General features: G+C 47.9%; 1 long non-coding RNA gene across 3 annotated transcripts; it reads left to right on the top strand.

Moving 5' to 3' along the window:
- The first annotated feature begins 13731 nt into the window (after positions 1-13731).
- LOC131424871 (uncharacterized) lies at positions 13732-56973 on the top strand. 3 transcript variants are annotated; one of them, XR_009228465.1, is made up of 4 exons: positions 13732-13991; positions 48373-48515; positions 49191-50147; positions 53285-56973. It is a non-coding gene; the product is annotated as an uncharacterized LOC131424871 (long non-coding RNA). The 3 variants fall into 3 exon arrangements; XR_009228464.1 differs by lacking the exon at positions 53285-56973 and having other exon boundaries at positions 49191-52493; XR_009228466.1 differs by lacking the exons at positions 13732-13991; positions 53285-56973 and adding an exon at positions 47001-47500 and having other exon boundaries at positions 49191-52493.
- The last annotated feature ends 15116 nt before the right edge of the window (positions 56974-72089 follow it).

Below are 72089 nucleotides of genomic sequence, written 5' to 3'. Positions count from 1 at the left end.
AAGGGTTGCAGCTGTGGTGTGAGATAGCTTTGAAAGAACCAGGCGTGCTCTGAGAACAGTCAGCCAACAGGGTGCCTGGGTTAAAGTGTCGGTGAAGCTGTGCATCACTGCTGCGAGGCACCTGGCCCTCCAGCCCTGAGTGTGAGGGAGCAAACGGAACTGGGCCGAGCTCTTGCCTAGCATGTGTGAGGAATATGAAAACAAATAAATAAAATAAAGGTATGGTGTCCATCTAGAACAACAAAACAACAAAAATAAATAAAAAATAAAAAAGGAAGAAAAAGAAGGATGCAAAGACCTTAGTTTATTTTACTGATAAATTTGACTACATAGATATTCAAATTTTCTACCCAAGGTTAAAGACAGTGACAAAGTCTATAATATCACAAAAATAACTATTTGTAAAAGCATTCAATATGAAAAGACCAACAATAAAACAAAAATTAACCAAAGATACAAACAGTGTAAAGAGAAATGAAAATCTTTAAAATATGAAAACCTCAACTCTAACGGCACACATACAAGGGTCTTCACTGCAATGCTACTTGAACTAGAGAAGAACAAACAATACCAAAAAAAAAAAAAAAAAAAAAAAACTGAAAACCACCTAAATAGGATTAAAATATATGAGAGCCAAACCGCAGGAGCAGGTTTGCAGGGCAGCAGGTCCTGTGCTGGCTGGAACCACCTCCTGACACACCACCAAGGGGACGGGAGGGCATGGAGCCAGGACCCCAGCCTCTGTTCCCCAGGAAGAGGCATCTGCCGACATACTCAGGGGGCAGCTCTGGCCCCTGTGAAGCCCAAAGCCTGAGTCTGAGGGAAGAGCCAACCCTGGGGAGACAGGTGCAGGAGGGAAGGAATGAAGACTTTCAGCAGCTTGCTTGAATGTTTATTCTGAATTATCACCCTTGAACATGTACCTCTTATTTTCCCATGTTTTCAGAATACAAAACTAAGGAAACAATAAGAAATTAAAGTTTTAAGAAGAGCTTGATAACCAAGAAGTTCCTAAGTACGTGTCTGGAAGAAGAAGACCAACAACCCACTGAGACTGGGAGAAATGTCCTATCACATTATAGTCAGGAGAGCACATTTAAAACTAAGCAAAATGGGACTGGGGTTGTGGCTCAGCAGTAGAGCGCTTGCCTGGCATGTGCAAGGCCCTGGGTTCAATCCTTAGCACCATGTAAAAAGTAAACAAATAAAATAAAGGTATTTTTAAAAAATAAAAACTAAATAAGCAAAATGCAGTTTAAATCGCATTTTCATAAATTCCAAAAGATGTTCTTTTCTTACATCAGAATTTAATGGTAAACATAGCACTATTCCAGGGTGGGGGGCAATGGAATTGAACCAGAGGCACTTTATCTCTGAGCCACATCCCCAGCTCTTTTTCACTTTGTCTCTCTCTTTTTTTGTCAATGGGACTTTTATTTTCTTAAATATTTTTAGTTGTAGATGGACACAATACCTTTATTTTGTTTATTTAGTTTTTTATGTAGTCCTGGGGATTGAACCCAGGGTCTCACACATACCAGGCAAGCACTCTACCACTGAGCTACAACCCCAGCACCCCAGCTCTTTTTTAAAATTTATTTTTTTAAGACAGGGTCTCACTAAATTGCTTAGGGCCTTGCTAAGTTGCTGAGGCTGGACTCAAATTTGCTACCCTCCTGCCTCAATCTCCAGAGCCACTGGGATTATGGGCATGTGTCCTTGCACCCAAGAATGGCACTATTTTAATACCAAATCCACAGTCTTTTTGTATCCATCAATAGGGAAGTGATTATCTTAAGGGTGCCATAATCCAAGCAATGGAACATTATGCATCCATTAAAAGTAACAGACATGGGGCTGGGACTGTGGCTCAGAGGCAGAGAGCTTGCCTCACGCCTGTGAGGCATTGGGTTTGATCCTCAGCACCACATAAAAATAAATAAAATAAAGGTATTGTATACATCTACAACTAAATGTGTGTGTGTGTGTATAAACATAAAATAAAAGGCATAAAAAAGTTCCTGCGGGATCACTAAGATATAGTGGGAGGTGAAGAATGATTCATTCTCTTACTCATTCTGAAAATAGGGGAGATGTTTAATCATGTTTAGACCAATTCTGAAAGGACACCAAGGAAACAGCCACAGTGGGAAGTGAAGGGTCTCAGTAAAAGAAGATGTCACCCTGTGCCCTTTAGAAGGTCTTCTTTAAATTTTCCCTCAATTAAAAAAAATTTTAAATTTTAAAGGCCACTAACTGGAGATTGGAAACATTTTTAAAGCAAGGAAAATTAGTGATAATCTACCCAACTTTCTCTTATCAAGAATTACAACTTTCAAATTGCAAGATGTGACCAAGAGAGCCCAGAAACAACGAACAGCTACGCCACAGTTGGTAGTTCAACATTTCTTCAGGTTCCTCTCATACCTGACAGTTCTGACTTTTGCTGTAAACTTCTCCCACAGGAGAGAGATGTCCCAGAAACCATGCTACCTGCCAACACACTAGTTTACTAACACTTTTAACATAATCAGGCAACCTAAAGCTACATCATAAAGAAACTGAGTTAAAAACATAGAACGTTTAAAAATGTTTTCTGACAATAAAGTTTTATTTTAAAAGCTGTTGTGCATGTTTTCATAGGACGTGAAAGCCCGTCTCTGCTCCTGCAGGTACAGGAGTGCACACTTCAAACAGGAGGCAGACACCGGGGTGCAGGCTAGACAGAGCCTCCGATTCACTCCGGGATGAGCAGACCAGAGCTCACACGTCCAGCACAGTGGGTTCCACTCTTCTCTCATGGTACAGACACCTCTGCCTCACAGAACATGGAAGGTTAACTGAGAGGTCCCATGGAAGGCGTCCTGCAACAGGGGTTAAGTACTGAATACTGAGCACAGCAGAGTATCTAGCTGCAACAAATAAGGACTGAAAGAAATCACTGGGGCTGGGGCTCACTGTATCTTCACTCTGCAGTGAAAGAAAGATGCAGGGACAGCTCTTAACTGCATAGACCAGGGAACAGAAATCCACATAATTTCTCCAGAGAACAAAGTGTTTCAAGAGCCTTAATAACATGCAAGCAGTTCAACTTCTTTCTGCCATTTATCCTAAAAAACAATTAAAAATTGCTGGCTATCATGTTGATCACAATAAAACAGAAACAACCTAAAAATCCTCAAATAAAGGATAAGCATGTATAGCTTATACAAAGCTCACACAATAAGCATGCACAAAAGCTTTTAAAATAAAACTTTATTGTTAGAAAACATTTTTAAAACGTTCTATACTTGGTAGAGAGAACCAGGGGCATATAGCCCATGACCAACACAGAGATCAGGAACCATAGCAGAGCATCAAGAACTCAGGTGTTTCCTGAGGAAGGTGCAGCTACTCCCCATGGCCTGCTGTATGACATGCTGCCTTTATCCCCTCCCCAGTAAACTCTCAACATGACTGCATGACTGCTATTGTCCAAACATGGGCACAAACTTGGCCTCCCACTCTGCAGATGATGTCTCAATAATGGTATCCCTGGGGGTCCTGAGCCACCTTCAGAAACAGCAACGGGAATTTGAAATTAAAAAAACAAAACCATTTACACTGGCACCAAAATAATGCTTAGGCATGATTAAATCTAACAAAATATGTACAAGGCACAAGGCAAAACACAAAACCTTTTTGAAAGAAATAAAAGAAGAAATGAACAAGTTGGGTGCGATGGTGCACATCTGTAAATCCTAGTGACTTAAGAGGCTGAGGCAGAAGGATCGAAAGTTTCAGGCCAGCCTTGGAAATTCTGAGACCATCTCAAAATACAATAAAATGAATTGGAATGTGACTCTAGATTACCCCTGGGTTCAATCCCCAGTGCCACTAAAAATGAAAAAGGAAAGAAAAGGAAAAAAAGGAAGACTTGAACAAATGGAGAGCCCCTCATGTTCCCAGACTCAATATTGTCAAGATATCAATTCTTCTCAATTTGATCTATAGATTCAAAATTATCCAAGTCAGAATCACAAAGCAATTCTGTGAATACTGACAAAGTGGTGTGTGGAGGGACAAAGACTAAAGACAGCAAAGGGACTGACACTGTAAAACTACAGTGATCAAGATGGTGGGGTCTCGATGAAGAGGAGACAGGTCAATAGAACAGAAAAGCCAGAAACAGACTAGAAACAAACACACTCACAGAACACACCAAGCTGGTACAAGCCTCTACAGTGAAAATCACAAAACACTGACACAAGGAACTGCAGACACACATAGAAGAGGAAGACCTCTCAGGTTCACGGACTGAAGAACTACTGTTGGCCTGTCCTTAGGACCCCAAAGCAATTTACAGAAATCCCCATCAACACCAAGGACACCCCTCACAGATGGAGAAAAACAATCCTAAGACTCACGTGGATGCACAGAAGACCCAGTCGCCAAAGCTATCTTGAACAAAAAGAACAAAGCTGAGGCTCCACAAGACCTGATTTCAAGACGAGGTCGAGTGCCGCACTGACCAAAACAGCATGGCACTGGCAGAAAAGCAGGCACACGGCACAGTGGGACAGACTGGGGACCCCAGAATAACCCGCCATCTACAGCCAAGTGATTCCCAACACAGATGTCAGAAACACTGGAGGAAGGACAGCGTCTTCAACAGATGTGCTGGGAAAAGGGGACACCCACATGCCGAAGAACGACCTTGTCCACGCTCTCTCACCATGTATGAAAATCAGCGCAGAGTGGATCAGGGGCTGCAGGTGGTGGTGCACGCCTGTAATCCTAGAGAAGAGGCTGAGGCATCTCGAGTTCAAGGCCCATCTCAGCTACTTAGCAAGATGTCGACTCAAAATAAAAAAATAAAACGGGCTGGTGGGGATGTAGCTCAGTGATTAAGCACCCTTGGGTTCAATCCCTGGTACCCCATGCCCCCTCAAAAAAAGTGGATCAATGACCCAAATTTAAGACCTGAAGCTATAAAATTTTCAGAAGGAAATGAGAGAGAACACTTCAGGATATTGGCATAGGCACTGATATTTTTATAGAATCCCCAAAGCTCAGGTAACACAGTAAAAATACATAAATAGGATTCTGTTCAATAAAAAAACTTGTGCACAGCAAAGGAGACAATCCACAGAGTGAAGAGACAACCACAGAATGGGAAAATCACCTGCCGGCTATTCACCTGATGGGTTAGTATCCAGAACACGTAAGCCTCTCAGGAAAAAAATAAAATAAAATAGGCAATAATCTGAATAGACCCTTCTCAAGAAAACAGATACAAAAAGCCAACAAATACATGAAAAAAAATGCTCAAGGGCTGGGGTGGTGGCTCAGTGGTAGAGCGCTCACCTAGTATGCACAAGGCACTGGGTTCCATCCTCAGCACCACATAAATGTAAAATAAAGATATTGTGTCTACCTAAAAAAACTTAAAAATAAATATTTCTTTAAAAAATGCTCAATATCATTAGCCATCAGGGAAATGCAAATCAAACCCACAAAGAAATATGATTTCACCCCAGTCAGATTAGTTATTATGAAAGAGAAAAAAACAACAAATATTGGTGAGATTGTAAATCAGTTACAGGCATTATGGAGAACAGTACAGATGGTCCTCAAAAAATTAAAAACAGATTCATCTTCTGATCCAGCTACCAGGTACTCCCCTGAGTGTATATCCCAAAGAAATGAAATCAGCAGGGACTGGGGATGTGACTCAAGCGGTAACGCGCTGGGTTCGATCCTCAGCACCACATAAAAAAATAAAATAAAGGATGTGTAACTGATGTGATTCTGCAATCTGTGTATGGGGTGAAGGTGGGAGTTCATAACCCACTTGAATCAAAGTGTGGAATATGATATGTCAAGAAATTTGTAATGTTTTGAACAACCCACAATAAAAAATTAAAAATAAATAAATAAAATAAAATAAAGATGTTGTGTCCACCGAAAACTGAAAAATAAATATTAAAAAAAAATGAAATCAGCATATCTAAGAGACGCCTGCATGCTCACACTTAATGCAGCACCCTCCACGGCAGCCAAGGGCTAGACTGGACCTGGGTGCCCACCGGCAGAGGAGGGACAAAGGAAATGGAGCACAGGTACATTCGGGCGGATCATTCAGCTCTAAGTAGGGCTGGAGGACAGCGAGTCGAGGGAAGTAAGCCAGACAGACAGGTGTGGGAGCCTGTCCTCTCCCAGGTGGATGCTGGAAGAAGCCAGCCTGGGTGTCCAGCAGTGAGGACGAGAGGCTGGGAAGGGAGGAGAGGGAACGCAGAGCGGCAGATCACAGGTACCAGGAGTGAGTTCTGGGGCTCCCAGCACAGGAGGGGTGACTTCAGTTCACCAGAACCTACTGTGCACTTCATGAGGAAGAGAGGAGAGGAGCCTGAAGGCTCCGCAGCAAGAGGTGACGGGGACCGGGGACAGAAAGGCTCATGGCCCTGATGTGACCAGTCCATGCTAGAGCCCCGTGTTGAAAAGGAGCACCCTTTTCAATACACACATGCCAATAAAAAATCTAATTTAAAAAATGATTGTAAAATATAAAACTACTTGAAAATAACAGGAGAAAATCTAAGTGATGTTGGGTTTGGCAAAAACTTTTTAAACAACACTAGAAGCATGATCCATGAAAAAAAGATTTCATTAAAAACTTCTAGCCAGGAGCAGTAGCTCACATCTGTAATGCCAACTACTCTGGAGACTGAAGCTAGAGGATCTCAGGTTCAAGGCCAGACTGGGCCACTTAGCAAGACCAAGTCTCAAAAATAAAAAAGAAAAAGGCTGGAGATGTGTAGCTCAGAGGCAGAATGCTCCTGGGTTCAATCTCCAGTACTAAATAAATAAAAGTAAAAAACAGACAACAACAACAAAAACCTTCTGTGAAAGACCCTCTTAAGAGAATGAACAAACAAGCCACAGGCTGGGAAAGAATATCTGCAAAGGACAGAGCTGAAAAAGGACTTGTATATAAAATACATACAAAATGTATATGAAAATTTCAAAACACAGTAATAAGAGATGGGTGCAGTGGTGCACACCTGTAATCACATCAACTTGGGAGGTCAAGCAAGTCAGAGGCCAGCCTCAGCAACTCAGCAAGACCCTGTTCTCAAAATAAAAAGGACTGGGGTATAGTTCAGTTAACCTGGTTAGGTGCCCAGGTTCAATCCCACATACAAACAACAACAAACAAACCCAAAAATGAAAACCACGACAATAAAAAAGCAAACAACCCAACTTAAACTTGGCAAAAGATCTACAGATACCTCGTCAAAAAAGATACATAGATTGGCAAGTGGGCATATGAAAAGACCCTCAATACCAATGGCTAAAACCAGAATACTGACAACACCACAGGCTGACAAGGACGTGGAGCAACAGGAATGCGCAGTCACTGCTGGTGGGTGTGCAAAAGGCTGTAGTCACTGCTGAAGGCAGTTTGATAGCTTTCCACAAAGTGAAACATCTAGTTTTAACACAGAATCCCAAAGTGGTACTTCTTGGTATTTACGCAAATGACTTGGAACTGATGTCCATACAAAGATCTACACACAAATGTTTACAGAGGTTTTATTCGTAACTGCCAATACTTGGAAGCAATCATGGTGTTCTTCAATACAATATGTCCCTTACACAGGTGAGTGAATAAACTGTAATGCATCCACACAATGAAATACCATTTGGGGTTGGGGATTCAAAAAGACACAAGCAGATAAGCATACCGCAAAGTGAGAGAATTTGAACTGCAAAGGCCAAACCCACCGAATGCACAACACCAATAACAAAGTAAAGACTGTCAAGCCTGCCTGGCCATGCAGCCTACAACCTTAGCTATTCAGGAGGCTGAGGCAGGAGGTTGCAAGTTCAAGGTCAGCCTGGGCAACTTAGCAAGGCCCTATCTTGAAATGAATTAAAAAAGGGCAGGGGCTGGTAGAGAAATTGCCTAGCATGCACAAACTCTGCGTACAAAGCCACAGAGACAAGGAAAAAAAAAATCTGTGGTTGCCAGAGATTGAGGGGAGAGAAGGATAAACAGGCAGAACAGAGAAAGAAGATCTTGAGGGCGAGGACTTTATTCTGTGTGTGCTATAAGGATTGACAGATGTTACTGCACATCTGTCAGTCCCAAAGAACGCCCAACACATGCAGTGAATCTTATTTATACTATGGACTTCAGTTAACAATAATGCACTGGCATAGGTTAATCAGCTGTCATAAGATCCACACTAAGGCAACATAATAACTGAGGAAGGGTTAGGCGCAAGACAAGGGGCACATGGGAAGTCTGCCATCTGCTCCGCTGTCTGCAAACCTAAACTGCTCTGGAAAACAATCTACTAGGTTTTGTTTTGTTTTTAAGCCGTGGACAGTTGGACAGGGTGGCCATACCTATAATCCCAGGACGTGGGAGGATGAGGCAAGAGGGTAGCAAGTTCAAGGCCAATCTCAGCAACTTAGTGTGACTCCATTTAATAATAAAAAATTTAAAAAGGCTGGGGATATAGCTCAGTGGTAAAATGCCCCTGGGTTCAATTCTCAGAACAAACAAACCAAAAAAGACAAAAGAAGAAAAACAAGAAAGAGAGCACGTCATGGGCCTGAACACTGAAGTGATCTCAATCTACTGCCACTATTAATCAACTACCTGCGGCAACTCAACAAAACTGAACCCTTTTTGACCACATCCACCCACTGATTTCTTTCCTTCTGCTTACACCTGACTCTGCCGGGGCTCTTGCCTCCTCCAGGTCTCTGAAAGCCACAACCCCTTTCCTTCCTTTCTCCTCTCTATTTGAGTAATCCTTCTTCATTCCCCAAAATGCTCCTTAGACCCTGAACCCCCTCTCCCTGGCTTCCATCTTCTGGGCCCTTTCTAATAGGTCTACTCCCTTGACTTCCAGATGGTCTGCAGGGTCCTTCCTACACTCTGACCTCTAACTCCTGCTACTCATAACCAAGGTCTCCATAGTTCCAAATCCCAGGGGTGGTTAGTACATGCCTCGGCCACCCCTGCAGCAGTCAGCACTGCTGGCCACTCTTCCCTCCTGTCCTAAAATGCATGTTCTCCTAGGACTCAACATTCTAAGCCAAGGTCTGCTGACAGCCACCCAGATTTCTGCCCAAGTGCCTCCCTCCCCCATGTACAATGCACTGCTGCACCCCACAAGAACCCACCACTCCTCGGGCGTCCCCTCCTAGCCCTGACACACACCTAGGCGCTCTGTGCCAGGAGACTCCAGCCCTGCTCCGACTCAGCTCCCAAATGGAACCAAACCCAAGCCGAGCAAGCTTCCTCTCCAGACTCTGGAACTGAGATCAATGCGTGTGATCAGGTAACCACACAGCCAAGATCACGTGAGGGAGAAACAGCGCTGCCTGCAGAGGCAAGAATAAGCTCAAGAAAGATGCTAACTACCATGGTACTGACAACCCAGATTCTGGTTAAGTTTCTGACCTTTACTTTCTGTGAGCTACCATCATCCCCCTTATTGACTTTTTTCCCTTAAATTTTGATTTACTAAGTGGGTTCAGTGGAGTTGAAATCAAATGACCCCAAAATGGTATTCTATGTACTAAGAAAAAAAATGTGCCAATTAAAATATGTCATGTCATCAACATGTACCTGATTTCAGAAGTATTAAGAAGTAAAAGCCGTCTACACCTAGTGCTCCGAGGGCCTGTTCTGCACTGCAGGACAGGGCCAAGCAGCTCGCACTCCCGGGTCAGCCCACGGGAGATCCATAGCTCAGTAACCAGTCTACTGCTATTTAACTTGTCACGTTTTATTTTTTTTAAATATTTTTTAGTTGTAGATGGACACATACCTTTATTTTATTTGTTTGTCTTTATGTGGTGCTGAGGACGGAACCCAAGGCCTCACACGCGCCACAACCCCAGCCTCACTTGTCAAGTTTTAAATTTTACCTTCCCAGCAAGATTATAAGCTTGTCAAGACTTCCTCTACAGAGCCTTTATAGATTAATAAACACTACAAATACTCATTTAATTTAGAAGATATATTTATTCAAAAGGTGATATCTGGTTTCCCACTAAGCTGAAGAAAGGGAAGACTCCAAATAATCACTTAAGACATGAAGAAAAGCTCACTATGATTTTTGTTTATTCAATAAGGGAAAGGACTCTTGTAGACCCAAAGAGAGTGAAGAACACGCACATGTAGGTCCCAGGGAGTGAGTCCCAACCCTTAGTTCAGTGAGGATTTATAGGTTTTGTGAAACGGATGTGACTCCCATTTTTGAGAAACCAGCTTCTACCTCAAGGCCTGTCCAGAGGGAGGGGGTGTGACCCTTGTCCTTGGAGAAACCCACAGAGCGCTTCCAGGCACATACCCACCCTGCTGAGTTGTTTAACAGGAGAGATCTGCTGGTCAGGTGTTCCTGACTCAGTCAGGCCAGGTGAGGACCCATAGCAACCCCCTAGCAATCACCAATCAGCGAGAGATAGGGAAAATATCTGAAATGCCAGGTGACCCTCCAAGTAGTTTCGGTAACTGATAACATGATTAGGCCTCCCAGCAGTTTAGCGCACACACTCTTGCAACTCCTCGTGGCCTAAACCAATCAGTTCAAATGTATGCACCACTTGAACTAACCAATCACCCTTACCCGACTTGTTCCCGCCAGTGAGTGTGCTAATCAATGTTAAGAGTTGTTTGATTTTCCCCGTAGTGTGAAATGATTGCTGTGTGATGTTGTGACGCATAGAGTATCCCCCCAAACCTATAAATCCTCACTGAACTAAGGGTTGGGACTCACTCTCTGGGACCACTGCTTTGGAAATGGTTGTGAGTCAGGCTCGAGCTTGCAATAGAGACTCTTGTGTGGAAAAAAAAAAGACTCTTGTGTGATTGCATTGGATTTGGCTCCTGGAGGTCTATTGGGGTCCCACGAATCTGGCATTACAGTGCTCAATCCACTGGCCACCAGGGAACAAAAGTAAGGCCACAAGGAATCCACAGCCCTCCCAGACTTGCCAAAATGAAAAGGACTCACAAAACCAAGTGTTGGCAAAGACATGGAGCCTCTGACCCTCTCTGATGCTGCTGGCCGCAGCACTGGCAGGCACCCTGCTGAGGGTGGCTCACAGATGACACATGACCTACAAGATAAGTGATGTTCACCAAGACACACAACAACAAATGCCCCTGAAAAACAGAATGGACTGTGGCATGATCACACAGTGGACCAGGGTGGCACATCGGGATGTATCTCAGAGATGACGCTGAGTCAAAGAAGCACAAAGAAAGGACAGGATGTATGCAACCTTACCTAGGAACAACAGGAAAGCTCATTTATGGAAAATAAGGTCAGAGGAGGAGTCACCCCAGGAGGAAGAACACTGAAAGAGACTCCTAAGAATGTTCTTCATCTGATGTGAGCACTGAGCCATCTACATATGGGTGTAAAAAACTTTTAAGCTAAATTTAGCCCTAGTTCCCACCCAGATTCCTGTACTGGCCCAGGGCACCCACTCCCCATTTGCCCTCTCTGGAGAATGACCTTGGGGACCCATGCCTGAAGAGAGGACAACTCTGGGACTCTCTCAGTGGGAATGGGCCAAAGCTAGACCCATGGCCAGGAAGACTCTGCTACCTGCCCCTCACCTGTTCCAATTTCACAGGCAGGAGGACCACTGTAAGATGATTAAGGTATGTGGATCTGACAGGGTCAAGTTTTTAAAAGGAGGGAACTGTTTTGCACAGTTAAAAAGCAAAATGTGCAGGTGCGGTGGTGCATGCCTGACTGCGGAGGCTGAGGCAGGAGGATCCCAACCAAGTTCAAAGTCAGCCTCAGCAAAAGCGAGGTGCTAAGCAACTCAGTGAGACCCTGTCTCTAAATAAAATACAAAATAGGGCTGAGAATGTGGCTCAGTGCCCCCAAGTTCAATTCCTGGTAGGAGGGCGGGGAGCAAAATCTCACCTTGCCTTGAGATTCTGATCAACAGATAAGTAAAGATGTGTTACTTGGTGAAAAAACTCCAAGCCTGTGTCAGGACAAGCCAGGCACTCATGACCACAGAAGCCACAAGGTCCATGCATACAGCGGCAACATGGGAGGTGCTACTAGCTCCAAAAACAAGTATGCAATCTTTCCACCGCCAACTCTGTCCTGGAGTTCTCTCAAGTCCCCGCCTGTAGAACCCTGTTCTGGTATGAAACTGTCAGTAGTTCACAAGCCCCTTCCAACTCAATTATGCCTGAGAAGTACCTATTTCCAGCACCTAGCTCTGCAGCTACTTCCACCAATCACCACCAGACACCTCAAATGTTAAAGGTGCCAGCACACTTCTCGCCCACCTGGGCCCAGGTCCACTTCCACTGCCCTCAGAAACCACCCTGGCTTACAACTTTTGGGGCAGTTCTTACTAGGACTTGAAAACCGGTCCGGGGTTAAAAGCCAACCCCGCTGGAAGGGCGACAAGCTATCCCCGAGGGGGGAAAGACCACTATGTACACTGCGGCCCATTAAACTTGGCCAACTTTACCAGCACCGCAAGCACAGGGCCCACACGACTGGGTCCGAAGCAGGGGCGGAGCAGCGGGGCAGGGCCACCCGACGCCAGCGGCTCGGGACTCCCAGGACTCGCTGGCCATCATGCACGCGGACATTACGGGCTGGGTGGACACCGCCGGCAGGAGGACGCGGCGGGTCAGAGTGGTCATCTGCGCCGCAGGGTGGTGGGGAGTGCCGGGGGCTGGGAGGCGGGCCAGGGTGAATGCGGGGGGGGGGGGGTGGGGGGGACGGGACACAGAGGGTCCACAGGGAGTCAGGGTGGACGCTGGGGCTCAGGTGGACCATCACGTGGCGGTGCGGGGAGACGACGGGGGGGGGGGGTTTAGGGTGGACCACCGGGGCTCAGGTGAACGACAGGGGCTCAGGGTGGACGCGGCGGTGCGGAGGAACAGTGGAATCAGAGGGGACCACGGGGTCTCAGGGGGACCCCAGGGGCTCAGGATGGACCCCCGAGACTCAGGGTGGACCACGGGGGCTCAGGTGGATCAGGGGCTCAGGGGACGACGGGGCTCAGGGTGGACCATGGGGGCTCAGGGGGACGACGGGGGCTCAGGGTGGACCATGGGGGCTCAGGGGGACGACGGGGGCTCAGGGTGGACGACGGGGGCTCAGGGTGGACGACGAGGGCTCAGGGAGATGCGGCGGGGCGGGGGACACAGGCACCGCAGCGGCGCCCCCCTTGCGCCTGGGCAGGCCCAGCCCGGCGCTGCCCTCACCTTCGTGCTCGCGCCGCTGAGCGACACCTTGGGCCTCGTTTTGAAGTCCCCTTCGAAGCTGAACATCTTCGCCGCCTATCCCATCTGCGCGGCCCGGGGGGCGCGGGCGGCCTCGGGCGGGTCCGGCGCTCCGGGCGGTGTCTGCGCTCCGCACCCAGCCGGCGGGCGCGCGGGCGGCGAAGGGGCGGGCGGCCCCCGGGCCTGGTCCACGCCCGCCGCCGGCCGAGCGAGGGGCGCCGCCGCGCCGCTGACCCCGCGCCTGCACCGCCGCTGCCGCCGGGAAGGAAGATGGCGGCCGCCGCGCTGCCGTGCGCGGCCCCGCCAACGCGCGCGGCCCCGCCATCGACGGCGCGGCGCTCCTCCGGCGGCCTCCGCGCGCGGCCCCGCCATCGACGGCGCGGCGCTCCTCCCGGCGGTCCCCGCTTGCGTGCGCGGCCCCGCGAGGCGCGTCGGTCCTGAGCGCGCGCGGGCGGCCCGGGACGGTGGGGAGCGGCGATGGCGGAAGAACCTGGGGCCCAGCGGCGTTGCGCCACCGCCATGGCGGTGCTGCGGCGTGCGGGTGCTACCGAGGCTGACGCGTGGGTCAGTTCCAAAGCCGCCGCCCCGCCGTCAGGTCCCCGAGGGTGGTGGCCAGGCACACTGCGGGCAGACGCGGGGGCGAGTGGGCGGCCGAGCACCGACGGCCCCGAGCAGCGGCGGCCCGTTGCAGCCAGCACCAGAGTCACCTTCTGCGGCGGTGACTTCGGTTACCCTAGCGACCACAGCCAAAGATGTCGAATGAAAAATTCCAGAAGTCGATGATTAAACCCTGCCCCGTCCGAGTAGCCGGCGGGAGCTCGCCGTGCCCTGCGGGGCCGGGAGTCCTGCCCTGTCCAGTGTCCCCCGCGGTGTGTGCTGTCCTCCCTAGTCCCCCGGGGCCACCTCTCACGCTGTCTTCAGGTCCTCCTCGCCTTACAGTAGCCCCGGAGGGACGGCGACGCTGGTGGCCCAGAGGGCCAGGGCGAGGGGGGTGCCCCTTCAGCGGGAAGCTGTGCACGTGGGGCCAGCACTACCCACTGTGTCGGTGTCCTTTTTTTTTTAATTTGTTTTTAGTTGTAGATGGACACAGTATCTTGATTTATTTTTATGTGGTGCCTCGCTTGTGCTGGGCAGGTGCTCTACCACAGCTCTCAGTTGTCCTTTGAGTGTCTTGGGACATGTCCCCCTCAGATGGGAGGGGGGGACCACTAGATGTGTACCTTTACAGTTCCTTGTATATCAATTATACCTCAATAAAACTGCTTTGAAAAAGGACCAAGCCAGAAGTAGTGGCACACTCCGATAATCCCAGCAGCTAGGGAGGCTGAGACAGGAGGGTCACAAGTTCAAAGCCAGCCTCAGCAAAAGTGAGGCGCTGAGCAATTCAGTGAGACCCTGTCTCTAAGTAAAATACAAAATAGGCCTGGGGATGTGGCTCAGTGGTCAAGTACTCCTGAGTTCAATCCCCAGTTACCTGCCCCTACCAAAAAAAGACCCAGAACTATAAGTGCACACCATGCCAATGTTAATGCCCTGGTTTGGAGTTGGGCCCTGTTTACTCGAGGTATACCATGGGAGGAAACTGGAAGAATGGCACAAAAGGCATCTCTGTAGTGTTTTGTGGCTTCCTGGGAATCTGTATCTCAAACTAAGAAATTTTAAATACAACCTAATAATAATAAAAGTCAAATGAACGGCAAATGTATGTGTGTGCGCACGTGTGAGTGTCAGGATATTAAACTCTTTGTCAATTTGAGGGGCTGTGGGATGACCAGATGGCCGGTAAAGTATGATTCTGGGTGTGTCTGTGACAGTGCTTCTGGAAGAGACTGAATCTGACTGAACGAAGAAGACCCACCCTCACTATGTGAGTGGTTCCATCTGACCCATCGTGGGCCTGAACCAAAGAGATGCAGGGAAGGCAGCTCTCTGCTCCACGGCTGGGACACCCTGTCCTTGCACACTGGGGCTCCTGGTTCTTGTTCCAGACTTCAGGGCTTCAACAGCAGCCTCTGGCTTCACTCTGGTTCTGCTGGGTCTCTCGATGGCAGATGGCAGGCAGTGAGACCTCACAGTCCCCAGAATGGTACGAACCGATTCCTGGTGATGAACCGTTTGCACCCGCGCTGTTGGTTCTGTCCTCTGGAAAACTAATTCAAATATATCTACCTGTGCATATATGGAGGAGATTGCACGCGCGTGCGCACACACTTTCTATACTTCTTGCAGCTCAGGTTTCCCGATGCTTACACGTCTTGTCGCTCCAGTGGGAAGTGTTTACTCCTCTTATTTCTGCTTCCTTTCTTCTCTTGCTGTGCTCCAAGTGAATCTAATATAAAATGAGCAGTGTATTTTAAGCTATTGCCTATGGAAGTTTGTGAGACCTTCCCAATTTATCTGAGGATCCTCTCTGAAAACCAGAGACTGTTATAGATATTCTTCACCAAATTGCAGGAGAGAAAAGGAAAGAGCTGCGTGTGCCAGGAGGCTCTTGTCCATTCCCTTCCATCCTTAGTTCTCCCGCCATTCAGACTGTTGGTAAAAATTGGTTATATTTTTATTTTAAGGATATACTTATGTTTTGATTTATACACACACACACACACACACACACACACACCAGGGATTGGACCCAGGCCCTTAGCCACAGCCACAACCTTTTTATTTTTCATTTTGAGACAGGGTCTCACTAGGTTGCTTAAAGCCTCACTAAGTTGCTGAGGCTGGCTTTGAATGCACCATCCTTCTGCCTCAGCCTCTGGAGCTGCTGGGATTACAGGTGTGTGCCACCATGCCAGCCATGTTTTATGTTTTATTTTTTTCTGTAGTGGTACTGAACCCAGGGGCACTATGTCACTGTGCTGCATTCCGAGCCCTTTTTATTTTGAGACAGGGTCTTACTGGGTGGTCCAGGCTGGTCTTGAACCTACAATCCTCCTGCCTGAGCCTCCAGAATAACTGGGATTATTATTTAGGGGAGTAATAAATGTTAATTATAAAAACACCAACATAAGCAAGGAGTGATGTGTCCTGTCTGCCTTGCCTCCTCCTTATCCTACTTGAGATGATGGATGTTTCTATCAGGCACTTGTTATCTCTACCTCTGTCACCTACCTGTCCTCTGCTATGACAACTCACCAGGCCTTGTGTGCTTGAACAACACACCTTTGTTATCTCACAGTCTGGAGGTCAGGAGTCTCCCTGAGCTCAAGCCAGGGTGTCTCAGGGCCACCTCCCTCAGGAGGCTGTAGGGGAGAGCCTGTCCTCTGTGGTTTCCGGCTCCCACAGGGCCCGCAACCTGTGGCTCACTGTCTCTCCCACCACAGCTCTGTCTCCTCAGCCCTGGCCGCCTCCCTCCCTCCTGTAGCACCCTGTCCCTCTGGGCCAACCTGGCAATCTAGGATAATCTCCCTGTCAAAACCCTTAATTAAAGCCAGACATGTGATGCACACCAGTAATCCCAGTGACTCAGAAGGCTGAGGCAGAAGGATCACAAATTCAAAGCCAGCCTCAGCAAGTTAGCAAGGCCCTAAGCAATTTAGTGAGACCCTGTCTCAAAATAAAAAGGGCTGCAGATGTGGCTCAGAGGTTAAGCAAACTCTGGTTTGCTTAACAAAAAACCCTTAATTTGGATGTGGAATTATTTATGGGGCTATTATTTTGCTTAGAGTTTCCTACTTTTAAATGAGAACACATTCCCTCCCTTTCCCCAAACACTTTCGTCTTATGTACCAATGTATAACCATAAGTTTTCTTTTAGGAGAAATGGGCTGCATTGGTCAGTGGCAGCTCAGAGCCCTATCAGAGCATGTGATACATGCTAGTGCCTTGATTTCTCCCAACATCCCCCTGTTGTTTGACATGTATATCAAGGGGCTTTTCTCCTGTTATGATTTCTGCTGCAAGAACACTCTTGCAGGTAGGTGTGAGTTATTTCTGCAGGATGAGACCTCTAAAGTGGCACGGCCTGTCCAGCATGTGGCAAGGTGCTCACCATCCCAGATCAACAGGGAAAGGCAATCAAAGCCACATGAGGTGACCTCACACCTGCAAGGAGGGCTGTCATCAGAAGGACAAGAGGCGAACACTGGTGGGGTGTGGAGGAAGGGGCCTTGCACTGCCACTGGAGAAAACAGATGAGGGCCCCTCAAAAAATCAAAAACAGCTCCCATGTGATCCAGCAACCCACCCCAGGTCATATGCCCAAAGGAACAATCAGCACCTCAGAGGTGTCGGCCCTCCCGTGTTCTGTGCAGCATCAGGCACGGCATGGAAAGGAACTGCCCGTCAGCAGGTGGACGGGAGAGGAAGCTGCCATGTGCATGCACAGGAGGATGCAGGCAGCCTCAGGAAGGGGGAGTCCTTTCACTCAGCACTGGAGGAGCAGGAAGACACCCGGCTGGTGGAGTGTCAGGAAGGCACAGGCCGCTGGGTCTTACCTGCGAGTGAATCTGAGCTGTTGTGCTCACAGCAGCACAGGACGGGTTTCCAGGGGCGGGGACGGGGCGGGGACAGGGCAGGACGGAGCACTGCTGGTCCCTGGGAACAGAGCTTCCGTGATGCACGCATGACACACAGCAAGACGTCTCCTGTTCACACAGCGTGTTGTTTCTTTCAGAATTGCAGATTGAGTGGGTCATAAGTGTTGCCACCACAAAAGTGAAGAGATAAACATGCATCAGCCTAACTGCCAGCTCATGCACCTTTAAATATAGATCATTGCAGTTTTTTAAAAATTATACAGTTCCCACTCAATAAGTGGCGTGGCAGAGCTGGAGGGTGTGCAGGCTTCACCTGTGGCAGTTAGGGTTACTACCCACAGACTGCATACCTGCTTCTCCTTTGGGCACCATCCTGGACCCACTAGTGAGCAGTGTGGGTTTGGAAATGGGTCCCCAGGGAACATTCACCAAGTTAAGGCCACGGATGATGTGCACCCACGGCTGTGAACTCACTCCCTACAGGGAGTCCCTGGCCATCCCAGGTCCTGTCTGGCTACCATGTCCACTAGAGCTTGTCAGAAGGGACACAATGAGATTAGCCATCACACTACAATTCTTCAGTGATAAGATCCAAAAAGACATAACTGAATACAACTATAAGGAAATAATCAGAAAACTGTCGTTGCAGCAGTGGGGATGGAGTTGCCAGAGGGCACAGGAGCCTCCGAGCAGCAGGCAGTCACAGACACATCCTCTAAGGGGCTGGCCTTCCCAGGACAGTCCCTCTGATGTCACTTCCTAAAATGCAGACCTAGTTTAGTATAATTTGTGTATGACAATTGTAATGATAATAAAATTATTTTAGAAAAAGGTGTTTCTTTAGTAAAAGGCCAACAGTAAGATGCTCTGAATTTGAATAGCATCTACGTCCATTACCAGGGAAAGTTAAAACCCACACACAAAAAAATGAGGTCATGTGAACAAGATTAAAGCCCCAGAGAATTAGAAGGTGAAAGGCAAACAGAAAAGGAGAGCAATGGACAGTCCAGCAGCAGTCGTTGGAGACATAAATGCCCACTTGGAGAATGGAGAGACGTGGGGCGTTGGTGGTGCACACCTGTGATCTCAGCAACTCAGGAGGCTGAGGCAGGAGGCCAACAGGTGTGAGGCCAACACCGACAGAACCTGAACCCAACATCAGCAGGGCACCTTCTTCTTACGTGCACGTGGAAATTCCCCAGGACAGACCCCATGCTGGGTCACAAGGCAAGACTGGGCATGGGGGAGACATATACCCACAGTGGGAGGAAACTAGAAATCTGGGAAACTCACACCTGTGTGGACAACGTCACCCCCTCAGCAGCTGTGGGTCCTGGAAGTCAGGAGGGGGCCAGAAACACCCTGAGATGAGTGAGAATTGGGACAGCCACAACAACCTCTGTAGGGACTCAGCCACCAGCAACCTCTGTAGGGACTCAATGGTGTCAGAGGAGAGAGACTTCGGTTGCCAAAATGCAAGCCACCTGCACAGGCCGGCCAGAGCCTTGCTGCTCTAGCTCCTCCCGGCCAGGGGTGGGGTGCACACGCCCTCCACCCGGGGGTGGGGGCTGGGGGGAAGAGGTGCCCAGGCATGGTCTGCTCTCTCCCAGGGAGTAGCAGTCAAGCCCTTCCTGGAGGTGCTGCCCCAAGTCCGCAGCTCGTCGGCCTTTCCTGCTCAGTCTCTGGCACCTGGGCCACTGGGGAGAACTGCCCGTGACATCAGCTTCACAGTGGCTTGGACAGCTTAAAGTCTATGCTGGGTCAGCCTCGGCTTGGCCTTTGTCTGTGGAAGCCCGTCCACCCAAGGACAGATGGGGATGTTCCCCTCACTGCAGGTCCATGTCACCGGACTCCGGCATGGGAGTGGGGTGGGGGCTGCTGTAGGGCCCTGGGCCCTGGGCCTGCACTCCTCCAGGCACTGCCTTCCCCACCTGCATGTCTGACCATGAGAGGTCAAGGCCACGCTGCAGTGGGGGTCCCCAAACCGCCCCCTCTGCCGGGAGCTCCTCTCAGGTGTTGTAAGTGTGGCTCATCTGCTCAGCAGGCCACAGCCCACATCTGCATGAGGCTCTCAGCTGCTGGAAGCCAGGGCCCTGCCCAGGCGGATGGCACTTGTGTGGGGGCCACTCCCCCAGGAGCTGCAGTCACCCACTGAGGTCAAGATTGTACGGCCAAGATGACCATCTTCCTGTGCTGCCCAGGGTGGGAAGCATCTGCTTGTGCTGTGAGCCACTGCCACCCCTTGAGATGGCCTGAGGTGCCCCTGGTGGGGCCTGACCCCTGGGAACTCCACAGCCCAACATCAGCCTCCTGACATTAGCCCAGGCCGGCCTGTGTTACCTTCTCTCTCTCTCTCTCTCTCTCTCTCTCTCTCATTCTCTCTCTCTCTCTCATTCTCTCTCTCCCTTGCCTTCTCTCTAGGGATGGAACCTCCCACTCCTCCTTTTTTTACTTTGAGGCAGGGCCTCACTAAGTTGCCGAGGCTGATCTTGAACTTGCAATCCTGCCTCAGCCTCTCAGTGCTGGGCTGTGAGTATACACCACTGCTCGGGCCTGCACCACCTTCTCTAGGCATGTTCCCTGTGGATCTCTGTTGGGCTCCCATTTCCAGGATGAATTTAAAACTTAGGTGTGGAGAGCAGGAAGTGGGATTGGACACACAGAGAGGAGTTCCAGCTAACAGCGGCCTGAGGGGCCAGGGATGCAGTAGGAAAAGGCGTTGGAGGCCCAGCTGTTACGGAGGAAGCTGCTGCCTGAGACAGGCTAGAGTGGTCAGCAGGCCGGCCAGGGAGGACAGCGAGCAGAGGCCGGGCTCTCATTGTCCCATCTGTGTTCTCTTTTTTCCCAAACAACTCTTCAGAGGACTGTGGGGCCGGGAGTGGTGGCGCATGCTTGTAATCCCAGCGACTCGGGAAGCCAAGGCAGAGGACTCTAAGCTCAAGACCAACCTCAGGAACTTAGCCAGACCCTGTTTCAAAACAAATCATTTTTAAAAGCTGGAGATGTGGCTCAGTGGTTAAATCCTCCTGGGTTCAATTCCCGGTGCCAAAAAAAAAGGTGAGGAGAGTGAGGACCACGGAGTTTTGGCTAAACGCTGAGTTATGTCTGATACACAGTGACCTGTCTGCCATGATTTCACGATTTTGTTGTAGAGATGGCCTTGTTATTCTTCAGTAAAACCTTATTTGTTCTGTCAATTGTACATTAAGCAATATTTACAAATGTCCAACTTTCAAAGGAAAATAAGGCTTGAGGTGTTTTCTGGTAATAAAACATTGTTCAGAGGCAGGGGACTCTCTGCCTCTCCTGACTGCGTGACCTTGTGTAAGTCACCTGACTTCAGCGACTTCTCCACAGAGTAGACTAAATTGCACACCTGCTGAGGGCGTAGGCCTGGCCCAGACATGCTCTGAAGGTCTGCAGTTTGGGGTACAGACCCCGGACAGGCTGGTGGGTGTAGCCATCTCCCTGGCAGGGGGTGTGCACTCAGAGGGAGCATTGCCAAGGGAGGGCCAACGGAATGACCAAGTTCTGACACTCTGCTGTTAACGCGCACCCATGCTGTTTCTGTGCCCCATCATCGTCTCACTTTTAATCATTTTAAAAGGTTAGGCAATTAAGAGTGTGTTTGGCAACCGTACCAAGCAGCCGGGGTGCTCCACACTGCCTTGGCCGGTTCTGAGCCGCAGGATGGTCAAGCTCGGCCCATGCACCAGGCTTCAGGGCTGCTGTGTTTTGGAAAGATATGTGGACACCTCTGCTCAAAGCCCCTGAGAGTGCTTGAGGGCTGGTGCACAGGGAGGGGGGCACCCAGGCTGCCCTGTCGGGGCCATACATCCTGCCGTGCAGACTCCCTTCCCCCTGCAGCAGCCCAGCAACTACACAGGGTCATCCACCTCTTACCATGCGGGGACTGAGGCTCAGAGACAGAAGCAGGCCAGGGGGTTCCCAGCTGTGTAGCAGAAGAGCCAGGACTCAAATTCAGTCTCCAAAGTCTGGAATTTCCCCAAGACACATTGCTGCCCGACCTACATGCAGCCAGGGTTTAACTTCTAGCACCTCGATGAGGCTTTGCCTCAAAGACACCCATAAAACTTTTTCTTGTTTACTCTGGGGGGGAAATGCTGTAAAACACGCTGATGTCGTAAAGACAGCATTGCAGAGAGCACTCCACTTAAGTACTTTCTGATAGTTAAACATCAGAGCCACAGATGCTGCCAGAGAATGAGGACATTTTATTTAAAATTACACTGGCGCAAGACCATCAAAGCATCCTTAACAATTTCATTAAATTGAGATACAGAATAGTTAGGGTAGTAAATCTCTTCCATACACGGAGTTCATCTGAGAGCCAGGGCAGAGGCAGTGAGCCTGATATAACCACAGGCTGCAGAAGTTCAGGCCCGGCTGAGGTCCTGCTAAGGGCTCGTGTGTGACCAGGCCATGGCAGGAGCGGACACTCTGCTGTTAACTGAAGTCCACGGTCGAGGCCCCCGTGCCCTTGCGGGTGGAAACAGGCATGATGCACACGTGTGGATGGAGAGAGCCGGACCTGGCGGTTCTTTCCATACAGGTTTCTGTGACTCAGATGTGGTGAGTCCAATGCGCAGGCTGCAGCTGCTACTAGAAAGAGCTCGCTACTCGTGGCTTCTGGGGCAGGGTGGGCACGCAGAAAGCACCAGGTGGTCTGGGGGCAGAGGGAGGGGGCCCAGAAGCTTCTTCACTGAGGCTTCTGGGAAGGAAGGGGCCAAGCAGGGTGAACAGACCTGCATTGCCCAGTCTTGGGGCTGCCCTAGTGGCCTCCCTGCCCTGGAGTAACGAGGCTGGGTGGCCAGTGTTCACTGGTAGGAACTAGCCAGCCTGGGAGAGACGCCCTCCAGGATCAGCACGGCCCAGTTATCAGAGCCTCAGACACAGCAAATAAAAGACACAGTTAACACAGCATCAGGGGCTTGGAGTCAAACCTCTGGCCCCAGCTGCAAGGGAACCAGGTGCCCCCTGAGACCTGTCCCTCATTCATAGCCCAGAGCTGGTGAAACCTGTTTTAGACAGTTCATCAAAAAGTCCAGTGTAGTGTTGGGCATAATGTCGGGACTCAAGTATCAGCTGTGGGAATCCGGAGTCGTTTAGAAGGTCCAGATACGCGGCTCTCCCCTCTAGACGGGGCCTGCTGCTCTCTCCTGGAGCTTCTGCGGGCTGGGGGTTCCCCTCAGCACATCGTGAAGCCTCTGCTGCTTCCCGCCTGCTCCTTCTCTTGGTCTCCTCGTAGGGGACAAGGACATTGAGGGCCTTTGTCTACAAGTTGCACACAGTAGTCCTGCCATGGCCCCTTGGCTGAAGCTTGTCCCACAGTTTCCAGAATCACCTGGGTGCCAGGAGGTCAAGAGGTGGGAGGCGAGGTGGAGGCTGGGAGACCCTCTGCAGAGAGCCACGGCCTGCCCGCCCTCCCTGCACCCCTGCTGAGCTGGGAGTCTGGGACCTCAGCAGGGTGAGGTGCTTTCCTGCAAAGACTCCCTCCGCTGGCCTGCCTGCCCTGCCTGGCCCTCAGTGTGGACGGCGGATTAACGGGTGAAGCTAAATCCTGCCTAATGGAGCAAATACCCTAGAAACTTCTCAGCTTATGATGAGGGATGCTACCAGGGTTCCTGCTGCCGAGTGCCAGTATCAACCCATCGGAAATTGAGGGAAGGGATTGATCTTTCAAAATCTGTGATGAAATATTTCAGACGCACAAAATGACTAAAAGGATAAAATATCAAGTTCCCACGCACCCATTCCCCAACTTAAAGATCAAACACTCTCTTCTCTGAATGCACCTGACTCCCTTCCCTGGAGAGGTGGCCCAGACCCGCTCTGCTCAGCATTCCCAGATGGGAACCAGTAAGGCTTCCACCTGGACTTAAATGATCCCTTTACCAACTTGGCTTTGATTTCAGGACCCAAATGAGAACAGTCATTTACACTTGTAGAGAACTTCAGGGCTCACAGAATACTTCCACTTACATTTTCTCATTTAACCCCAAGAACAACCTGTGAATAGTCAAAATAAGTGACAGAGCAGTCCTGAAGGAGTCCCGCCCTGACCCTTCTCCAGGTGATCTCCTTCGGTTCTGACTGGTTCTCTCATCTCCCAGCCACGCTTTCCTTAGGGGCCGAATCAACCTCAGTAACCTCACCTGTGGACCACCGCGCTTTTCTTTTTCCCTAGTAAGAACGATTTGTAGTCATGTAGAAGACTCATCATCGCCACCTAAACATGACCCCAGGAACTGTCCAGCCCCTCAGCTTCCAGCACCTTGCCGGCACTGAGAAGTGGAGCCTGCTCCCCGCTTAAGCCTGCCTCTGTGGCCAGGACTGCGTGAGTCACTTCCAAGAACTCCACACCTGCCCTCGAGCCTCCTCCTTCTCCCCTGGGGCACCCGGAAGTGAGGGAGCCCAGCTACCACAGAGATGGTGACAGCATGCAGATGACCAGCATTCTGAAAAGTCCAGCTCCTGGCCTAGTGGGCTCCAGCCAGCCCCACTGCCACCAAACTGCAGACTCCTGGGCAGGAGGAATGCGGCTCTGTGCCACGACGTCCCGGGTTACTCTTAGCGCAGAAGGACGAGCTAACAGGACTGTACCTCTCTGTGTAGCCAGCAGGTGCAGGAGGCAGAGGCCAGGGGAAAGTGTGACTTAGCAGCCCACAGGGGCCAGTAGGGTTCTCTGGGTTCTTGCCTGATCCCCAACTCTGGTTCTCACAGGCTTGCAAACGGCAGAGCAGATGGAGGTTCAGCACACACACCCGAGAGGGAGAAGGCGATGGCTCTCAGCACCCTTCCAGGAGGGTCTTGGCAGAACCGCCCCCACTGAACCAGCTGGTCAGCCAGGGAATACCAGTGCTGACCTGCTGGGACCGAACCAAGTGAGAAACTGGGGGACCCTCGAAAGGGGGATGGGCTGGAGCCCTCCCAAACCCCCAGCTGCATGGTGGGAGGACACAGAGTTGGGACACACAACTGCCACACTAGGCCACACTTAGAGGAAAACCCTCACATACCCTTGGCATTGACTTCAGTCATTTTATTTTTTTATTTAAATAAATTTGTTTTTTGGTACCAGGGATCGAACTCAGAGGCACTCGACCACTGAGCCACATCCCCAGCCCTATTTTGTATTTTATTAGACACAAGGTCACACTGAGTTGCTTAGGGCCTCACTTTTACTGAGGCTGACTTTAAACTTGCGATCCTCCTGTCTCAGCCTCCCAAACTGCTGGGATTACAGGCGTGCACCACTGTGCGTGGCTTAACTCCAGTTATTTTAAGTGCAATTTTACTGAAACATAAAACTCCTTATAAACTTCTGATGCTTAAAAGTCTCATGCAACTATGAAAATAAAATAATTTACAAATTTAAAAAAAAATAAACTATGGAAGCCCTACAATTCAGGTCAATGATGTTGCCATGACGTGCCGTGTGGTGTGGCTGACACGAGGTCTGGGCTCCCCCCGTGAGCGGTTCCGCCCGCCACTGCAGCCGCTCTGAGTGCAGAGCCTTTGGTGTTGCTTTGCCTTTGCCTTCCGTCCAGTCTTTCCCTTAATTTTCTTTCTTTCTCCTTTTGTCACCGGGATTGAGCTCCTTCCTCGGCCTCCTGCTGCTCTGAGCTGCCTTCCTTTTGTCACAGTGGCCAGTTCAAGGGCGAGCCCAGATGGCCTGGCGCACAGGGCCACCGCAAGTTGCCCGTGCAGTTAGCTCTTGACACCTGGATCTTCAACCTGTGACTGCAGGATGATCACGGGACGATGTGGGAATTTGAGGTCCCCAGTGCCCGGGCCCCTCCACTTGACACAGGCATATTGCTGTGCTTTGGACCTGGAATGTCCCTAAGTCTCAGTGCAGCAAGCCTTGGTCTCCATTGCAGCCAGGTTCAGAGGTGGGGCTGGGGAGGTGACTGTGACCCCATCCTGGATTAATCCACGGACAGCTACGCAGGCTCCCGGGGGGATGGGAACCGTAGGCAGGTGGGACATGGTTGGAGGAAATGGGTCCCCGGGGATGTGTGGTCTGGATAAGAGGTGTGCCTCCCAAACCCCTGGTAATGCAGAAATATTCAGAGGTGGATGATAAGATCACGAGAGCTGTCACCTGGTCAGTGCATCCTGGCGAACCGGACGGACTGAGTGGTGACCGTAGGTGGGAAGCGTGTGGTGGAGGAGGTGGGCCTCTGGGGGCTTCCCTGCAGGGCCTGTCTCCCCTCTTCCTCTGCTTCTTAACCTCACCATGAGTGGACAGCTTCCCTCCCCTGGGCCCCTCCGCCATGATGTCCTGCCTCACCGGGGCCCAAAGCCATGGAGCTGGCCACCTATAGACTGAGACCTCTGAGACCATAAGCTCCAAATGAGCTCCTCCTCCTCTAGGTTTTAGGTGTGGGGAGTGACTGATCAGTATTCTGGACACTGTGGTCAGCACTGTGGCCAGCTGGTGGGCCTCACTGCTGATTCACGTGGCACGCTGTCCACCAAAGCCCTCTGGGACCGTGGCATCTTCTGGCTCTGCACTGCTCAACACAGGAGTCACCAGACGCGGGCCACAAGCACCTGTGTCTGTAGCAATCATGGAAATGAATTTTTTATTTTATTCACATTTGATTTTAAAGAGTCATAGGTCTCATGGTTATCATATTGGACAGCACAATTAATCTAGGCTATATGTTCTTTTTTCACATTTTTTTTTGCCTGAAGCCAATAACTGCCTCGTTTCTATGGGCCTTATTTCCTTTGACACTTTTACCCAAGCTCTGCTAGCCTCGATTCTCTGTAAAATGCTTTCCAATGTGTTTAAAGCCTTTGTCTCATTCCGTGTGTGCTGCGGTAACAAAATACCTGAGGCCAGGTGGTGCATAAAGAGCAGACGTTCATTTCTCGCAGTTCTGGATGTGGGAAGTCCAGTCGGTACTGGCATCTGGTGCCAGCTCACACGAGGAAGGCAGGGGGCAGACCACGGGCCCTCCCGCCCGTGAGGGCCGAGGGCGGAGCTGGCCTCCCGAGGGCCACCGCCAGTCCCTTGCTGCCCGTCTCTGCCTTTTCCTGCAGCTCCTTGTCCCTCTGGTTGCTTCCCTTCTCTGGTCTCTGCTGCTGATGGCTCTGCCTAGGGCCGCAGCACCCTCGCGGAGTCTGAAGCTCCTGCTGTCCCTCTGGGGTCCTCTCCCGCCTCACAGGCCTTCTGAGACCCTTTGTCCTCTTCCTGGTTTCTGTCTTTCTGGCTGCAGCCTTCCATCGTGAGCTGACTGGGGCCCTAGAACTCTCTGGGACGCTGTGGGTGGTGGGGCAGTGGCTGGCCGAGGTGGCCTTTCTGTGGAGTTATTTGGTGGCCCTTGTGACCGTTCATCAGAAACCCACAGGCAGTGCCTGCACCTGGTTCCCCCCGAGCTCAGTGCCCCAGGGAGGCTCCCTGCCCGGGGGCTCCTGCCTGGGGTGGGCCCTCTCCATCCAGCCGATCCTGCACCCAGCTCCTGCCTCCTGCTACAGCCGCCCCAACAGGGGTCTTTCTAGTGGGTGAATAATAAAACCCGGACGCCTCAGGGGAGTGGGAAAGGTGGTCGCCGAGCTGTGGGGTTGGGAAGTGGGGGTCTGTAGTCTTCACCTGGCTTTTCAGGTAGTGACCGTGGCCACCTGCCTGGCTGCTGCCCCCTAGGGTGCTCTGCAGCACCCTTGATCCCATCCCCGGGGGCCTGTGCAGGGGTCCCCAGGGTCTCCCACCCACTCTGTGCTCTTACAAATGCGTAAGGAGGGAAGTTCACTGTGTGTGTCTCACCACGATTGAAGGTAGAAACAATGTGGGTTAATCATGTGCAGGGAGTTTTATGAACAATGAAGGAGAGACCCGCAGAGCAGGGAGGGTCGCTGGGTCCCCGTCACCCCAGCCGACTGCTCAGGACCCACACTGCCCCTCTGGCTTGGGTCGTCCACCTCCTCCCAGCCCCAGGGTCAGAGCTGTCTCCCAGGGAACCTCACGGCCACCCCTGCTCCTGGGACTAGGCCCCTCCCTCCTCCTCCCCCTCTCTGAAGTATCTTATTTATGCATTTATTTCCTCCTCCTCCTTCTTCAACCATGGATTGAACCCAGGAGCCCTCTACCACTGAGCCCTCTACCACTGAGCACTCTACCACTGAGCCACTGAGCACTCTACCACTGAGCCCTCTACCACTGAGCTCCCTACCCTCTACCACTGAGCCCTCTACCACTGAGCTCTCTACCACTGAGACCTCTACCACTGAGACCTCTACCAGTGAGCACTCTACCACTGAGCCCTCTACCACTGAGCACTCTACTACTGAGCCCTCTACCACTGAGCACTCTACCATTGAGCACTCTACCACTGAGCCCTCTACCACTGAGCACTCTACTACTGAGCCCTCTACCACTGAGCCCTCTACCACTGAGCACTCTACCACTGAGCCCTCTACCACTGAGCACTCTACCACTGAGCCCTCTACCACTGAGCACTCTACCACTGAGCACTCTACTACTGAGCCCTCTACCACTGAGCACTCTACCACTGAGCCCTCTACTACTGACCCCTCTACTACTGAGCACTCTACCACTGAACTCTCTACCACTGAGCACTCTACCACTGAGCACTCTACTACTGAGCCCTGTATCACTGAGCACTCTACCACTGAGCCCTCTACTACTGAGCACTCTACCACTGAACTCTGTACTACTGAGCACTCTACCACTGAGCACTCTACCACTGAGCCCTTTACCACTGAGCCCTCTACTACTGAGCACTCTACCACTGAACTCTGTACTACTGAGCACTCTACCACTGAGCCCTCTACTACTGAGCACTCTACTACTGAGCACTCTACCACTGAGCCCTCTACCACTGAGCACTCTACCACTGAACTCTGTACTACTGAGCTCTCTACTACTGAGCCCTCTACCACTGAGCACTCTACTACTGAGCCCTCTACTACTGAGCCCTCTACTACTGAGCTCTCTACCACTGAGTACTCTACTACTGAGCCCTCTACTACTGAGCACTCTACTGAGTACTCTACTACTGAGCCCTCTACTACTGAGCACTCTATTGAGTACTCTACTACTGTGGAGCTACATTCTCAGTTCTTTTTTTTTTTTTTTTTCTGTTTTGAGATAGAACCTTGCTAAATTGTCCAGGTGGCCTTGAACTTGTAACCCTCCTGCCTCAGCCTCCTGAGTCACTGGGATTACAGGTGTGGCCCCAATACTGGGCCTACTTATTTATTTTATTGACATGTAATGACAGTGCCTGTTTACGGGCTGTTCCCTTTCTGTTTCCTTCTACCCTCCCAGCCTGGGTGGGCTGTGGCGAGGCTGAGGCATTCTGAGCCTGACCAACTGGCCCTAGATCCTTTTAGACTACTGCTAGGAAGAAAGGGTCATTTCAAAGTGGAACAAGGTGAAACTCTAACCCATCGCTTCCGAGAGTGCTCCGAGGACCTGAGAGGGTGGCTGGAACAGAAGCCTTGGTGCAGAGCAGACACTTCACGAGAGGCACGAGGACTTGGACGGCAAACAGCCCAGTCCCTCCTTTCGACTGGAGAAATATTTGTAGATCCCTGAAACTCAATCAACAAACACATAGTGCTAGCCTACTGCAGCTAAAGACTGGGGTAATTACTGGGAACAGGTGCACATGTGCAAAAGATAAAAAGAGACACATTTTTAATGTAGCTACTCATTTTTTAAGTATTGTGGAAGGATCAGCGGATTCTGAAGGAAGAAGAAATACCCGAGCTGTCCTTGCCAAGGCGCGAGTCCTCCTGAGCTTTTGATAATGTCACTGACCCTAAAAAGAAATTCATTTTCAGAAATTATTTTTAAAAGCCACGAGCTTTTCCAGGAGTCTCAAAGCATAAATCACACCTTCACAAAACCCATAAAACAACTCTGCCTGTGAGATGAAATGAAATCCAGACAGGGCCACCGCCGTCCCCGGGCCCGACAGAGGCCACCGTCAGCCAGGATTCTCTGCTCCCAGAGAAGAGATCACTGAAGCAGGACAAGGGCCAGAAAGTGCGGCTCTCACAGCGGGCTGACACCTCTGCCCCGAGCCTCTGCTTCCCTGTGGTCTGGCCATCGCTGCGCCAGTGTCCTCTCCGTCCTCACCTTGGCGCAGCGGGCACGTTGTCCAGACCTGCCACAGGACAGCTCCATAGGCTTTGTCACGAGGCAGCCCATGTCGGAGGGTTGTCACCTCAGCCTGGTCAAGAGCAGCTCCGCCTGTGGGGGTCCTGCAGCAGGACACCTGTGCACCGGCAGGGCCCACGCAGGCCCGAGAAGCCGGAGCCTTCGGAGGAGGTCCGCGTCTTGGACCCGCGTGGGGGACGGTTCTCAGGATGAGGTAGACGTGGCCACTCTGGCTCACGGGTGAGAACCACGTGGGGCGACGGGAAGATACCGAGTTCGTCCTGAAGGTCTATAGAAGACACAGTGTAGACTGTTAGGGTCCCAAGGCAGAGGGTGTCCCGTCTCTGCTGCCACAAGGTCCGGTCACTTTGACTGAGGGTGGGTTCCGACGTGTGGGGCCTCAGTCCCCTCTCGCTCTTCTGGGGAGTCTCAGGCGATGATGGAAGGAGCTGCAGGACCTGCTGAGGCCCCTCGAGTGCCCTGGCCGCCCTGCTGGGGAGAGGTGACCCAGCAGGAAGCAGCAGGGCACAAGCGTCCCTGCCCTCCCTGGGCTCTCGGTTCCTAGAGCAGTGAGTCACCGGGTCCCCACTACCAGGGACCCTGAGAAACCTTCTCCATCTGTTGAACTTGCTCCGCGGGGCCCCGACGCCTGCCAGAGCTCAGGCCAGCTCCCTCGGGAGGCTGCAGGGACAGCCTGTCCTCTGGGTGTCCGGCTCCGCAGGCCCGCAGCCCTGGCTCCCGGTCTCCTCCCTGCAAGCCCCTCTCTCCCTCCTCTGCTCTGCCTCCTCAAGCCCAGCCTCCCCCTGCCTCCTGGGGAATCCAGGAGAGTCTCCCACCGAGGTCCTTATCACCAACACGCAGGGGTCAGGGGGCACATCACAGTGTGGACATTCTTGGGGCCACTAGGCTGCGACCCCAAGTGTCTACTTGACTTGAAGTACTTGGAGACTGTCATAGTGAAAAAGGAGGAGGGGTGGGGGAGGCAGAACTGAGCGTCACCGGAGCAGAGTGCAGCCAGGGACCCACCAAGGACTCGTCAGTGCGGACTCTGAGCCCAGACAGGAGGCAGTAACAGTTCCACCCACAACACTTTGCAGGTTTCATACAAGTGTCCACCAAAAATATCCCCAGGGTCTTTGGGACCAAGAATGGAACCATTCGGCTCAGGTCACTGAGCAAGGCAGTTCTGAGCACCTACTGTGTGCTGTCCAGGAGCAAGGCAGTTCTGAGCACCTACTGTGTGCTGTCCAGGAGCAAGGCAGTTCTGAGCACCTACTGTGTGCTGTCCAGGAGCAAGGCAGTTCTGAGCACCTACTGTGTGCTGTCCAGGAGCAAGGCAGTTCTGAGCACCTACTGTGTGCTGTCCGGGAGCACACCATGTTGTGGAAAGTGCATGAAGCAGTCAGGCTGACACCTGCTGGTCTGGGATCAGGTCAGAGGGCATGGGGGGTGTGGGCACCGCTGAGAGGGAGCACTGGCACAGGAGGGAGGAGTGCGGGGCCTGGCCTACGTGAAGGGGGCAGGAGGCCGGCTGGACACGCGCACAGGGACAGGGGACAGACATTCCCACAGCCTCCTGGTCCAGACCATGGTCAGAGGGCTGGCTTACAGTCGGGTGGACACTCACATGGTGTGAGGGACACGCGTGTGCCCATGTGCACAGGTAGGCATGATTCCTACACGCATGTGCACACGCCACAGGGTGCTGGGTGGAAGGAAAGAAAACCCACGTGTGCTTGGGAGAAAGGACCCCAAACACTGTCATCCACGGGGAGTTTCGGGGCTGGGCGGGGGTGCAGTGGCAGAGCGCTTGCCTGGCACGGGTGAGGCCCTGGGTTCGATTCTCGGCACCACATACAAATAAGTGAATAAAATAAAGGTTCAGCAACAAATTAAATATATATATATTTTTAAAATGGAGTTAGAGAGCCAGCAGCCGGTAACCTCCTCGAGTTTAAACAATCCTGATAACACCCCCTCAGGTGGCAAAGCCAAGACACCTTCCGGGAGCACACGGTACAGACCTCCACATCCCTTAGCCCGCGACCCGCCTGGCTTCATGAAAGAAGGTTCGGATGGTGAGAAAACATGAAAGAGACCAGACTCTCATCACCTCTAAAAATTCTGGGAAAAATCCCACCCAATGAAGGTTAAGGGGGCAACATCCCAAGGTCAGGGGCAACGAATGGGTCTTCGGGGCAGTGGCCAGACAGGCCTCTGCACGGACAAGCCCTGGACCTGGAGAAGGGTGGGGAAAGCTCTGACACGCCCCAAGCCACAACCCAAGTTAGAGGGTGGACAGCATGCCCTGAGGATCCTGGGGAGAGAAGCCCAAAGAGGGACAGAGGGAGCCCGAGACGGGCCAGGTGGGCTGGGGGCAGACATGTGCCTGTGAGTGGAGCACGGCAGGCAAGACTGTGACGCGCCCCAGGAGGGCTGAGGCGGAGGTCAGCCAGGCGGAGGCCAGCCAGGCGGAGGCTGCTGAGATCAGCCTGCCTTGAGGGCAGCTGCGTCTCATCTGGCATCTAATGGGTGCTCGGTGAACGTGTGGTGGCAGGGAGATGGCACAACGCCAGTGTCCATGCCGGGTGTCTGGTGTGTGTCAAGGGAGAGCAAAAGGAGGTTGTGGGAGGCCGTCCTCACACTGATTTGGGTTACCTCCCTGGCTGGGTGAGAGGCGCTTAGGCACAGCTGCGTCACAGCATTCCCCGCCCTTCTCCTTCCTGGGGAGTGTCACCCACCCCTCCGTCCCTAGATGGCACAGCTCCCACCTGCCCACCAGGTGAGCTTCTTTCCTGGCTCTGGATGCTGCTGCCCACAGCTGTGGGCCCCAAGATCCCCAGAGCATGGAAAGCCCCGGCCTCTGAAGGCCTCTTCCCGTCCTGGTCACCCTGTGGGCTCAGACCTTAGCTTGGGCTCCTGTGCAGAGAGGGCAGCTCCCCTTCTCCTCCGTGCTAACCTCTCCCTCTGCCCTTGACCTGCAGCATCCTGTGGCCTCAGACTGCGTCCTGGGTGGCTGCTGCCCGCTGTCCTTGCCGTCCCAAGTACCCCCGTGTCCCAGCATGCAAGTCTGATGGTGGCTCTGCTTCAGAGAGAGACTGGCACGTTCTCAGCATGAATCCCCGGCCCTGGCCACCCCTGGTCAGGCCCCTGCCTTGTGGTTCTCAGGACCCTGCTCTCCCTCCCCCAGGGCCAGGGCCAGGAGCCGAGTGCTGGGGCCGCTGTGCCACCAGGACCTGCCTTCTCTGACCCGCAGCAGCGGCCTGCAGATCTTTCTCCAGACCCCATCTTTACCTCCAGACAAACCGAGGCCAGTCCTCGCCTCTCCCGCTAGCCTGCAGGCCCGGGTCAGAACTGAGGCACCCCAGTGACTGCCACCTGGAACAGCCACACAGTGCAAGGGACGTTTAAAAACATGCTTTAAAGTAAACGATCATCGGCAGGCAGGTGAGGGGAGGCCAGGGGCTTCCCGAGGCTGGACACGGTGGTGTGTGTGGCCCGAGGGCCTGTCTCCCATCCGCCCACCAGTGTGGTCCAGAACTCGGGATGCAGTAGCTCTCAGTCCCCGTCTGGAACAAGATGACCAAACAACCCTGATTCAGTGGGGCTTGGGGTGTACCCACGCAGCCTCCTCTGTGTGAAATCAGTCGAGGTTTAATGAACAAAGACCTGCGTGGTTGCCAAAGCCGTGAATTAGTTTGTGCACTACCTGCGGGATCACAAAAGTACAGCAGTTACAATTAACGGCTTCAATTTTCAATGCAAAGGCCTCCGTGTCCAAGTGCTCGGCAGTCCATCCTGCCGTCCTTATCTCTCTTTAATGATGATGGATGGGCCTGGAAGGATGTCAGCTGCACCCCGTCTCACAGGCGCTGCCCCCAGGTCCCCACTCCTCCTGGCCGTCGGCGGTGAGAGGCAACATGGTTTTGATGAAATCCAAATTTATTAGGGTTATTAAAAGTCATTAATTATTTGGCACCATCTAGATTTCATTTGCTTCATCCTTAATGAAAATTGACAGCTTTATATTTTTAGGTGTAAAAAGTGGGATTTAGCTTTAAATGCTTCCTGTCCTATCTGCAAGGCCACGGCCTCCCCACCTGTCCCTCGTGCCTGTCCCGACCTGCTCCCCGAGTATTGATCTGTGCAACTTTCCCTCCCAAACCCACCGTCCAGGTCTTCTCTGCACTCCTAGCCCAGGAACAGCCTCCCGGGCTCTGAGGGCATGCACCCCCGTGCCCACTGCAGCACAGGGCTGGGCTGAAAGCCTCCTCCTCTGAGAAGGAACTTGGCCTCGGTCTCACGTCCCCTCCTGCTGGTGGTAAGACAGTCCTCCTCACGAGAGTGTGGGGCCACTGTATGCTGGGCGCCTGGACAAGCCGCCTGTCCTCTGCTCCAAGGCTCAGCGGGGCAGGCAAGGGTGTGAGTGTCCTCAGGGGCCCTGACTGCAGGAACACCCCCCCCCAGGGGCATCAGGCCGGGAGCCTCCCTCCTGGGGGGCAGGGTGCGAGCTGGGTCCTGACATCTGGCTTCCTCTAAAACTGGAAAGTGGCCACAGTGGTGGTCAGCTCCCAGGGCCCTGTCACCAGCTGAGTGGGGCCATTCTTCACCCAGCTCATCACTGCCCTTAGAACACCCCTAGCACGGAGCGATCGACAGCACGCCTGTGCCCGGCAGGCCTTGGTTTGAAAAGGACTATGAACACGGGAAGCGCAGGGAGGATGCCTCGCAGGACTTCCACTCTAGTCGGAAGTCGGCTCGGGGAGGGAGGCAGCTGCGAAGGAAGCCTAAGTCTTTTCTTTTTGATTTCACTTGCTCCTTTTAGTTCTGCGTGACAGTAGACTGTACTTTGACATACCATACATACATGGAGTAAGACCCCCACTTTGTGGCTGTGCTCCGTGCGGAGTTTCACTGGTGGTGTATTCACGTGCGAGCACAGGAAAGTGGTGTCTGACACGGTTCCCTGTCTTTCCCACCCCCCTCCCACTCCCTCCCGGCCAATCGCATGAACCTTCACTCCTCCCTTGCCCCCTCTTGTGAGATAGCTTCTGCATATGCAGAGAACATTTGGCCTTTGTTTTGGGGATTGGCTTATTTCACTTAACATGATGGTCTCCAGTTCCATCCATTTGCTGTCAAATGCCATAATTCTTCTTTATAGCTGAGTAATATTCCATTGTGTATATATACCACGTTTTCTTTATCCATTCATTTGTTGCAGGGCACCTAAGCTGGTTCCATAGCTTAGCTATTGTGAATTGAGCTGCTATGCATATTGGTGTGACTCTGTCACTACAATATGCTGATTTTAAGTCCATTAGGTATATGCATGGAGTGGAATGACTGGGTCAGATGGTGGCTCCATTCCACGTTTTCTCAGGAATCTCCATATTGCTTTCCATGGTGGTTGCACCAATTTGCAGTCCCATCAGCAATGTACCAGTGTACCTTTTCCCCCACATCCTTCCTCATCAACATTTATTGTTGCTTGTATTCTTGATGATTGCCATTCTGACTGGAGTGAGATGGAATCTCAGTGTTGTTTTAATTTGCATTTCTCTAATTGCTAGAGATGTTGAACATTTTTTCCCATAAATTTGTTGATTATATTTCTTCTGTGAAATGTCTGTTCAGTTCCTTTGCCCATTTATTGATTGGGTTATTTGTTTTTTTGGTGTTAAGTTTTTTGAGTTCTTTATATATCCTGGAGATTAATGCTCTGAGGTGCATGTGGTAAAGATTTTCTCCCATTCTGTAGGCTCTCTCTTAAAATTCTTGATTGTTTGCTTTGCTGTGAAGAAGCTTTTTAGTTTGATTCCATCCCATTTATTGATTCTGGATTTTACTTCTTGCATTTGAGGAGTCTTGTTGAGGAAGTTGGTTCCTAAGCCACATGATGGAGTTTTGAGCCTATTTTCTTCTAGTAGGTGCAGGGTCTCTGGTGTAGCGCCTTGGTCCTTGAGCCACTTTGGGTTTTGTGCAGGGTGAGGGTTAGGGGTCTAATTTCTTTTCATTACATGTGGATAGGAAACCTAAATCTTGAAAAAGAAAACTCCATAATTATTCATTTTCTTACTTTAGAAATTGTAGATCCACCTACCAAAACTCAAATTCAGACAAGACAATCTTTTGTCATTATCACCCCCCAATAGACAGATAGGTAGGTAGATAAGTAGGTATAGGTAGGTAGGTAGGTTAGATAGATAGACAGGGAGGGAAGGGGGAATGTAGATGTAACTAGGTAAGTGGGTAGGTGGGGAGGTGGATAGGTGGGGAGGTGGATAGGTGGGGAGGTAGGTGAGTAGGTGGGTAGGTAGGTGGGTAGGTGGGTAGGTAGGTGAGATAGGTAGGTGAGGTGGGTAGGTGGGTAGGTGAGTAGGTGGATAGGTAGGTGAGGTAGGTAGGTGGGTAGGTGGATAGGTGGGTAGGTAGGTGGGTAAGTAGGTATGTAGGTAGGTAGGTGGGTAGGTGGGTAGGTAGGTAGGAAGGTGAGTAGGTGGGTAGGTAGGTGAGTAGGTAGGTGGGTAGGTGGATAGGTGGGTTAGGTAGGTGGGTAGGTGTGTAGGTGGGTAGGCGGATAGGTAGGTAGGTAGGTGGGTAGGAGGGTGGGTAGGTGGATAGGTGGGTAGTTAGGTGGGTAAGTAGATATGTAGGTAGGTAGGTGGGTAGGTGGGTACTACTGTCCCTCTGCTCTGCCTGCCCGAGAGGCAGCAGACCACAGGGTGCCCCTGCTAGTGTCCCAGCCTTTGCTCACACACACAGAAATTTTGGGGAGGGGTATCAATCCATCCATAATAAATCACAGTCATCTGGGGATGTCGGTCACACAGGACGGTGGAGGCAGGTGAGGCTGAATCTGGCTGACGCCCTGTGCCTCTGTGCAGGGCGGCTTGCGGGTCTCCATGTCCTGGGAGCTGCCTGCTCTTCCAAAGGGATTGCAAGCCACCGGGGATGGGACCCCCGACCTACCATAAAGCTGGCCAAGAGGGGACTCCGGGAGAACTTCCTCACCACAGCTCTCTGGCAAGCCTCATCCCTTCACTCACCCTATTTTTGGCATTTGGGATTGAACCTAGAGGCACTCTACCACTGAGCTGCACCCCCAGCTCCTTTAATTTTGAGACAGGACCTTGATAAGTTGTTGAAGGTGGCCTCTGACTGGCGATCCTCCTGCCTCGGCCTCCTGGGTCTCTGGAATACAGGTATGCACCCCCACACCTGGGTTACTCCTAACCATTTTTAAAAAGTTCTAGTGACCAGATAGGCATGGTGGCACACATCTGTGACCTAGGCCAGCCTGGGCAATTTAGCAAGGCCCTGTCTCGAATTTAGAATAAAAGTGCCGGGAGGTGGCTCAGCGGTGGAGCTTGCCGAGCATGTTGACGTTTCTGGGTTCAATCCCCAGCACCATAAAAGGAAGAGGGTATAGCAAACCAATGACGCCAGAAGAGAGCCTGAATGCAAAATCCAGGCCACAAACTGGGCTTCTTAAAACTGATGCAGTGTTGTATACTCCCAGCTGTTCTTCTAAAAGTGCTCAGATTTCTAGAACTGAGCAGGTAGAACCAACACGTTCTGTGTCCTCGCCTAGATCCCTCAACATGTGCTTCCCGTCTCTTTGTGGGTGAGTGTGTGTGCATAGATGTGAGGATACCTGTGGGTGTGTGCAAGTGGGGGGTGGAAGTGAATGTGACTGTGTATATGGGGGTGTGTGTATGTGGTGTATACAGATAGGTGTGGGTGGGTGTGCAGGTGTAAACGTGGGTGTGGGTGTGTATATGTAGGTGTGTGTGCATATGTGGGTGTATACAGGTAGGTGTGGGTGGATGTACAGGTGTAAGTGTGGGTGTGTGCATGTAGTGTATACAGGTAGGTGTGGGTGGGTGTGCAGGTGTAAGCATGAGTGTGGGTGTGTATATGTAGGTGTATGTGCATATGTGGGTGTATACAGGTAGGTGTGGGTGGGTGTGCAGGTGTAAGCGTGTGTGTGGGTGTGTATATGTAGGTGTGTGTGCATGTGGTGTATACAGGTAGGTGTGGTACAGATTTGAGTATCTGTGTACTTATGTGTATGGTAAGGGAATGTGAGTATGTGTATATATTTCTAGGGCTGTTTGCATGTGTGCATGTATGTGTGTATATATGTGTGTGCATCTCTGCACGTGTACATGCATGTATACATAGGTGCATGTATGCTTGCATATGTGGATGCATGCATGCACGTGCATGTAGGAGTACATGTGTGTTCACACATGTATAGACACATGTGTGTTGGTGCGTGTATGCCTGCATATGCGTATGCATGTTTGCAGGTATATGGTGTACATGCACGTTTGCATGTGTGTGCACACATGTGTATCTTTGTATGCATGCATGCATGAGCCTGCATGTAATGTGTTCACATGTGTGTGCACACACGCATGTATGAGTGTATGTATTTGCATATGTGTACATGTGTATATGTTTGCATGTATGTGGCATGCAGGTATGTATGTTTTCATGTGTGCACACGTGGGTTTGCATATGTGCACATGTGCATGTATGAGTGTATGGTGCACATGTGTGTGGATATGTATGTACATGTGTGCATGTATATGGTGGAGCCCTTACCCAGAACTCGCAGAGCTGGGGTTTAACCCCCAGTATCACAAAAAACGGGCACTTCCGAAACATCATACCCTACACCACCCGTTTTCATGTCCCCCACGTGCCCTGGATGAGGTACTTCAAGCTGAAGTGTCAGACGCGGTCCCGTGCGGTCGGGCCAGGTCTCCACCTGCTCTCCCTGACGTGGTGCTGCTAAGGCCACTGCGGGGGAGATTCACACGGAGTGTTGGTGCCTGGCTGTGTGAGGATCGGCAGCTCTCCACGGGGCCAGCCCCGTCCCTCTTCACGTGGCCTGCCTGGACCCCTCCGGTCCAGCAGGGAGGCTGCTCCAGGTCAGCTGCAGCAAGCACAGGGAAGCAGCCCACAGGAAAACCCCATTGTGAGGGTTTTCAGTGACCCAAACACACACACACAGAGCTTTCCAGATCTTTCTGGCTGGGCCCCGCTCTGTGGCATCCCCTTGGTGTGGGGAGCAGCCATTTCTGCCCTCGCAAGCCAGGCATGGCTTTGACGGGCCAAAGCAGCCTTCCTTTGGAGTTGGGAGCAGCATTCTCCCCGGGGACGGCTGCAGCCGCGGCGTGGGCCTTGGCGAGTTAGCCAGGGCTGAGGAGGGTCTGTTGGTGTCTGGGCTCATCTCGGTTCTCCTAAGCCGGTTCACCATCACAGAGCAACTGACTGGAAAGGACTGGACAGGTAAACTCCGAGTGCTGACTCACCTGGCTGCAGACAGTACCCTCCTCCCCAGGGGCCTGGTGGGTGCCAGCCCTGCGGCAGGAGCCCAAGTTCGGCCCCTCGACAGCCCCAGCCTGGGTTCCTGTGGAGCCGAGGTCACTCGGGAGGCCTGGGCCCTGGGCTGCTTCAGGAGGACGGGTGGTTCACAGTCCCGAAAGGTGGCATCGGGACACCGCGGCTGCCCCTCCAGGGAAGAGTGGAGCGTGGGCACAGGAGGGCCCCAGGCTGAGAGCAGAACTGCCCGGGCAGCAGGCCGTCCTCACCAGTCCAGCCCCAGAGGCGAACAGAGGTGGAGACCAGGCCTCGGTTGGGAGTGAGCACTTACCACAGACCGTGTGAGCTCAGGAGGGGAGGCCAGCGGGAAGACACGGGAGCTCGGCTGCCGCGCAGGACGGAGGAGGAGTGCAGGGCTCCGTGTCTCAGCCATAAATGTCGTGATGAACCGGGCACCTCTCAACTTAGCTCTGCGTGACGCCACGGTGATCAGGACATGGGGTGAAGTGTCTGGCTCCAGGGCAGCGCCCGCTCCCCTGCCTGATGGTGGGCAGGGCCGGGGAGCTGGCGCAGGCTCTGCCAAGCTCCGAGGACACAGGAAGTTTAGGAGCAGCGGACACCGTGGGAGGACTCGGCTTCATCTGTCATCCCCACAGGGAGAGGCCATTGGAAGAGTTTTAGCACTCTGAAGGTCAAGATTAAGGACCAGGTAATTTATTACCACTGATTTAGAGATCAACACTGTGCCAATTAATCAATTACTCAGCGTGAAGAATTGACAATTAATTGACATTTCAGTTCCAATCTGGCAAAGCTTCTCGATTTCCATAGTGAATAATATGAGCTCTCCAAATTGAAAGGTTACACAGGTTTCTTCCAAGCTCAAAGTGAAAGGGAATTAAAAAGGATTCAGCCATAAACGGAAAGAATATGCACGTGAGTTTACCCACAAGCAACCCCTGGGGGAGGAGCACCTTGTCCTCCGCACCTGGGGCATTTCCAGGCTCCCTGCACTAAACGGTCACGGTCACGCTGGGCCCTGGGAAAACCAGGCCCCTGTCTTGGTGGCTCAAGAGTGCTTGTGGGTCCATTCTCTAGGAAAAGTGGACTTTCCACAGGCGCTGGAGGGCTGGGAAAGCTTGTCACAGCCGACAGCTGTGGGGCTGCACTCCCGCGGCCGGCAGAGCTGTCAGCTGGATTTGCAGACAGGTCGTTCTAAACGGGGCTCACAGGCCACTGTTCACCCCCTTTTTCTTCATGGGGGGACTCTGTGGGTTGAACTCAGGGGTGTTCTACTACTGAGCCACATTCCCAGCATTTTCCTATTTTTGAGACAGGGTCTTGCAAAGTTGCTTAGGACCATGCTAAGTTGCTAAGGCTGGCCTCAAACTTGCAATCCTCCTGCCTCAGCCTCCCAAGCCACTAGGATTAGAGGCATGGCCACCAGGCCTGGATGTTCACCCCTCTTCTGAACAGCTGCTTAGGCACAAGGCCCCCGGGCGGCGGGCGGCCCAGGGACGCCCTGGCCAAGCAGGCGCAGAGCACACTCCAGACTGCGGCGCCCACCCACTGCCCTGCTCAGAGCTCGCCTGGCAAGGCCCTGACTTCTGTGTCCCCACCTTCCTCGCGGCCCCGGATTCCTGGCCTCTTCCCACTGAAGCCTGGACTTGCTTCTGCTCTTGGCCAGAAGGAAGAGAGGCAGGAGGAGGGCCGAGGCCGGCGGGGCCGGGGCTGGCAGCGAGGCTTTCCAGGGACCTTGCAAAGAGCAGGTCTGGAGCCTCCGCACAGCCTCCAAGAGCCAGCGGCTCCACTGCTGGCCAAAGTGGAGACTCATGCACAGCAGCGAACCCCAGAAGGCGTCCTGAGCGCACTGAGGGACCCACTCCTGGCCCCAGGGCTTTCGCCAGGCTGCAGGAGTCCTGGCGGGTCCTGCAGCCAACTCCCCCAGACTCGCTGTCCCGAGGCCTGTCGTTTCCCTGGGTAGCGCAGACGGAGCCCAGTTCCTGGGCCAGGCAGAGAAGGAAGGCAGAGAGCAAGGCTGCGTGCTGCAGGGAAGCTGCCTGGAGCAGGGAGGGGGGCTTCTGAGTCTCTCCATTCTCAGCTCTGCCTCTCCGTAAGACCCCCAGGAAGCAGAGCAGGGCTTGGGCCTCTCTTCTCGATACAACCAGGACTGAAAGTGCAGCCAAGGTGGGAGCAGAGGAGATGCCAGAGAGAGGCTCCCAGCAGAGCCAAAAAGAGCGACCCAGAGATCAGCGTCGTCGCCCTGGGGGATCAGCACAGGGCGGCTAGGACAAGAGGGGGTGAGGAGGAGGTGAGGAGGCCTGAGAGAAGAGGAATCCAGATGGAGGCTGGCTGGGGCCAGGGTGGACGGGTCAGTGCTCTGTGCTCACCAAGGTTATAGCAAAAACACTGAGCGCTCCCTGATGACATCTGCACCCACAAGGAATGCAACGGCGCCAAGTAACAGAAAGTCTGGGACCCTTTGTCTCAATTTAGGGGAGGTTCCAAGGTGGTGGTCCGTGGCAAGTGCAGCAGCTCAAACTGGCTGCCAAGGATCCGACCCTTTCAGCTCCCTGATAGTCTCCCCAGCTGAGGGCTTCCATCCTGTTCAGCTGATGGCTGTAGGGGATGGGCCACCTTCCCAGAAGTAACAGCTGCTTCGGCTCCAGGCATGGAGAAGAGTGAAGGGAAAGAAGCAAAGGGAGGAAAGAGGGCCTGCTGTGTCAGGCCAATGGAAGTTTCCAGAATCACAGCCTTACTTCCGCTCTCATCTCATTGGTCCGGACCGTGTCACATGACTTTCACCACAGCAGCAGGGGAGCCACCAGAGCTGGTTAGTCGACAGCATCCCCTGCCTGTGTAGGGAAGGGCCTAGCCCAGGAGCAGTACTCTCCTGTAACCCAGACCCCGTGGTTCGGAGGAAGACGGGGAGAGCAGGACGGACAGGCGAGGTGTGAGTCCCAGGCGCCGGGCAGTGCAGTCTGGCCCACAGGGACGGGCCTGGAGAGCATGCGACACAGACCCCAGCTTCTGCACCCCTCCTCTCAGTCAGCACCACTGTCCTCCAGAGGTGAGCGTCCCTTCCAGCTCCCTCTCCCAGCCAAGCAGGAAGGTCGTGCGGTGCCCGCTCCCGCTGCACCGGCCACCACAGAGGTGGGGAGCCAGGCGTTGGCATCTGGAGCCCAGTACCGTGGGGAGCTCGGGCCGCGGCGAGGCAGCGCGTCCAACCCTGCTGGAGAAGGTCCACAGGGAGGGGATGATGGGGACGAGGCCCTGATGTGCAGGGATAATATAGTTAATGTATGACTCCTTTTATTATTTCACCATCTTTCATTAATTGCTGGCAGCAGGCCGGCAGGAGCGGGCGCTCTGAAAGGGCTTTTAGTTAAATGTCTGAAGCAGAACGACCACTTACAACCTGGGAACAGGGTTGAACTGGGGTTCACTCGACTCCAGTAAATCTTGTCTGGAGGGGCACAGGGAGGGACACGGGCTCCATTCTGGACAAGGCTTGGACACCCCAGAACTGCTCAGAGCCAACGGCGTCAATCGGGAAGCACGGAAATATTATCTTTTTTTAAAAAAGGCCTCTCTACCTTTCGTCCCTACACACCCTGTGTGACCTTGAGCAAGTGACTTGCACTCTCTGAGCCTCAGCATGGTCCTCGGCTGCACCTCTCTGGGCAGAGATGTTCCTGACCCCAAGCTAATCACACAGCGGTGGACAGAGGGCAGTGGACACATGATGAGGGTGGGAGGCACGTGAGGCCTTGAGCCAAAAGAAGACCCAGAATTGTGCCGGGGACAGCCCCACCCCCACCCCCGTGGTGCTCCCACTGGAGGCCTCTTTAGCTGCCCCGCAGCCCCTGGACCACAGGTCCTCTCCCCCTGCTGGCACCAGCCCCCCCACCCTTCCCTCCCCAGCCCTGTCCACTGTCCTGAGGCCCCCCCCCAGCCCCAGCCCCAGCCCCAGCCCCAGCCCCGCCCCGCCCCGGCCTTTCGCCCCTGCCTCTGCCTTCCCTGGCCTGGCTCCTGGCCTGAGCCTCTGCTGCCCCTTGTGGCTCAGTGCGCCCTTGGGCTTTGACATTGGGCCCCTTGCCTGGGCCGCCTCCCTGCTCCCCTTGGCTTGCCCGCACTGCCCTGTTCTAGTGTCGCCCTCCCGGCCCCTTCCCTCCTTTCCTCGTGCATGGGCCCTCCTCTAGGTGCCCAGCCTGGGCTCCTTGCTTGGGTCCTGGCCCCACGTCCCGCTGCCCCCCTTGAGCGCGCAGCGCGTCCCCCGCACTCTTCCCTCCCTTGGCCCCTGTTTGGTCCCAGTCCCTGCCCGGCTCCTTTGCCTGATCCCTTTCCCAGGATGCTCCCTTGGCCTCCCGGCCCTGAGGGCTCCCTAAGGGGCAAGGTAGCCCTGCCCCTCGCCTGGAACCTTTGCCCTCTCCCTGCCCGCCAGCTCCCCAAGCCTGGCCCCAGGCAGTGGACCCGGGCCTTGAGCCTAGCTCCCCCTGCCCCATGGCCTCCCCTGCGGTCCCTCCCCAGCCCTGTTGAGTCCCCCTGAGACCCGGCCTTGGCCCCGGCCCCACCCCCACCCCCCCACCAACCCCGGGGCTCTCCATTCTAGGGCCCGGCTCCTTGCTTGAGCCCCGGCCGCCCTGCTGGAGGACCCTGTCCCTGTCCCAGGATCTGCGCCCTCCTGCGGGGGCCCACACCTGCACCTCCCCTCTATTCCCTTCGTGCCTTGTAGCCTTGCACGAGGGCCCTTGACCCTCCCCTCCCCTCCCCAAGCCTGGCCCCTGGCAGTGGACCTGGGCCTTGAGCCTACCTCCCTCTGTCCCATGGCTTAACCTTTTTTGCTCAACTGTTTTCCTATAGACTAAGGGAACCTCCTAAGGGTTAGGGGAACAACTATCGGTTGTTAAGCACATAACAAATACCATTTTCCAGAGTAATTTATGGGAGCAGTTGGTTAAAAGAAAGTGCCTCCCTCTTGCAGTATTTTTTTTAAAATACATCAAGTACTTCTGAGTATAGGAACAGTAACGGAAGATTTTAAACTGGCTTGTGAAGGCTAACTATGCAATCAAAGGGAACGTGGATGTTTTGTACTAATCTCCTCATGTCTTTTTCTCATTCCTACAATCTGATTTGCTAGTGTTTCTGATTCGCAAAGGAAGGGAGCATCCAGGAGGGAATGGAAGCAGGAGGTTGGGAGTGTTGGGTGGCCAATATGGAGGTAAATGTAATTGGGCCTTTCCCTCAGTGCCATTAGTCTACTGATCAGCTTATATACCCCTTAGGGTATTCGGGAGGAGTTTTCAGAGAAGGAACTTTAGGATTTTCGCCTGAGTGTAGCTCAGGCCATAAATCACCATTGTTCCATACTCCTTCTTCCACCTCCACACATTCAAGGAAGATCAGGACTAGGGACACTGTGTAGTCTCGCCAGTTGCTCTCTGGCTCTGGACAGAAGAGTAGGAAGCGGCTTCAGCTGACCCAACACCTGTATTTAACAGGTGATTGTCAGCTTCCTAGGTGAGGAAACGTTTCACCCTAGTCTTGAAGAGTGGCTGCTGCACTAACTGTATTTAAATAGCCGACAGATGCCCATCATCCTCCAAAATGAAAGAGACAGAAAGATGCACCTCAAACAGATATGGGTTGCATCAAGAGGAGCTTACCTCAGTGTGGACCTCCGTGGAACCTCCAAGTATGATATCGCTGGTTATCAGTGAGCATTCCTGCTTCCCCACATTTTGAAGTTTGAACATTAGAGAAGCATGCTGAGAAAAGCATATGAAGCTGGGTTTATTTAAAAGACTTCTCCTGCGAGGGACAAGGGGGCCACAGCTGGTATCCTGGGATCCCAAGAAGCCAGGTGTTCTGCCCTTTTTATATGTCCTAGGCTTCCTTTGTTCCCCTCCATTCCCCTCTTAAATTTCTCCTTCCTGTGTACTTGGCCTAGTAATGCTTGGTGGGATGGCCAAAAGGTGGGAAATAGGTGGGCTGAACAGGAAGGGCAGGGTTGAGTAGACAAAAACACATTAACAACATTATAGCTCCCTGTAGGGCAGGGAAATTTGTGGGACTGTTTACCTTAGCAACAGGTTGGAGCAGGGGCAGATCTTGATAAGATGCCTCAGGTGATAGTCACCAAGTTCCCAGACTCACTCCAAATTGGCCTCCTCGATCCGACCTGACTTGATTTACCTATCTACACTGACTGCCTATCTAATTGTGGCTTCAGCACTCTTGGAAAATCGTTCTTTAACTCCCAAAGTGTTCCTGAAACTCTAATGCCAAAAGGAATCACCTGCTCTTACTTTAGCAGGAGATTCTGATTCAGTAGGTCTGTGGGACTCCTGAGAGTGCAGTTCCAGCCAGCCCTCAGGTGAAGGCCTCCTAGGAGGGAACAGCTCACAGTAGGCAGTAGACTACAAACCACAGCTAGTGGGACCCAGGCCCACAGGGCAGAAAGTGGGCAGGCAATGACAGCCTTATCTGTTTTCCATTCACAAACAGGACCCTGTTTCTGGCTGCTGCAGCACACCAACCACCCTTGAAAAGTGAAGATCTTTGCTTGGTGAGGTGTGAAGGGGTGTGGTTGGAATGCAATGTTAGGCAGGCAAGAAAACACAAACTTCTGCCTCTTGATTCTGCTTTGGATCAGTGAGACACACTGGTCTTCAGCATCCTGGTGCTCCAACATCCACCCTTTCAAATCTTAGGATATACTCTGGGTATTGATGCTGCTGGGAAAGAAAGTTTTATTTTAGGTAGTAAAAATTTCTTTTACATCTCAGTAACATTGTTTTCATTTCAGTGGCCTTTAGTGATTAATAAATACACTCTACAATTTATCATGGTCTCTTACTTAAGTTATGACTTTAGATATTTTTCTCTATTTTCTAAAAACCTTTTTATAAACCTAGAACATTAATATACAGTGGGCGATCAAGAGTCTTTTTATATCTAATGGCGGTAAAAGAAATGTAGAGACAGGTTATCCAAACACTTTCAATTGCTAATCAAAATTAAAATTAAGTCTGTTCTTTTTTAAATTTTTTTATCGTTGTCCATGGATACAATAACTTTATTTTATTTATTTAATTTTTTATGTGGTGCTCTGGATCCAACCCAGTGCCTCACACATGCTAGGCAAGCCTTCTACCACTGAACCACAACCCCTGCCAGTTCCTTGATTCTTCAGGAGACCTTTTTTTCATATTTCACCCTCTGCCTTTCATATTGCCCTGTAGTTTTCTCACTCTTAATAAAACAAGATAAGAGGGAAGATGTCAATTTTTCATAAGAAACGATATGCTTTCAATGACAGACATAGTGATAACTCACTTATGGGATTGTGAATGATAGGAGTGGGATAGTAGCCAGGGCACAAGGTAGAAGCTGGTGCTGGTAACAGCTTAAATTTGAAAATGGCAAGGCAAAAGTTGGGGCTTAACCTGAAGGCAAATGGGCAAAAAAAGGGCTTTTGTCTTACCATTCACTGAGTGTTTTGGTCTTCTGGTTTACAACTGACTGACTAAATTCATGAAATAACTTCTTACTTTTTGTTTCTTTTATTTGAACAGGGGATAAAATGTAATTATGAAAAATTCCCTAGTCTGAGGCTGTTCCTCAGTGGTAAAGTGCTTGCTGCACATGTGTGAGGCACTGGGTTTAAACCTCAGTACCACATAAAAGTACATAATGACACTGTGTGTTCATCTACAACTAAATAAATATTTTTTTAAAAAAATCCTATAATCACTTAATATAAATCTCATTATCTTATAGACCAAATGAGGCTGATTTGATTTGAAAAACTTCCTAAAGGTCTAGAAAATGAAGGGCACAGATGGAAAATATGCCCACACTAAGACACCACTATAGCTGGATATTCCAGGTTCAGTCTGGCCACCACTCCACCTTGTGCCTTTCAACCCAAACAAGGATGGTGTGAATATGCACGGCTCCTGTGTGGGGCTGGCAGCACAGGGCAGTAGATCTGAAATAGAAATGGGTTTCAGAGACCAAGAAAGCAGGAGCAGTCTGTGGGAACACCCCTGGGGGACACATGTGGCCTCCAGCAGGCTCTTCTTCCCTTCTGTACTTTTGCATACAGGGATCTACTGGGACTAGGACCTCATCTGCAGTAGCTTAGGGATGGCTTGACCTGATAGGTGCTTGTACAAAAGCCTCCAATCCTATCCATAAGGGAAGTCATTTCTGTGACTTAAAGGATCCTGCTCAGCAACCCCTTAGGTAAGTGGATTGGTTCTTGAGTATTCCAGGCTTTCCCAAGGTGGGGAATTTCCCCCCACATTGTGGTCCCTTTCCAGGTAGAACTCTAGGACTGCAGAATCCCACAGGAGAGAAAAAAGTTTAGTTTTATTCATCTTTGTTTTTTGTATGCTTTTAAAATTCATCTATTGACACATATTTACAACAAACATTGAAAGGGTTCATGTTATATCTTCATTCATACAGAGTGCATTGGTCAATTCCACCAACTTGTCTTCCATCTTATCCTCACCCTTTCCTAGACCCTAATAATCCCTACTCTACATTCAAGTCAACTTTTTGTTTATACAATTCTACATTTGAGAGAAAATATACCATACTTGTAGCTGTTTCCCTAACAACTGCCCGAAGTAAGCACTCTGAATATGCTTAAGTGAATAATAATGCAGAGTTGTTGACATTGAAGGTAAAAGGATCACTAAACAGAGGAGCCTGTGTTTCCATAAGATGTAAAATATATATGCTCCTAACACTTTTTTAATAACCAATTTCTGGTAATGAGGCAACAGTGCGCCATACCTGTAATCATACCTATTAAGGAGCCTGAGGAGGGAGGACTTAGTTTTAGAAAGCCTGGGAAATTTAGGAAGACTCTATCTCCAAAAGAAAATACCATTAAAGGGGTTTGATAGAAGAATGTGAAAAATCCTTATACATTAGGGAGATGTTATAAAGGGCCACAGTTATGCATTTGTTCTTCATTGGGGTTATGCTTCTAGGATAATAAATAGTATGATCATATAAAAATGATTAAACCGTTACAAAGGTTATTTGTTGTACTATGTCTCAGGAACTGTTGTTACTTTGCTCATATTTCCTTTTTTCTTTTTCAGCACTGGGAATTCAAGCCAGGTCACTAGAACAAGGCTCCATCTCCAGGCTTTTTACCATTTTGAGAGAGGGTCTCCTTCAGTTGCTCATCTGACCTCAAACTTTCATTCCTTCTGCCTCAGCCTCCTAGTTGCTGGGATTACAGGTGTGTGACACAAATATGCTGGACTGACCTGTGGTTTCTTAAAATCCTAAAACATATTTTTAAAAATCAACAATTTTGTTCTCACTTCACAGATTGAACAATGTCCACCAGCTGTGCCTTAAAATTTTCAAATTTAAAATGACACTTTAATCTATTAACGGTTGAGACAAGAATTTAAATCTGAACCATATTTGTTTATTTGATATTTGAAGTCTATAGCTTTCCATCCCTTTCCCCCGCCCACAACCCTTCTCTTCCCCCTTAGTCCTTATAATTTAGGAATTAATCAGTAGAGAAACAAAACAGGTAGCTCAGAATTCTAGTCAAGATTGGAGAATTGATCTCCATCTTTTCTCCAAACAGTCCTCTATATGGAGGACTCAGCTGCAGGATTACCTATGGTTTGATTTGGCAAAATGAGTTAAGCCTTTGTAGAAGCAGAGGTACATGCCCTGAAGAAGAACTGTGAACATGGAATTTCACATATACAAAGTAAACAGAGAGTCTGGCATATCATAATGAGTAAGCCGTTGTGAAATAGTTTAATCTTAATCTATTTAATCTAATTATTTAATTAGTTAATCTAATTAATTACTTATACAAATTAGATTTATTATAATTGCATCCAAGATGATTGCTGTTCCTTTTTTCTTTTTTTTAATTTGTTTTTCCTAGACATCCAGGACAGTGAATATAATTGCTTTTCAACCCAAGTTCATCAGACCCAACCTTGTAAGCAATTTCCTGCCAAGAGTACCATCATCACCCAACATAATGAACTCTACCTTGAAATTGTGCAAGAGGGCCATCAGTAAACACCAAATGCTGAGCAGCCACCCAATCCTTTGCCTCCTCTCTCAGCCTTGCCACTGCTTCTTCTGATCTAGAGGACAAAGTCATGGACCATTCGCTCCTTGTGAAGCAGGCTCTGGAATCTGCAGAGATGACACTAAGATCCCAGTTGCCTTTGACACTGAGCTTAGAAGATTCTGGGCAATGGTTCCCCCTTCTGCCTCAACTGGGAGAACCCTGGTGGGAAAGCCTATATTTCCATTGGAAACTGCTCTCAAGGCCCTGGGGGCCGCTATATTGGGTCTGCCTCCACCTGGTCACTTGCCTAGAGCCCACACACCATAGAACCATCCCTAGTTCTACCTTCCTGCCTTTCTGGAACCCTGTGCCCATGACACCAAAGAACTCAAATTCATCCTCAGGAGAGTGCCATGCTGCAAAGCAACCCAGCAGTCACCTGCCCTGGAAGTTTCTGTTGGTCAAATCCATAGTCTTAGAGACAGGCTCCCCAGAGACATGCAGACTTTTAATCCTGACCCATGACCACTGAGTCCTAGGAGTACTGAGCGGTCAGACTGGTAGATTTTATTTCAACTTCTGTTGCCGAAAAATGTAAGATGTATCACTTACCAAAGTCTCCTTGTTTACTTTCTAATAGGCAATCGATGTTATTTTTAGAGACCCTCATAAATATTTGGTTCCCTTGCTCAACAGGAGACAGAATGAAGAGATAAGAGAGGATGTAGGAGTGCTGCAAGGGATGGGAGACAGCTCTGATTCTGAGCTGTGCTGTGGACTTCACATCAGAGCCTTAGAGAAGGTCTCCTTTGGTGCACAGAGGTGTGTAAAGTATCCAGGGAAAGGAATGCAAAGGAGCCCCAAATTCTGGCCTCAAACAAATCTTTCCAAGGAAAGAATGTGTGGGATGGCAGAAGTCCCTTAGCTGGGAAGTGTGTCTCTTTGCATAATATTTGTATCCTGCATCTACCTAAGGAAGGGCCTGGAGTCTCCAGTGTCTAAGACACCCACAAGGCTGTCCCTGTCCAGCACAGCTTCTCTCAGACACTAGCATCTCTCAGACTGGTGTCACTGAGATCCAGTTTAATACCAACCAGGGAGAGGAGGTCATAAAAGGCAGAATGTCTGCCTCTGGTCCCAGGATCCCTGTGGTAATGATTTAACATATATAGAAAATGAACAAATGTCTCTTTAAATAATTTATTTCTTGATGAAAAGGGATATACAAAAGAAAAACTGGGAAATATCTAGGTGAAATTTTTGAAAAACATGTTTTCTTTTACCTGATATTTGCTCAAAGGAAAATTATATAAAACTAACCTTAGAAAAACATTCTAAAAGCAGAAAGATTTTAAATACCTTTTATGTAGAATATGTATTTTTAAAATATTTTTTTCAGTTGTAGATGGACACAACATCTTTGTTTATTTCTCTTTATGTGGTGCTGAGGATCAAACCCAGGGCCCCACCCATGTTAGGTGAGCACTGTACCTCTGAGCCACATCCCCAGCCGAACAGGAAGTGTATTATTTTATGTATAAAACCTAAGTCCCTTCTTTTGGGGTTGTTAAAAATGAAAGAGATTATAATAAGCTCAAAAGCACAAAGTGGAATTTAAAAGCACGATTTTATTACTTTTGTCTTCAGGAACAGACAGTGAACACACACAGGTTACACACAAGGGATAAACAAAATTAGCAATCTGATCAAAAAGCAAAAGCAGATTTCAGACTGAATGTCTCTCAAAATCACACAGCAACTGACCCATAAAGAGAGAGTTTCAGAAATTAGAAAAGACTGGACAGGCAGCCATCAGCACTAGAGCAAACCTCTACAGAGCCACAAAGACCCTGGCAAATGTCAGAATACTGGGTCATTCCAAGTGTTTGTCGGGAATGTGTGCATGCCGTACTGCACACCACTATTGGAAAGTAAATGCTGCATTCACCCTAAAGAACAATCTGGCAAGTATCGGTAAAATTAAGGTCATTCACTTTTTATGGAACAATTTTATTGATGGTCACCTGCCCTAGAGACATTCTCCCACAGGTTCATAGAGACAATTATGTGTGGTTATGGGGGACAGCAGCAATATGAATGTCCACTGCAGGACAATGGAGAGTTAGGGTGTGATCAGAGGCTACTATGTCAGAGTTTAAAGCAGCAGATGAAATGTACATAAAAAGATCTTAGTAACTTGCAGAGGGGGAGTTTGAGTGCAGATTAGTGGTAGAGTGCTTGCGGGCATGCATGAAGCCCTAGAGTCAAAAAAAAAAAAAGAAGGAAAGAAAGAAAAAGAAAAAAAAAAAACAGAAAATGTTAAAATTTCTTCTAAATTCAATTGGGTATGTCCCCTGAAACTTTTTACATCAATTAAAAATATAATCACCTGAAGAATAAATCACGCCTCTTCCTGCAACTTGTCAGAGGTGATCTGTGAAAATGGTTTACTATTGTCTTGATACAAAGAGCTCCACAAAATCGTGCAAATCAAGAGGTTCAAATTTTTGTGTTCACTTTTAGAACACAAAGAAACTGCCAAGGCCATCAAGGATATGCATATCCAAATGGCCAAAAACTATCTGAAAGGTGTCACTTTAAAGAATCAATGTGACTGGGCATAGTGGTTCTTGCCTGTAATCCCAGCAATTCCAGCGACTGAGACAGCAGGATTCCAAGTTCCAGGCCACCCTTGGCAACCTAGTGAGACCTAACTCACTAACACTGTGTGCCATTCCACTGTTAAAATTGGTCGGTGTGTCGAGGCCAAACAGTGGGGCTGACATAGGTCCATTGACCAAAAAAAAAAAAAAAAATGCTGAATTTTGGCAGACATGCTTACATATGAAGAAAACAATGCTGAACTTAAGAGTTTAGATGTGGATTTTCTGGTCATTGAATGTTTCCAGATGAACAAAGAACTCAAGATACACTGACACATTTACAGAGCTCCTGGCCAGATTAAGCCATACATGATCTCCCCCTGCCATATTCAGATGATTCTTATTCCTAAACCAAAGGAAGAAAATGCACTCACACATGCATACACACACACACACACACACACATATATAAAAAGAAGAAGAAGACAAAGAGGAAGAAGAAGAGGAAGAGAAAAAGGCAGAGGAATAAGAAGAATGAAGGAAAGAAAGAGGAAAAGAGGGAGGGAGGAAGTGTCTGGGAGGGGGGATAATAAAATGTTCTTAAATTGCTGAGGCTGGCCTTGAACTTTCAAATCTTCCTACTGCAGCCTCCTCAGTCACTCTGATTACAGGTGTGCTCCATCAGGTCTGACTAAATAAACACTTCAATAAAATAGAAATGGGAGGAATTGCAATGAAAATAGGGAGGGAAGGTAAAGGAGAACAACTCATGAATATACATATTTACATTAAAAAGTTGAGGCTCCTGAAAAAGACACTATACATAATGTGGCATTAATTCCATTCATTTGCCCTTTAGACAGAAAAATCTGAGGAAATTTAGATAGCTTTTGATGCAGGAAATCTAGACATATATTAGCCATAGGACTCTCTTTTTCTCAACACAACCTGCTCCCCTTATTTGTTTCACTACTTAGCTATGTATGCTTGAAAATTTAGCTTTTCCATCCAGCTCCAGGATGAATTAGCTTATGGACTTAAGAGTATGATGCAGTACCACTGAGTCTGGTCTTTAAAACCAGTCAGTCCGTATGCAGAGAACTAGCTAGGTTTAGTGACCCTTTCAGGCAATCCTAAAGAAGCAAGAGACTGAGAGAAGAAAAATAGATGTTTGAGGCCATCCTAGGCAACATAGCCAGATCTTATCTCAAACACAAGATAAAAAGGACTGAGAGGAAGCTTAGTGGTAAAGCCTAACATTCAATCATGAAAATCATCAAAAAACAAAATAAAATAAATAAGTGCAGAATTAGACCCAGTAATTGCATGGTTTTGATTTTTTTTTTTTATTTTTAGGAGACAGAGTCTCTCTGAGTTGCTTTGCACGTTGCCCTTGCTGAGTCTGGCTTTGAATTCAAGATTGTCCCGCCTTGACCTCCCAAGCCACTGGGATTACATAGGTACACCACTATGCCTGGTTAATTTGTGTATGTTTATTTGAAATAGAGAAAGAATTTTTACAGTGAATTAAAACTAGAAAGAACTAGAGCCTCACTTCTGTCCTACCTCATCCACCCATCCTTTCCCTAATTCAATCAAAACCAAGGAATTTCCAAAATGCCTTCAGGATTGGTCCATTTGCACCTTAATCCTATCATGTGGTAAGCCATTGTTATAGATCCTGGCCCCCATTAGAAGATGGCAGCGGCTTCCACTGTGGCCTGTGATAAACAACTCCTTTTATGGAGAGTTGGCGCGCAATCCCTGACCACCCTATGAGAAAGATCCACGTGGCAGCTTAAGATTGGTATGCGGGAGGCTTTATTAGGCTATGCTTGGGTGCTCGGCGGGGAGTCGCTAGAAGATGATACTTGAATCAAGGCCTGAATAAACTGCTGAAAGAAGAATCCTGTGTCGTGTTTTCCCTTGCCGGCGAGGGGTCGCGACACTATCAGGTTCTTCAATCAATTTATGATGCAAATGAATGTCCCTCCCACATGATTGGGTATGATTTCTGAGGTCAGCTGCAGGACAGAACAGTATGAAAAACTGCAGTCCATACCAGAATGAATGAGTTGCTCCTTGTCCTAGGCCAGGTACACACCTTGGCATGGTAGGGAAGCTGAAGCTATGGCAGTCTGTCTGTCAACCTGGGGATCATTGACTCTTAGGAGATCTTATCTAGAGCCTCTCATTCTCCCAGGCCTGAACCCAGAAAAGGGGTGGGCCTGGGCACTGGATAATTTTCCTGCACTGAGCTGCCACTCTTGCCAGTGTCTCCAGAGCTGCCAAGATGTGAATTTTCCAGTAAGCCAGCTGCACCACTGGGCTTACACAGAGCAGGGAGCTGTCTGGGGAACTGAGGTAGTGTACTAACAGAATATGTGGTTACACAGAGGGAGTTAAGATGGACCAGCACCGAGTTCAAGACCTTAGGATCCAGCAGCCAATGGCTGAAACCTCTCAGGAGCTCTAGTCACCTCAAGAAGATGCAAGCACTACCACAAGTGGGGCACAGTGAGCCCTGAACCTCCCAGGAGGTGCCAGTGCCTGTGCAATTGGACTGACACAAACTCAAGCTGTCTCCTGGAGCCCAGGTGGTCTCTGGAAGCTGCTGAAAACCGAGGTTTACATTCCAGAGGAACCAAGAAAGGAAAGGAACACCATATTGAGGATGCCTTGAAGTACAATGCCCTTCAGCCAAAGCCCTGGAAAGAGCCTGACAGACTCCAGTGGAGACCCTCATACTGTCCCTGTGGACTCATGCACTGGGACTGGGCCCTGCATGCCTAGGAGCCTTGAAGTCTTGGCTGTGCTGATAATCCCTTATTTTGTTCTTTCTCTCCTGAATGATTTAAAGGTTCTTGAATAAGAAAAACTCTTTCTGTAATTAATTTGTTAAGGAACTCTTCTTTTAGATGGACTGAGAATTCTCATAGTTTCTAATCTGATTAAATTTTTCATGATGATTAAAGCCATTCCTTTATTCACTGCTTATCTGTTGATCTTGAGGGGGTGAGTAGAGGGTCAGGATGGGAAGCTGTATACATAGGTCTGGAGCAGGAAGGAGATAATTACCCAGGTCAGAGCTGTGGCCTGAACCAATGGGAATCTCTGGAGATATGAGGGTAGTGTGGTAACAGAATTTGTAGATGGGTGGCCACTTGCTGGTGTTTCTTCAAAACTTAATGAGACCTTCCAGAGGAGGGTAGAGAATCGGCATCAATAAATATCCTTTAAATGGTCTACAGTTACTTTCTTATTAACTAAGATAGGACACTAAAATGAAATCTCTAGTCTTGGGCCTCTGAGTTGACAACCATGGGATCCAAGACATCAGCTCTAGGTCAGACTGTCCATGCAGTGACAGAATCCTGCTCTGGTGATTTGTGTCCAGTGTAAGAGACTTCATAGATTGTACTTCAAGATCACCAAAACTGAAGGCTTGTGTGTGGGGTCACATGCCTAATGTCAGTTTGCTCAGGTGGCTTTAGCAAACTATCATCAGCAGAGTGTCCTGATGTGTACCCTTAGTCCAAGCTACACAGGAGACTCAGACAGGAACATTGCTTGGGCCCAGAACTTTGAAGCCACCCTGGGCAACAGAACAAGAAACTGTCTCAAAAATTAAAAAGATAAATTACACTGGGCTGAGCTTCAAGGAATGTAAATGCCTTCATTAGCATGGACATGGACTTTTAAACTTTCCTGTTCCCTGAAATACAATAGGTTTTAAATTGAGGGGATTTGGATTTAGAGGGGCCTAGGTGCTAGGTCATACTGAACAGTGGGATCACACCTGTTTGCCTTGTTTTTCTCATCAGTTTAATTGAGTGTCAATTGTCCATGGCAGGGAATGGTAGTAGAGGTCAAAGTGGAGTTGGAGTATTTATGTTGTTATAGTTAAGGCTTGGTCCCGGGGTTTCATAAATTAACTTCCAGACCACTCATGTATAATCAAATCAAGACTTTATTGAAGCACACCAGTGGCCACTGGCCAGAACATATAACTGTTCCCCTGGTCATCCCAGAACAATTGCAAGGGCACTCTTTATAAGCCTGAAAACCACAAAAAGGACATTTCGAGGGTGTAGCCAATGCAAGCAAGCCAAGTTACAGAAGTGGGAGAGTGCAGTCAGGTGGAGGGATGTGTAGCCAATCATAAGTAGCCCAGTTACCCCTGTTACAAAAACAGAGCCCCATTACACTAGTTATAGTTAGTTCCTTGTTCTTAAAGGTAGCAAAAGGAAAAGAACATCTTACCCTGATCATGACCCTTCTACTTGGCATGGTTGTTTTACAAAATGTAGTTACTAAACAAAATGGAGTCATGTTGGCTTGACTATCACAATGTGGTTCAGACATAGAGACAGGATTCTAATGGAATCATCCTTTCTTCTAAAAACCTAAAGTCTAAATCAGTTTTTCTTCCTCTCCCTCTCCTCATTGATATTCTTGCACCCTGGGGACAAGTAGAGGATTAGACACCACAATAAAGAAAGGAGGCTGGGTGTAGTGGCCCAGGCCTGTAATCCCAGGGATTGGAAGTCTGAGGAAGGAGGAAAACAAGTTCAAGGCCATCGACAGTAAAATAAGGAATCCTTCTCTCTCTCTCTCTCTGAAACACACACACACACACACACTCACACACACACAGATGCAGTTGAGTTTAGAGATATTGTGAAGCTCTTGGAACCTGCACCACCAAGGGGGGTAAAAACACAATGTGTCATGACCACATATGTCATAGTGCAAAGTTTTCAGACCTTGTGAAATGTTATGTTTTACAAATGTAGTTGTACAAAAGGACATCTTTTCATTTTTGAGAACCTTTCATTGCTTTTACACACAAACCATGCCTACTAAAATATTGAGCATTGTAATAATGTACTTTCCTTTGGTTAAATTTACATAAAACAAAATTAGAACTCTCTAAAAATCTTTATGCTTTCAGTATTGAAAATGATGGGAAGAAATACAAAACATAGCACATGATAAAAAACTTTATGTGGGCAAAAATAAAATAATAAATAAAAAAGAAAGAAACTGGCATTTAAAAGTGTTGGAGTTTTTTTTGTTTTGTTTTTTTGTTTTTCTCTTGGAACCTGGGGTGCTTTAGCACTGAGCTACATCTCCTGCTTTATTTATTTATTTATTTTTATTTTTTGCTTATATTTATTTTTTAGTTCTCGGCGGACACAACATCTTTGTTTGTATGTGGTGCTGAGGATCGAACCTGGGCAGCACGCATGCCAGGTGAGCGCGCTACCGCTTGAGCCACATCCCCAGCCCTCCTGCTTTTTTTATATTTGAAAAGATTCTCACTAAGTTTCTTGTGGCCTCACTAAATTACTGAGGATAGCCTGGAACTTGTGATCCTCTTTTCTCAGCCTTCTGAGTAGCTGGAATTACAGACATTTTAGGGGGTGATAATTGGCAATTGCATAGAAGTAGTACACAAAGCTGGCAGACTTTCTCAATCATGAATACTATTTCAAAATATTACATTTAAATGAATGGTGATTTTAAAAAATTAAGGCATGACACTCCTTGGAGATTATGTTCACATTCATTTTCTATATGGTATTATTTTTCTGAAACACAATCAAAGTCACATGATTTTGAATTAAAAAATGCTCCATAAAACAATCTCTGTTGGATATGTTTGAGGGACAGAAGTCACAGTGTCATTTTTATTGTCACAATTTTTGTTCGCTATGATCCAAGTAGAAGTAGTTCATATCATAAGGACCCTAAAAATGTACATAAAACTAAACACTCCTTCACAAACTTGCATCTTAACAATGCATTTGGGCCAAGCGAACTCTGCTTTGGAGTGGGTTTATAACTTGGCCCCTCTAGAGACAGAGCCCCACCTGCTGCTAACACAAATCACTAGGATACCAGGTAGGGCTCACCCATCCAATAGGCAAAGTGTCTAGTGCCTTATAAAGTGTCTAGGGTCCTACAAAATTTCTTGTGAAACTGAAAGGAAAAAAATAATTGTCATGCATAATATAACATTTGATATATAATATTAACATTTGCCGCAGTCTGGCTGGGCACAATCAGGAGCCACTTGTCAAAAGAAACTAACTTTATTTTTAGAACCACACACGACAAACAAAATAGTCTCTCAGGAAAAACCCTCAGAGCCTCAACTGCCACCACCGGCTTTCCACAAGCCTCTCTCTCCCACACAAGCTTCTCTCCACCTCCCACCATCCTCCTGCTCTTGAGGCCGATTGGCTGGGTCACGTGGGCGGAGCCAAAAAAGTCCCCCAATGAGCAGCTCCGTGGTCTGAAAGGGCAGGGAAACAGTCCAATGAGCATCACCGCAGAGGAGCCAATCAGCTAGATGTTGCTGGGGCCGAGGAGCCAATCAGCTAGATGTTGCTGGGGCCGCTGTGAGCCAATCATCAGCCAGCAGCTGGAAGTTTGCTGGCAGCTGGAAGTTTGCTGGGGCCCCTTTGGCTGTGGCTCTCAACATCTCCCCCTCTCTGTTTAAACAACAAGCATGTGGCTTAGGGACCGTGCCTGTTAGGCAGTCCAATTCAACATATGGTCCTTACCCGTCATCGGATGAACTGACCTCTAGGCGTCAGCCTCCTGTCTTAGGTTGGTACCACTGCAATTGGATCATACCCGTCACTGACTACCGGTCCAGCATACAGCCATACTTGTGGATAGGCCTTTGCACCTGTGGGGGGGTGAGGTTCTTTGCCTCACCTCTGTTGGCCCCCAAATTTTAGACCATCACTAGTAGAGGAGGATGCAAAATGCCATGACATTAAGCCAATTGAGGGCTCCTAAATTGTACCACCGGTGACACCATCAGCAAAAATACTCCAGCACTACCACAAGTCACTGCACCAACAGATAGTTCACAATGCATACAGGTGAGCTCACAATGTGTCCAGGCAAGTTCTGCAAGCAGTTCAGTGATGGCTATTGTAGAAGCTGTAGATTGGTTTTATCTTTGACTTCACCAGCACTGGGATGAAGATAGGAATTCTGGCAATAATGGCTAAAGAAAAAATTATGTAACATTCCAGAAGGCACTAAAAGAAAACAATTTTCTTAACAATTTACATTATCTTTAAGAGAATTATTAAATATAATGAAAAGGAAAGGTGAAAGTAAACAAACAGATCTGTTAACCTTCTTTTTTGTTTACATATTAAAACAATCCTCAACAGTTGTTTACCCAATTTAAATTAAACCATATAAATCACGTGAAAAAAAAAATATTTGGATCCATTTTATCATGAGCGCTCATCATATATGATATATGGACATACGTACATTCAAACATATAACACAAAACACAAGTGTGCACACATAATATAATACATACAACACATAACATTATAGTAAAGGCCTTATAACTTTTTACAGGTGAAATCTCCATTGCAATGTTTAAAAACTCTATAGTCAAAAAATAGAACTGATCAGCAAAACATTAACCTAGGTCTGTATGAGCTCAAAAAACAAAATAGAACTTCATGATATGGCAAAGGGCAATAATAAAATAGATATTGAAAAAAGCATCCTGGTTCTGTTGCAGATGTAAGAATAGCCAAACTGGAGTTTTGGATATCAGTTGTTATGGATTTGAGCCAAATCATCTTCTTTTTGGTCTGTAGAAATCGCTTTAGTTAATCTTTCTGGAATCCAAATCGGCTGCTGTTCTCCCTGTGGAAACACATAAACAGACCCCCGACTCCAGACAATCACTGGGTCAGGACCTTGGTTAATCTCTCTGGAATCCAAATTGGCTGCTGTTCTCCCTGTGGAAACACACAAACAGACCCCCGACTCCAGACAATTACTGGGTCAGGACCTTTCCATTGTCCTGTTAGAATATCCTTCCAAAGTACCTTGGGCTTATGTACATTTTTTGGACACATATGCCTTTCCGCAGCACTAAGTCCTGATGAATCCAAATTTAAAAAGTTTAGAGTAAAAAGGGTTATTTTAAGTTTATCTTTGGGGAATATATACCCCTTCCCAATTCCTTCTTTTTGCTTTAATAAGTACATTTTAATAGTTTGATGAGCTCTTTCAACTATGCCTTGTCCCTGTGGATTGTATGGGATTCCTGTTATATGAGTAATGCCAAATGTTGAGCAAAATTGTTTAAAAGAGGTAGAAGTATAACCAGGGGCATTATCTGTTTTTAACTGTTTTGGAACACCCACAGTGGCAAAATTTTGTAAGCAATGAGCTATAACATCTTTAGTTTTTTCTCCGGCATGAAGGGAGCCCATCAAAAATCCAGAAGAAGTATCAACTGTAACATGCAAATATTTTAATTTTCCAAATTCTGGCAAGTGTGTGACGTCCATCTGCCAAATATGGTTAGGTATCAATCCTCTAGGATTGACTCCAAGATTAACTTGTGGTAAAAAGGTCACACAATTTTGACATTGTTTTATTATTTGTCTAGCTTGTTCCTTAGTTATTTTAAAACGCTTTTGTAAAGTATTAGCATTGACATGGAACTTTTTATGAAAATTTATAGCTTCTTCTAGTGTAGAGAAAATATGTATGTCATGTGTAGTTTTATCTGCTAAATCATTGCCCAAACTAAGGGCTCCAGGCAATCCTGTATGTGCCCTGATATGTCCTATAAAGAATGGATCTTTTCTGTCCCAGATTAGACTTTGTATAGTGGAAAGCAAAGAGAAAACAGTAGAAGAAGGGGAAATCCTACCAGCATCTTCAAGGGATACTATAGCATTAACTACATACTGACTATCAGAAAATAAATTAAATACAGAATCTTTAAACATCACAAAAGCTTGTAAAACTGCATTAAGCTCTACCTTTTGAGCTGATTGTTTGGGTACTAAAAATGTAAAAGTTTGATCAGGGGTAACTACTGCTGCTGTACCATTATTTGACCCATCAGTGAATATATTTGGAGCATTCATGATAGGTGTTTTTCTTGTCATTTTTGGAAAAATTACAGGATGCAATGACCAAAAAGACAATAAAGGATTAGATGGTAAGTGGTTATCAAATGAAACATTAGATTTGCACATGATTATTGCCCAAGTATTTAACTCATTAGCTAACTCATCAATTTGATTCATAGTATATGGAGTAATAATTTTATTGGGAGAAATTCCAAACACTCCCTTTGCTGCTTTTATTCCTTTGAGTATTAATTGTCCTACAGCCTCAGGATACCTAGTAAGAATAGTGTTAGGAGAATAAGATAAATGTATCCATAATAATGGACCTTCTTGCCAAAATACTCCTGTAGGAATATTTTTTGTTGGTAGTACAATAAATAATAAAGGCAAACTTATATCAATTCTATCCAAATGCATATTTTCCATATATGTTTCAATGATTTTTAATGCCTTTCTTGCTTCAGGCGTTAACATTCGGGGTGAATTTGGATCTGATGGACCTTTTAGGATATCAAATAAAGGTCCCAACTCTCCTGTTGGTATACCTAAATAAGGCCTTATCCAATTTATGTCTCCTAATAACTTTTGAAAGTCATTAAGTGATTTGAGTTGATCTACTCGTATTTGAATTTTTGGTGGACGGACCATGGTTGAGGATAATAGAACTCCTAAATAATTAATTGGAAAATTTAATTGTACTTTATCTATTGCTATCTCTAGATTATAATTTTTTAATAAGTTTGTAAGTGTGGCATAACATTCTAGCAATGTGTTTTTATCTTTGTGTGCTAATAATACATCATCCATATAGTGAAATATTTGTAGTTCAGGATTTTGATTTCTAAGTGGCTGGATTACTTTGTTAACATAAATTTGACACATAGTTGGGCTGTTAGCCATCCCTTGAGGGAGTACTTTCCATTCATATCTCTGATCAGGACCTTCATGATTCAGTGCAGGGATAGTAAATGCAAAACGTGGACTATCCTCAGGATGAATTGGAATTGAAAAAAAACAATCTTTAATATCTATAACTAAAACATACCAGGTTTTTGGCAAAGCAGACAACTGAGGAATCCCTGATTGAGCAGGTCCCATAATAACCATCTCATTATTAATGGCTCTTAAATCTTGCAATAATCTCCATTTACCAGATTTCTTTTTGATGACAAAAATGGGAGTATTATGGGGAGATACAGAAGGTTGTATATGTCCTTCTGCTAATTGTTGTTTGACCAGGTCATGGGCTGCTTGTATCTTTTCTTTAGTCAGGGGCCACTGAGGAACCCATACTGGTCTTTCTGATTTCCAAGTAATTTTTATTGTCTCAGTGGCCCTTTCTGAAAATCCAACCCATGTCTGTCTCTCCCTTGATCTATTTGTATTGGTGCTGCTATACCTTGTTCTTGTTTTTCTAATCTTTTTCCTTTCCTAAAACCTTGTCTAGTCATAATAGTGGGTGCATTTTGGTTGATGTTATTTGTTAATGTCAAACCTAATTGATCTAGGACATCTCGTCCCCATAAATTTACGGGAAGATGATCCAATACATATGGCTGTATAGTTCCTTCACATCCTTCAGGATCCTTCCAATCTAATACCATTGCACTTCTATGGGGATTAGTCGCCACTCCTAGGCCTCGAAGCGTTTGAGTGGCTTGTTGTAATGGCCAATGTTTTGGCCATTCTTGACGAGAGATGATGCTAAGGTCTGCACCTGTATCCAGTAGCCCATTAAATTCATGTCCTTGAATATTTAGTTTTAGCATGGGGCGAGAATCTAAATTTAAAGAAAGCATAGCCCAATCTACACCTGTGGAGCCTAATCCCTTGGAACCTCTTTCTACAGTACGACTGGAAAATTTATCATGTAGGCTGGGTATTATTAGTAACTGTGCTATTCTATCTCCTGGTGAAATTACTGATATACCCTTTGGAGAACTGGCTATAATTTTTATTTCACCTTCATAATCGGGATCAATTACCCCAGGACTTATCATAAGTCCTTTTAGAGTAGAAGAGCTGCGTCCCAATAATAAGCCTACTGTTCCTTTGGGAAGAGGTCCTTTCACCCCTGTGGGAATGATTTGAACTCCCATCTCTGGAGTTAGTACTGCTCTGGCGGAGGCGCAGATGTCCAACCCTGCGCTCCCTCTGGTTTGTCTGATGAGGGATCTGATGGACAATGTGTCCTGGGCACTACCCTGATGGGGTTGCTGGGTTCCTCCAGTGCTCCGTATATTTGTGGTTTTGGGCCCCGGAGCATTGGGCCCTCCTGTCCGTTTTTTGGCAATGGAGCCCGATGCCTTTCTCCATGATATCGTGGATAAACACCTGGTCCTTGTTCGTTTTTTGATAATGGAGTACCCTCTATGGTGGTTTGAGAACGGCATTCATTAGCCCAATGTCTCCCTCTACGGCATCGTGGGCAAATACCTGGTATTCTACTCCTTTGATACCTAGTTTTGTTAAACCCTCCTCCAGTGGGGCAATTCCTTTTAAAATGTCCTGTTTGTTCACAATTGTAGCATGTTCTTGGCCTGGCATCTAAAGCCTGTTTTACTGCAGCTGCCACAATTTGCCCTTGTTCATTAATGTCTCTGGCATCTAAAGCCTGTTTTACTGCAGCTGCCACGACTTGCTCTTGTTCATTAATGTCTCTACATAATTTAATATATGTGTTTAAATCTTCATGTTTCCATGGTCTAATGATATCTCTGCACCAACGATTCGCTTGCTCATAAGCCAGGTGTTTTAGTAATGGCATTGCTTGTTCTGTATTCCCAAAAACTCTGGTAGCTGTTTGAATAAGCCTATCTACAAATTCAGCATAAGGTTCATTAGCTCCTTGTATTACCTTAGATAATTGACCTTGTAAACCTCCATGTCCTTGTAAAGTCTTCCATGCCTTAATTGCATCTGCAGCAATTTGTGTGTATACGCCAGGATCATATGCAATTTGTTGCTGCTGATCCTCATAAGGTCCCTTTCCTAACAACATATCTAGATTTCTCTGAGGATAACCAGCTGCTGCATTTCGCCTAGCCGTCTCCTTGCAAAATTCCTCATTGGCAACCTTCCATAACAGGTATTGTCCTCCATTTAGCACAGCTTTACACATATTAGCCCAATCTGCTGGCGTCATGTTCAAGTTGTTAATGGATTCGACCAAGCTTACAGTGAAGGGTGCTTGAGGACCATAGGTTGTTACAGCCTCTTTTAGCTGCTTCACTGTTTTGAAATTTAAAACTTGGTAAAATCGCTGCCCTCCTGCCTCAAATACAGGGCATGTTAGTATTTGAGATCTTGTCTCAGGATCCCAACTATCAACTGCGGGGGTTGGGGGCCTCCCAGCATATGGAGGTGGCGCTGTTGGTTGGACACTTACGCCCTCTGGTGATAGAAAGGTGTTAGTAGCAGTCTCCTGTTGTACCTTTCCCCCTGATGGCTTTTTCTGTTTTACACTTTCTTTCTCTGTCTGACTAACTTGAGAGACCTTCTCTTTTACTTGAATCATTATGTCTTCTCCTTCCTCTACCATTGTCTGAACTGAAGGCTTTGGACTAAGCAAACAAGATATGAACGTCCACAATGGCAATGTGCCAACTGGCAGAGTCCCTGGGCTTTTCTTTTCTATTCTTTTTAAATCTTCACCATGATGGTTCCATTGTGATATATTTAACAACTCCTCCTTAAAAAGCCATGGGCTACATTTTTGTATTGTATCAATGTATGCCCTGATTGTTCTTGATTTTACTGAGATGCCTCCTTCCTCTAACAATTTACTTAACACTCTTTCAGTTTGTTTTTTACTAATTTCTGATCCCTTATTTCTACTATAATACAACCCAACAAGATGACGCCAAACAAAACCGAGACAGAATGAAATAAAAAGGGAACAACAAAAAGTCATTATAGCCTTTCTATCCTCCTGACATGGGCATCCGTCCTTTCTCCCTATCTGTTCCTCAGACGTAAATAGTTTTTCCTCAGATGTGAGCGGTTTTTCTTCCGTCTCACTCATCTCCAGGGACAGGCAACTTAAAACAAAAGTGAAACAAAATAACAAAAGAAGAATCTTAAAATGGCTACCCATCCTCTCGCCCTGCCCTCAGGGGCGAGCAGTTCACTTACCCTCAGTCGCTCCCCGTGCGAGCCACCAAATGCCGCAGTCTGGCTGGGCACAATCAGGAGCCACTTGTCAAAAGAAACTAACTTTATTTTTAGAACCACACACGACAAACAAAATAGTCTCTCAGGAAAAACCCTCAGAGCCTCAACTGCCACCACCGGCTTTCCACAAGCCTCTCTCTCCCACACAAGCTTCTCTCCACCTCCCACCATCCTCCTGCTCTTGAGGCCGATTGGCTGGGTCACGTGGGCGGAGCCAAAAAAGTCCCCCAATGAGCAGCTCCGTGGTCTGAAAGGGCAGGGAAACAGTCCAATGAGCATCACCGCAGAGGAGCCAATCAGCTAGATGTTGCTGGGGCCGAGGAGCCAATCAGCTAGATGTTGCTGGGGCCGCTGTGAGCCAATCATCAGCCAGCAGCTGGAAGTTTGCTGGCAGCTGGAAGTTTGCTGGGGCCCCTTTGGCTGTGGCTCTCAACAAACATTTTCATAAAACAATAGTGAGAGGTAATAATTTTTAAATTAATGTATTGATGAGTTTTTAGTTCAGGAATGAGTACCTTAAGGTACAAGTGTGCCAGGGGACAAGGTTCATGGTGGGTTCCTGCAAGAGGCAGGGGTCCACAGGTTGTGTTCCAATTCCCCAGCTTCAGAAAGGCTCAGCATTTGACAAGTAGCACAGGGAGAGGCCAAGTGCTTTTGTCTAAGCTGGTGAATTCATCACCAGGTAGAGAGGAGTTATCTCCTGACTTAACCTCCACTTAACTGTACTGTGACGTCTTTACTTGTCTTAAATCATGTTTGTATTATTTAAAAATTGGTCATTTAATAATCCTTGGTAACTTTTGCATCCTTCATAATTTAATAAAGTTATTGTATAATTATGTTTGATATAATTTACATACATTGTGCAAACTAAAATCTCACTATATTTTTGTAGTTTTTGTGATTCTTACTAAATACCTTGCTAAAAATTTTGTTTCACTAGAATAATTTCCTGGAGGACAAAATAGAGAATGAAAGTGGAATATATGATATTAGAGAATTGATTTTTTCAAATATGTTTTATTAAAGATCGTACATATAATGTATAAAATTGTGTAGCATCATTATCTTTGTTTAGAGATTTAAATTCTACATGATTCCACTTCAACAGGGAGCCATGTTTTCACTACTATTGACATGTACATATATGTAAAATCCTTAGTCCCTCTACCTCTTGGGATTATAAAGGTGATTTAATATGTCCTAGATCCTCTATACAATCTATTCCATTTTGGTTTCTAAGGATAGCTTTGTTTCTAAGTAAATTATTTTTATCTTGTACTATGAAAGAATACTAGTTTTTTTCTTAATAAATTTCTGTTTGTGAGAATAAATCTGTGGAATAAATTTCTAAAAATGAATTCCTATATCAAAACATTTTATTTAAAATTGTTCAAACACATGGCTATGTTGCATGTTCAAGGAGCCTACCAAATTCATTCAAACAACTGTATTGCGGAAAGTCTTTCTTCGAACAGTTTAAACAATTTTTTTCTTAGTTTACATGGACACCTTATCTTTATTTTATTTATTTATTTTTACTTGGCACTGAGGGTCAAACCCTGTGCTTCACATTTGCAAGACAAGTGTGATGACACTGAACCACAACCCCAGCCCTTTGCCAACATTTTAACAACAGGGTTATAATGAAAATTTCTTCTTTTTTATATAGAAGGAAGCAAATCCAGGAACTCATGCATGCTAGGCACGTGCTCCACCACTGACCTACATCCCTGGACCCTATAGTGAAAGTTTTTAAGTCTTTCTAATATGTCATTTAAAAGTTTATTTCTTTTAATTTCCTGGTGTCTAACATTAGTGAGACTAGGCTCAACATTGCTACTGAAAAACTAGTAGTGTTATTGTTTGTGGGAATTTGAAAAGAGTTCCATAATTTTCATCACTTTTCTAATTGATTTTGGGTGAATGACATTGATAATGTCTAACTATCAAAAATTAGTACTTTCAAAAGCTTAAACCATCCCATCTTATGTACTTTGTTTCCTCTTTGCCACATTCACATCCGATATTTTTTATCCCAAATACTCATCCCAATCCATTCTCTTGCTGAATTTTCAATTACGATTTCAAATATTTTACCTCAAAACATCTCTTTATGGCTCAACTTAACACCGTAACAGTCAGGGACTCTGGCTACCTAGTGTAATCTGAACACTCTTTTCCAGATTCCAGGTTCACACTGCCCCCAAATATCATTACTTTTCTGCTCTAGGAGAAAGATTCATGCAGGGTTTTTTTTTAAACATTTTTTTTTAGTTTTCAATGGGCCTTTATTTATTTATTGATACGTGGTGCTGAGAATCGAACCCAGTGCCTCACACATGCTAGGCAAGCACTCTGCCACTGAGCCACAACCCCAGGCCACTCATGTAGTTTTAAGGCAAGAACACATCAGCAGTCAGAACTGGGTGAAAGTTGGTGGGGAAGGACATCACTAAATATAGCTCTATTACCAGAAGAAAAGGTCGCAGAAAAAAAGATTCAGGAAGAGGAAATTACCTAGAGGTCCAGGAATAAGCAAGGGTCTGGAGCTGCATTGGCAATAGAAGTCACAGCAGTCATCCTAGAGCTTGGGATCTATTGAAGTTGTGTGCAGAATCTGAAAAAAGAAATGAGAGAGAGAGAGAGAGAGAAAGAAGAAGAAGAAGAGGAGGAGGAGGAGGAGGAGGAGGAGGAGGAAAGAAAGGGGGGAAGGAAAGAGAAGAAAGAAAGAAGGAAAAGGAAAATAAAGAGAAGGAGGCAGAAAGGAAGAACTTTGGTCTGAAACAAGAACGTCAAACTAAGACTGCATGCAAAAAACTCAAAAGTGAAATTTCAACCCAAGAGACCAATACCAAGAACAAATACAACCATAAATGTCAATCCAAGGGATTAACCTTTTATACTTGGAATTAAAAACACAGGGAACTGCCTGCCATCTCATGTGTTGATTAAAAACCAAACTGCTTCATTCTCTTATACACTACAGGGTGTACAGTTTCTGATGTAAGTTGAAGTCATCCCTCACTTTCCTTCTTAGTCAAATAGATACTATATATACACAACTTATTGAATCCACGTTCTTTCCAGAATTATATACTAGAAGACCTTAGCACATTCTAGCATAACAGAATTATTTGCTATATATTCATTACAATTACTTTATTCACTGTTTCTTTTTTTTTTCAGTTATTTCACTGGAGCAAAAATTTAGCTACATTTTGATATTTTTTATAATACCACTGAGAAACAGTTCTCTGTCTTCTTGAAAAAAATTAATTGCAAAGATAAATTCTCCCATGTGGGACAGGACAGTACAGGCTTGTGATCTCAGTGACCTAAAAAGCTGACACAAGAGAATTACAACTCAAGACAAGGCAGGCAGGGTGGCACACACCTGCAAACCAGTGGCTGGGGAGGATGATAAAGCAGTATTGTGAGTTCTAAGCCATCCTCAGCAAAGGTGAGGTGCTATACAACTCAGTGAGACCCTGTCTCTAAGTAAAATACAAAATAGGGCTAGGTATGTAGCTCAGTGTTTGAGTACCCTATGTTCAACCCTGGTATGAAAAAAAAAAAAACAATCAAGAGAAGGTTCAGCAACTTCATTAGATCATGTCTCAAAACAAGAACTAAAAATTCCTGGAGATACATCTTGTAATATTGTCAAAATCCAAAGTCCCATGATTTCAAGTTCAAATTTCAAAAATGCTAAGAAAAGAAGGGTCCAAGAAGGCCATCTTAAGTAGAATTCCTTGGATACCCCCTAGCAGCACAATCCTCTAGGTGGAATCTTCTGGAGGATCTATACCAATGGGTAAATACCAAGGCCCAAAGTTTGAAGGTCTAGCTGCTGGGGTCCTTTGAAAGGCCTCAAAATGAGTGCAGTCAAGTGTGTAGTGGCAGCTGTGACCCAGACTGGGTGGCTTTCCTGGTATTCCCTGGCTCGACTTGATTTTATACTCTGGCTTCTTGACTCTTTTGAATCTTGACTGCCTGGGCAAGCTCTGAGTCCCAAGAAGCAAAAGGTTGTAGGTGGGTTTGAAAGGAAGATAGGCAGAGGTGTCAGACAACTGCATGGTGTCAAGGCACCCCTGAAGTAGCCTTGGGGGCAATAGATAACAGGGTAGCACAGAAAGATCATATCTCTGCTGGGTTCTCAAGGCTGCTGTGTATCTGCTTAGAGATGCAGTGCATGTAGAACACCCAATACGCTGGTGCTCTGGCCACCCACCTCTCCCCAGAAGATGCTGCCAGTCCATCCTGCCAGTAAGTAATGCAAGAACAATGAGAGAGGGCACCCTTAGATCCAGATTGACCCCCTTTGATCTGGACATGGTGTCTCACCACCCAGAATCCCAAACAGGAGTACACTACACTGAAGAATTTCTCATTTTAGGACAATTTAATTGAGAAAGCAGAAGAAAAATGCACAAGAGCTCTGAGGCCTCCATGGTGGACTAACAAACACAAGTTTTACTTCTAGGTGATCCCTTCCAAAACACTCCTCCAAACATCTCAGTGCTCTTGGGTCCCAAAGGTTACAGACTCAAGCAGCCTTAGGGAGTCTTGCACAGAAGGGCCTGGATCCACCCCCAGCAGCCTTTGCTTTTCTCCTGGCCTCTGGCAGGGGCAGGGGGAAGAGGACTCTTACAAGAGTCACCACCACCAGAGGTCTTGGCCTCTAGACCTCCCTCATCCTTGTACCTGGAACACAAGGGAGCCCCAGAAGATGGTTGATGCTGGGGCACCTTCAAGACCCCTGACTTTCCTGGGTGTGCCTTCAGCTTCTTTTGGGTCAAGGACACCTGCTTCAGGACAGGAGGCTCTGTGTCCTGGTGCAAGGTGCCGTGTGCTCTGGGAAAGTCATCTTTCCATGACCAATGCCAGAGAAGAGGTCCTTGGGGTGTGGAATGCAGGTTGCTGTGGAAGGCGTGTCTGTCATAAGAGATAACTTGTTGCTGGATGTAGAAGGGCAGCGACTGGGGTCCAGGGTATATTGAGCTCAGGGTTGGAGGCCTCTGGAGACCTGGCTCAATGTATACACAATTCCAAGCCTGTGGCACACAGCAGGGAAAGTGCTGCTCCATGGTGTTGTGGGCCTCACAGCAGGAACCACCAGTATGTGGGGCTTAGCAGGCAGCTGATTTGGTGTTCTGAAACTCTTCTGGCCTCTAGTGAGTTTCTAACCAGGCTGGGAATAAGGGTGGTGCTTGCTTTAATCCTGAAATAAAATCCCATCAGAAAGCTCAATTAATGAGATTAACAATAACAATTATCTGTTAGTCACTGTAATAGGAAGTCTTGCTCCATACAAGACACTGAAAAACAGACATTTTTCTTCTGGCTTTAGAAGGGTTGTCAACACAATACATAGATAATCACAACATGTTTTGGTTGTAACCTTTTTCCTTCCTGAACTCTGCCTGTATGATAGATTACTTGTGACCAGGAGTACTTCCAAAAAAACAATATAAACTGGAAAATGAACTTTGGTTTTCAGATCTGGTGCTATAATCTGATTGCTCTATCACCTCATCCCTCACTCTATCAAATACATAACTTGAGAAATAAAACCCTAATGATAATAGGAGGACATGGGGCTCTTTGGAGTAAATTAGGCCACAATCCTTCATAAAAGTTATTTATAGCCCATAGAGGAGATGTTGTAAAAAATATTTTAAAGATAACTCTCAGTATCTTCTAAACACCCAATAGGATGAAGCTAAATATCCATAATAAAAACAGGAAGTGAAAATTCACAAATTTATGGAAAGCAAAAAAAAATTCAAATAATTTTCTGATCAAGTAAAAAAGCACAAGGGGTAGAAGAATATACATAGATATCTAATAACAAAGAAAACACACCATACCAACATTTATGAGATGAAGTATAAACAGTGACCAGGAAGGTGTAGTAGTCAGGATTCTCAAGAGGAACAGAATCAAGAGAAAGTATGATTATTAAAAGGGGATTGATTAGATTGGCTTACTTGACCAGAGCTGGAGAGTCCCCAATGGCTGTCTGTAGGCTGTAGAGCTGGAGGAACCAGTAGCTGCCCAAGTGGCTGAAGCCCCCGAAACAGGAGAGATCAACAGTGTTCTCCTAGTCTGAACAGAAGCTTCTGGAAACTCTGGACAATCAGTGGCATATGAGTCCACTTTAGAGGAGTGAAGAAGCAAGATTCTGATATTCTCAAATGATGACAGCAGCAATCAAGAACTGATTCTAGGAGAAACAAGCTTGCATCTGCTGATGCTTCCTTGTTCTCCCACCTTTTATTCCATCCAAGCCGCCATCCTATTGGATGGTGCTGATCAACTTTAGGGAGGGTCTCCACTTCAGTTGTAATTGCACAAGCCAATCATTCCCAAACACACTCTCATTGACACACCCAAAAGTCTCTTAATCATTGGCATGTCTTAATTCTATCAAGTTGAATGAATGTGAACATTAACAAAGAGTACCAGGACTGAATCAACAAGAACACCAGAACAAATCTACAACTATGACTAGGATTAAATCAGTAATCAAATACAAGGTGAGGCTGGGGATGTAGCTCAGTGGTACGGAGCATTTGCAGGAGTCCCTCCCTGGGTTCAGTGTTCACCACTGGAGGAAGAAAAGAAAATCCCAATAAATAAAAGCTCTGAACATAATGGCTTCTTCGGTGAATTCCATTCAAGATTTGAAAAGTGGTTAGTGATACATTGCCAATTACTCTCAGTCTCATTCAAAAAATTGAAGAATGGGGAAAAGAATTGTAGAACTCTACTCCTAAGTCTACCTGCCAGTGGGTTTATAGAGAACTGTCAGTGTGTGAATTCAAGGAATATTTCAATTGTACCAATATTTCATATTTCTGTCAATAATGAAAATTGCTATTGATGCTGAAAAAGGTGAGCACAAAATAAAGTATTAAATTAGGGACTGTCCTTCATTTCTCATTTCTGGTTCTTCCTGATTGCATTTTCACTATTCAACTCTAAATAAATAAAAATACAAATAAAAAGGAAAGCAGAAAATCGAAGTACTTCCTTAAAGGTGCATCAACATCTCTAACACA

The sequence above is a fragment of the Marmota monax genome, unplaced genomic scaffold (assembly GCF_021218885.2).
Source record: "Marmota monax isolate L192 unplaced genomic scaffold, Marmota_monax_Labrador192_F-V1.1 WCK01_AAM20220418_F8-fsc00165, whole genome shotgun sequence".
Taxonomy (NCBI): Eukaryota; Metazoa; Chordata; class Mammalia; order Rodentia; family Sciuridae; genus Marmota; species Marmota monax.
This window is presented reverse-complemented; position numbering and strand designations above follow the sequence as displayed.